Source organism: Benincasa hispida, chromosome 11 (genome assembly GCF_027475165.1).
Source record: "Benincasa hispida cultivar pf3 chromosome 11, pf3_genome.v1.1, whole genome shotgun sequence".
Lineage (NCBI taxonomy): Eukaryota > Viridiplantae > Streptophyta > Magnoliopsida > Cucurbitales > Cucurbitaceae > Benincasa > Benincasa hispida.
The window spans coordinates 46,568,516-46,640,604 of NC_143488.1; the positions used below are offsets into that span (position 1 = coordinate 46,568,516).

The following is a 72,089-nucleotide window of genomic DNA, read 5'->3' on the forward strand; positions in this document are numbered from 1 at the left end:
GAGTACGCAATTCCCGCACACCTCTACTTACTGCGATCTCCTTTTCGCCAAGTGGGCAACTAAGGAAGTCAACTTAGTAAGCTCGTGGCGAAGGCCACTTACCTCATCATTATTTGCAACTTGACCTTTGGACGTTGAAGATTGATTCGAAAATCCTATCATGCTTAACTGACACAGAAAGTAAACAAATCAAAGTAAAAGAAACTTTAACCAAAAACTAACTAAGAAGAACTAGTTGGCTTCCCTGGCAACGACGCCAATTTGGCAGGTGTCAAGTTTACTGTTGCACTTAAACTTGCACCTACACAAATAATATTTATAAATCACCGAACTAACTACTTATACTAACTGGTAGTACAAGCGACAAGTCCGGGTCAAACCTTAGGGAAGCGTGGAAGATTAGTTCATCGAAGCTCAGCTTCAGTTAAAGTGATGAATAGGGGGGGAGGGGGGTTGGTGTGGATGGATAATTGAAATTGCATAAAATAAAATGCAAAAAAAAATAAAAATAAATAAAAGATAGAAGCACAACTAATCAAGATATCTTAAGCTTAGAGGAATGGAATTACCCAATGTAATTTAGATCATTGACTCAATTTATGATTTAAACTCTTGTTTATACTTAGCCCAATTGATTGGAATCCCAACCAATGGTTTTAATTATTTAACTAATCAAAATGCACAGAAAACGAATGTGCTCCATAAAAGTTAACAAATTGCATTAAGTTCTAGGGATTATACTAAGATGAGTGTTTAACTTCCAACGTATAATTAAACAATCAATATGGTTTTTCTCTAGGTTGCTAGGATCAGTCCTTTTTGCCTAACTAACCTATTGCTTCCAATGAGATTAACTTATAAATATGTGTCAAATATTAGATATTAATCACAAAGAATTAGAATCACACAACAAAATTATTGGGTGTCAATCAACAATAAAATCATACAATTCATAAATATAAATTCGGATTAAAACCCATAGACAAGTTTGTACACATCAATAAATTGAAATCTCACAAAATTACTTGAGTTCCTCCAAATTCCTAAGCTAAGAAACCAAAATCATACCTTTCCATGGAGGATGAGAAGCTACAATCTGGCATTACTCGATTAACTACTAAAGAAACACCCAAAATACAAAATGGAAGAGAAAAGATAGGGAGAATTCGGCTGGAGGTGAAGGTGGGCGTATCTTTCTTCCCTAAAATGAAAAACTGAAATTTATAGAGTGGCGTTGCAGTGTTGCAATGGTGCACAAATGGAAAGTGGTAGTGTTGCAAGACTACTCTGCCTTGCAGCGTGCTTACGTCTTCAATTCGTAACATTGCAACACTACCTTGTTTTGCCCAAAATAGGTAGCTACTGCCTTATTCCGTTGTGAAACACTCGTCTGAGCACTGCAACGCTCCGTCTAGGGGTGTTTTTGTCCATTCACGTCCCTTTGAAGTTCGATTGCTCAAATTAGCTCTTAATTGCTCCAAATTAACCCCAAATAGCTCGTAATGACTGATTCTACCTCCGAGATGCTCAATACCTACAAAATCATCAAATAAACACATTGAACATAGTAACGACCTCGAATTAAGAAGAGAAAAATAAAACATTTCCGATGATATCAACAGCATCGGTTACGCTCTAAGTGTTGGATGCGTGCGTGCAGATGGTTCCAGATCGTAAGTTTGATCCTACCAGGAGCAGTTTTTGCTACAATTTTTGTATTTATTTATTTTATTTATTTCAATTAATTAATTTGATATAATTTGATTAATTCCTCGGGATGCCAAAATTCGATCTATTTTGATGTTTATTTAATTTATGCATTTGATGTATGGTTAAATATTGTAAGTTGCATAATGTATGCAATGTAGTTTTAAAATTCCAACTTAGTATAAACATTAATCGTGCATCATATTTAATATAAGTATTATATTATATAGTTGCATAATCTTATAAGCATGTACATGCATCTTATTTAATTTAATTGTTATATTATATAGTTGCATGTATTATTTAAGCATATCCATGCATGATACCTTAGTATAAATGTTAAATTGTATGAAGTATATGTTTTATTTTCATTAGTGATTAATATAAATGTTATATTATATGATGAAAATGGTAATGTATTGAGCATGACATTACTTAGTAAATATAATTATCATAATTAATTAATGTCATTAGATGTATGTTATAGATTTTAATCAATTTCAATAAATGGCTTAAAATTAAATTAACCTAGACTTATGTTAAAAATATTTCTAATATGATTAGAAATAGGTTAATCTTTTATTTTTCTTTTATTAGGATTGATTTGAAAGAATAAAAGATTAAAGTTATAAAATAGTAGTCTACCAGGGACCTTTGTCTATGGATTGAGGTATTTAAGCTAGCAGAAACAAAATACCCCTATCTGGGAACCGATCTAGAAGGTGAATTAGGCAAGTATTTTATAAACATACAATACATGATTCAATTTATTAAAGTGTTTAATAAATAGTAATCATATATTGTTAAAGTATCTAATGTAAGAGTTCCATTGAGCCAACTTAATAATGGACTTAGATAAATTATTAGTCGGATTTGCCTCAGTAATAAACTCTAGGTTTAAAACACTTATTGGGAGGAAATTAATATATATGTTGTAAATATTGGGATTGATGCCCTAAAGTCTCGTGTACTGTAGTTTGTAAATAGTATGTACAAACGCTTGTGTTGTTAATGTACGATATTTACTTCACATCTTGTATTTTTGTTCAGTTACTTGTTTTATTTACTTTACCACAAACCAATAAACGTAAAATCCCTGGTTATCTGTATATGACTCAAGCATGTATGTGGTGACATATAAGTGGATCATGTGTTGAGTGATAACCAAAATGGTCTGTAGTATATGGATATAGGAGGGAAACCTTATCCTGGTAACGCTACGAATGCGACCCACTTTGTGGAATGGTCACAAGTGTTGTGACTTGTCACAGACAGTCTGATCCTGATCATTCGTGTTGGGGACATGCGAGCAGGGTCGTTCTATATAAAGAGTTTGTATAAGACCTGACCACGAAGTGTTAACGTCTCGTTATATAACACCGTTCATGACAGAGACTTCACTTCACTAGGATGACCATAGGTAACATGACCTCAATCCTGAGTGAGTTGGGAACTTCTACCATTAAGGGCAGTCCTTTGATTTGTATGGGTGCGAGTGGCCAGTTCGCCGATTCAAACTTACCATTTTGGGGATTTGTCTGATTTGGAAGCTGAGAACTCAACTATACAAGATGAAATTCACTCCTTCCCCGAGGCAGGGGTAAGTAGATAGATGGCTCCCTTAAGGGCTGATTCCGAGACTTGAACGATGTGGCGCCACACACTTTTTCTTGGCCCGAGAGGTGTTCACACATAGTTGGACTATGTTGTATTGTTCATTAGAGGAATCATTAGTATTTAAAGAGTGAGATGAAACTATAGGGGAAAAACGGTAATTTGGCTCAGCTGTACTTACGAGCATCTGTGAAGGGTCATCGTACTCATGATTGGTTATATTCGATGAACACAGACATATATCTGTGGTAAGAAGAGTTCAGCTGGTGGTCTTTAGTGGAATGCCTGACAGTTAACGGATGGTGGATCTCGTGGTTAAAGAGTTTAGTCAGCTATTCACGGACCGTTGGAGCTTCGAGTCACAAGTTCATTAGGTCCCCTGGGTAGCTTGGATAAAGTCGAGAACCAGTATTTGGGTTAATTTGAAATATTCAAATTGACAAGAGGAAGTTCGATTATATATGATATAATTGGACTGGTTAATTATATTTGATATAATTGGTTAAATGTATGAGATACATTATTTTGGAGGAAATTAGAAATAAATATGATTTATATCAAGTATAGGGGAAAATACTATAGTAGATATGTGATATCAAACTATAGGATAAAAATATAATATGATTATATTTATTAATTAATTAGTTGGTTAATTTTATGATAATTAATCCAATTTTCACATTCGAACATGGCTTAGTGAGCAACATTAGTTATTGTAACCGATGAGTTAAAATGAAAAATTTTTTCATTTTGAATCCCCGTTGTTCAATCGCCCGAAGAGAAAAGTGAGAGCGCGCTGGTGTTGATCTAAACGATTGCTTACGGAAAACGAGAGCCTATACGATAGTCCTTTCCACCTAAACGATCGTCTACCTCCCGCCTAAACGATCGCACACTATCGCCTACACGATCGGATAGCTTCTCTAAACGATCGTATAGTGTGCCTATTTTACTAAACGATCGTATACCTTTTGCTAAACGATCATTCAGTAAATCCTACATGATCGTGTAGCTCCTCCTAAACGATAAGCATTTCTGCTATGCGATAGCGTTTTCTTCCCTCCCACATGCTTATCGCCTACACGATTCGTGTTTCCTCCTTCTTCTACCAAATTCACCAAAGACCACCCTTTGGGTTTTTACTCCGAGAATACCCGGGGCTCTTTAGTAGTGGTGTCATCCCCGTCACGGTCCTGAGTTCGCGTTGTTCGTGCTACTGCAGTCGACGCTGCTACTGGGCATTGGTAGATCGCTTGAAGGGTTTGACTACTTGGAGTGCTGAAGTTTGAAAAACGTCTTCAATTGGTATGACACTCTTTCCCTTATGATTTTGTTATTCTTAGCATGCCATTAATTAAGATTTGTTTGCATAACTGTATGTATTGAATGTATAATATGTATTTTGATCACGGTGAGATCGAAGCGATCTGAACACGCTCATGGAACTCTTAGGTATGAGATCCTTCAGTAAACCCCTGAACTTGTTTTACTAGTTAATTAAGTTTAAGTCCTCTTAGTTATGAGTTAAAGATGTGTATTAACATCGATGGAAATAGTAAGTTAAGTGTGTTTGATGAATAATGCGTATGAAATGTAAGAGAAGGAAAATTATCTAAGTGTTCTGACTATATGCGTTCAGGTTGTAAACATGGTTGACACATAGAGAGTTGGAGAAGTTTATTAATGGTAAATCGGAAAAAAGGCAAGCAAAAATTTTAAGTGTGGAATGTCGAGTTCTCGGATGAAGTAGAAACAAATTAACACTTAGAGAAGGTAGAGAGGGTTCCATGTGTTAGAACTATGAGGTGCCATGCGGCCAGTCCAGTTGAATATGTGTCTAGAGGTCCAAGAAATGGGGTGTTGTGGCTCAGTACAACAAAGTGGTATGAAAGATTTATGCAACCAACTTTGTATATCAATGTTGAGGCTAAGCCGATAAGTGATGTGGTAGAAGAGCATGCGTTGAAGGGAGAAGGCCATGCGATAATATTTAAGCTAAGGAATTCAGCTTAATTAACGAGTACGTAAGCCAAGTGGCAGCATTGTAAACGTTAATGAAAGGATAAGCATGTCAGGTGGCAATTATTTAAGTAAACTTTTCATGCACGCTAAGTATAAATAAGCTTAGCAATGAAGGAGACTGTTTTGCCAAATGTTTTTTAATGCCTAAGTGAAGAGTGTTGCTGCCATCTGAAGATTTTGAAAGTTGAAGAATTTTTTACTAGCTAAAGGAAAATTTGAGGAATTTCTAATTGATTCTGGAAGAAATAATGTTCAAATTCTAAGGTAAGTAAAAGTTGAGTTGTTTTTTAGCAATTTCCTAAAAAGGAGTTTAGTTTTTATGAATGCTGAAATTAAGTTAAGAAATCTGGAAAACTGAATTTGAAATGTTGTTGTAGATGAATAAGCAGGCAGCTGCATACGATTAACAAGCAAGCAGCTGACCCAGTGATGTTATGCATTGACGCATACAATTAATCCATAACGAAGGCACTTTGAGTATGTTACATAAACTGAAAAGGTGTTTTAGTGCTTACCCGAGCACCTTGAGGAAGGATTTTCAATTATCAGCAAAGTTATAAGGTAAGATGGCTAAGGATAGCCGATACGGTAAAGATAGTTTGATGCGTCGAACTTAGTTGTGATACAAAGACTATTGATATGCAATGAAGTTAAGTTATGTATTAAGCTCAAAAGGGAGCTAAGTATATTGACCAAGGTGTTGAGGTTGATGCCCTAAAGTCTCGTGTCTTGTAGTTTGTCAACAGTATGTATGAACACTTGTATTGTTAATATATGATATTTACTTCACATCTTGTATTTTTGCTCGGTTAATTGTTTTATTTGCTTTACCACAAACCAATAAATATAAAACTCTTGGTTATCTATATGTGACTCAAGCATGTATGTGGTGACATACAAGTGGATCATGTCTTGAGTGATAACCAAAATGATCTGTAGTATATGGATATAGGAGGGAAACCTTATCCTAGTAATGCTACGGACACGACCTGCTTTGTGGAATGGTCATAAGTGTTGTGACTTGTCACAAATGGTCTGATCTTGATCATTCTTGTTGGGGACATGCGAGCGGGGGCATCCTATACAAAGAGTTTGTATAAGACTTGACCACGAAGTGTTAACGTCTCGTTATATAACACCGTTCATGACAGAGACTTCACTTCACTAGGATGACTATAGGTAACATGACCTCAATCGTAAGTGAGTTGGGAACTCCTACCATTGAGGGCGGTCCTTTGATTTGTATGGGTGCGAGTGGCCAGGTCGTCGATTCAAACCTACCATTTTGAGGATTCGTCTGATTTGGGAGCTGAGAACTCAGCTACACAAGATGGAATTCACTTCTTCCTCGAGGCAGGGGTAAGTAGATAGATGACTCCCTTAAGGGCTGATTCCGGGACTTGAACGATGTGGCGCCACACACCTTCTCCTGACCTAAGAGGTGTTCACACATAGTTGGACTATGTTGTATTATTCATTAAGGGAATCGGTGTTACTTGAGGAGTAAGATGTAACTATAGGGGCAAAATGGTAAATTGGCCCAACTGTACTTACAAGCATCTGTGAAGGGTCATCGTACTCATGATTGGTTATATCCGATGGACATATAAATATATCTGTGGTAAGAAGAGTTCAGCTGTTGGTCTTTAATGGAATGTCTGACAATTAACAGATGGTGGATCTCGTGGCTAAGGAATTTAGTCAGCTATTCATGTATCATTGGAGCTTCGAGCCACAGGTCCATTAGGTCCCCTAGGTAGCTTGGATAAAGTCAAAACCAGTATTTGGGTTAATTTGAAATGTTCAAATTGACAAGAGGAAGTTCGATTATATATGATATAATTGGACTGGTTAATTATATATGATATAATTGGCAAATGTATGAGATACATTATTATAGAGAAAATTAGATATAAATATGATTTATATCAAGTAGAGGAGAAAATACTATAGTAGATATGTGATATCAAACTATAGGATATAAATATAATATGATTATATTTATTAATTGATTAATTTATGATAATTAATCATTTTTCCATGTTCGGATGGGGGTTAGTGGGCAGCATCAGTTATGGTAACTGTTGAGTTAAAATGAAAATAATTTTCATTTTTGAATCGTTCAACCAATCGGTTGTCAGATTCGCCCAAAAGAATTCAGAAGCACGCGTTGGTGAAAGTAAATGATCGCTTGAGAGCCTATACGATAGCGTTCTCTGCCTAAACGATCGTATACCTCTTGCCTAAACGATCGCACATTGTCGCCTAGATGATCGGATAGCTTATCTAAACGATTGTATATTGTGTCGATTCAGCTAAACGATCGTATACCTTTTCTTAAACGATCGTTCGGAAAATCCTACACGATCGTGTAGCTCCTCTATGCGATAGCGTTATTTTCTCTCCCACTTACTTATCGCCTACATGACTCGTTTTTCCTCCGTCCTCTACCAAATTCATCAAAGCCCACCCTTTGGGTTTTCACTCTGAGAATACCCGAGGCTCATTAGTGGTGGTGTCATCCCCGTTGCGGCATTCGTATTCGTGTTCATCGTGCTGCTGCAGTCGACGTTCCCACCGGGGGTTGGTAGATCTCTTAGAGGGTTTCCGCCGCGTTGGAGTTCCGAAGTGTAAAGGTAGTCTTCAACAGGTATGGAACACTATCCCTTATGATTTTGTTTGTTCTTAGCATGTCGATAATTAAATTTATTTGTATAACTGTATGTGTTGAATGTATATTGTTATATTTCGGTCACGATGAGTTCGGAGCGATCCGAACGTGCTCATGGAACTCTCGGTATGAGATCCTTCGATTGGTATTTGAGCCAGGTTCTGATACTCCAATTTCATCTGTTGTAACGAAATGAAATATACATTCATAGTGGGTGCATTTCTACGCTTTTAATTGTTAAATCTGCTGTGGATGTGTCAGATTAATGGATGTTTTTGGGATGTTTAGCCTCGGTTTGATTTAAATCCTTTTATATTTGTGGTTGTTTGTAAAGGCCCCTGCGTTTTTGGGCATTAATAATCGTTATCAAGTCTGTATTCAAAGTTTGTTTGGAGTTTTGAGTCGTTCGTCGAAGTTCTGGGAAGGCGTTGTGGCTCTTCGAGGAAGGAGGCGATTTAGAGTTGATCGCATCATGCAGAATAAGTTCTATGCGATCGTTTTCCATCACATCTTAAAGATGAAGGAGTATGTGATCGCTGATGAACGCATTGGTTAAAGATGGAGAATGCGATCAAGAGTTGGTCGCATCAAGTTGACGATCGAATACGTCATCACTTAGTATCGTGTTGTGTAGACGATGAGATGCTCGTGGATCGCTTAACGCACAGACGCGCTATCGTTTAGGTCAGCAAGCTTCATCGCTTAGTAACTGACTAAACAATCGCTTAGTATCGCAAGGTAAATCGTTTACCTGGTTGCACGCATCGTGTAGACGATGAGACGCTCGTGTATCGTTTAAAGTGCACATGCTAGACGATCGTTTAGGACAGCAAGCTTCATTGCTTAGTAACTTACTAAACGATCGCTTAGTAACTCAGGATAAATCGTTTACTTGTCGTCGCACTACACGATCACATGGATGGTCAGGCTTCGCAGCCTCGTCGTTGTCTACGCAATCATTTACTTGGTCTACTATCATCTAGTTTGCGCTGAACGATCGTCTACTGTAGAGTTTTCTACACGATGAAGACCTCCTGGCGTTTTAAGACCCGTTCGCCAGTGAACCGATTTGCTCGATGAAAAATGTAATAGATAGGGTTTTTCATTCCCGTTTTTTGTAAAGGCTCATCCCAGTCCATTAATCCTTTGTTTATTATATGCGATGTATGTTTTTATATGTCATATGGTATGTACATATAGTAAATCCCACCTTAGGTTATGCAATGGTCATGCATCATCTCTTTATTCTAATTGTTATAATTTAGAGAAGCATGATTTAATTATGTAAGAGCATGCTCATGCATCATATAATATAAGAGTTATATTTATGCATAGATAAAAAGCATTGACATGCATCATCTTTATATTATAATTGTTATAGTATAAGGGTGAATGATATCATGTTTGTTTGGTTGTTACACGTTATATAAAAGTTATATATATAGTAATGATCGGACATTGCATGAAGCATGATACATAGGTTATTTTATAAATGTTATAAATGCCTCGTTGTGCGTAATGGTTTTAGTTGTTTCTTTTTAAAAGTTAAAGTGAAATTAGAACTAAAATAAATATGAAAAACATGCATGCTCACTTAGGTTTAATTCATGGTTTTAAAATGTTTAAAATTTGGATCACATAAACCTAAGATAACGATTCTAATATGATTAGCAACCCTAAGACTTTAATCTTTTAATTAATTTAATAGGATTAAATTGGCTAATAAAATGTTAAAGTGTAGCAAATCAATCTATAAGGGACCTTTTGTCTAAGGCGGGTTCTGTCTAGGCTGGGGTATTTAAGTTGATGGAAACGTAACACCTCTACCTGAGAACTTACCTGGAAAGGTGAATTAGATAGATTTGATACATGCATGCAAGTTAAGGACAGTTCATTAAAGTGTTTGAATCTGACTACTTGAACTTGTTCATATTTCATAGACAAACGTTGTTTATAAGCAGAGTTTAAAAAGATGACTTAGACTAAAATCAGTAGTCGGATTGTCTAGGTTAATGAATACCTAGGTAGAACATTCAGTGGGAGGTATTTGGGGCATGAGATGCTTCATTTATACCTTTCACTTTTCTCCTAAATAGTCCACACTGTGAGATCTATCCTTGGCCTTGCGGCACCTTTGGCGTGTCCCCCCATGGATGGTGTTTGGGTAGGTCAATATCAAAGTGGATGGAGAGAATGTTCATAGTAAGTGGGAGCGAGAAGTGTGACAATATATCCCTTGGTCTCCCTCATTAGGTTGAATAAAGTTACTGCACATCGCCTCGAGGCACCCTGGTAGTGTCCCCCTAAAGGATGGCAGTTTTGCGCGTTTCTTTATTTAATCTCCTGTAAAAGGATAAGATAACTTAGTCTCTTGTCCTAATCTGTCTTTTCCCTACGGTAAGCACATTAGGGCAGGACTCTGGCACCGAAAGTGAGGGGTTACACTTACGCGGAATAGTTAAAAGTTAATGATTCTAGATCGAAAAATGGTGGTTGTTAGGTTCAGTTCCAATAGTTGGTTCTGCCTAATGGTTGAGAATGTCTCATCCCAGTGAAGGGGCAATTGATCACCCCATCGGTGGTGTTTGTCCTGCCTCACTGGGGCATCATTGCAAAATAGAAGTTTATAACTTAGGGTACTTGAAACTGTTTTGCAAAACTGGTTGGTTTAAAAGTGGTTTAGCAAAATCTAATAAAGTTTTGTTCGTATTTTTAGCAACATTTTCAAATGAAAACAGCCACGTTATCTTTGTTAAACACCAAAAAACTTACTGGCGATAATTTCGCAACATAAAAACACATGATCACGATGATCCTAATCATCGAGGATTTTATGTTCGCTCTCACGGAGGCTTATCCTCTTATTCCAGCTCTAAATGCCGCTCGAAATGTTCAGGAGGCATACGAGTGATGGACAAGGCCGAATGAGAAGGCCCGAGCCTACATCTTGGCAAGTCTTTCTAAAGTCTTGGCCAAGAAATATGAGTCTATATTCTCAGCGCGTGAGATCATGGAGTCCCTACAGGGGATGTTTAGACAACCATCTGAACAGCTTATGCATAAGGCTCTTAAATACATATTCAACCCCAAAATGCAAGAAGGCACCTCTGTTTGTGAACATGTGTTAAACATGATGGTCCACTTTAATGTGGCAAAATTGAATGGGTCTACCTTCGATGAGGGCAACTAGATTAGCATAATCCTGCATTCTTTGCCTGAGAGCTTCCAGTACTTTGTTAGCAATATGATTATTTTCAATATTTATTCCCTATACGTTTCTCTATGTTTAAATGTCTGTGCCTTGTACAAACCCTACTCCAATGGTAGTACCGAAGGTAGGATAAGGTAGCCAGATTTCAGTGATGTTAGGGATCTTTGACACCGAAGGTATGGTAAGGTGATCAAAACCCAATTCAGCTTTGCATGCATGTATGATTATGTTATTGTCATTGATGAGATCAAGAAAAGGGCTCTTTCAACTAAGTTTATTAGGGATTAAGCAAACGGGCTCTCCCATATGTTTAGGCAGTGGAGTAGCAGAGTTTCAAGATGATGTTAATAATTTTACGTCAGGGTTTTTACATGAGGTGTTTTATGATTTCATCTCCATTTTCAAAACCTTGATTATGATGTTATAAATGTTTCCTTGATAAGCATGTTCACATTATTTATGATTTGAAGTATGTTTTACTTAAGGTAGTCACTCACTAGGCTCTCCAACTCACTTTTTAAAATATTTTCCTTCCTAGGTAGTAGTTAAACGTCCCGAGGCCTAGCAGTTCTGCCAGTCAGTCACTTTTCAGACCCACAGAGAGCGGAAATTTAGGTGGTTCATCATGTTCTGTTATTTAGTTTTATGTCCATGTCAAGGGAAAAAGATAGAGTTCTGTTGAAGAAATGTTATGTATGGGTTTGGTTTATGAAAACTGTTATGTATGTTAATGTTGATATTTCTAATTAGCAATAAATTATATGTTTAATGCTGTTACTGAGACTGTGTGTTAAGTTCTAGAGGATTATCGACTGCTGATTAGGTGTAACAGGTGCTAAGGATACAAGTTTTCAGGAGTATATTGGGCAGTAGTTATCATAAGAGGGTTGACAATTGTTGTCTTCACATCCTTTCTCAGATTAAGAGAATAATTTAGGGAGGGGTGTGACATATGTAATTGACCAAATGTATGAAAGATAAAAGATTTTAGATAAGCAAGATCTAAGTGCAAGCATATGCTGTCAAAGAAATAATAATCTCGGAGTATTCCGAGTATCGAACTGACAGGACTAGCAGTACTTTTAATTTGAACAAGATTGTAATTCTAATGCAACCAAAGGTAACTAGAATGAAGTGCGATGTGAATGAGTAGGAATTGAAGTTAAAAACAGTAAAAAATGATAATCGAATAGGGGTAACAATGCTTCAACATTTCGGACTTTATGTCAAAAGATGCGGCCGCATCACTCCATGACAGTGACATATGAAGGAATCAAATTCCCGCAGAAGTGTGTGAACACCTTACATTTAGATATTCATTTTTATGGAAACAAAAACAGTAAAATAAAACATGCATTTGTAGGATAAACATTCAAATAAAACATAAGTATGCTAGGAAAGAGGAAGAAAAAGGGAAATGAAAATTCACCTTTGTAGATTCCTCTAGCTTTCCTCTTCCACTGTTATTGACGATCTCAAACTTCCCCAAAAAGAAGGACACTATCAACAAAATTACCTTGCTATTCTCTAGGATTCCAAAGAACTTGGAAAAGTGATCTCCAATAACTTTTAAGAGGAAAAGGGAAGAGAGAAGGTGAAGGTTTAGAGGCTAGGAATTTTGTGTGTAATAAAATCCATTTGTCCTAAATGGGCTATAAAGATATATTTATATGAAGAAAGGTTAACCCTTTCTCCATGTATTTCCCTTTATACCCTTAGTGCTAATTAATTAAATACCCCTTATTTAATTAATTGACACATTAATTAAATAATCATATATTAAATCCCTTTTAATATATACTTAATTAATACTCATAAATATCATATATTTATACTAACCTCCAATTTCAATTATATTTCTTAATCAATTAATTAACCATTAATTAATCAATTAAATAACTATATAAATCATATTTAATATGAAGTTAATTAACATATAAATATCACATATTTAGTATACATCTCTTTATGAATCCAATTCATACAAATCTAATATTTGAATCTTATTCAAATATATCTCTCTTACATAATTTGGATTATAGAACATATCTATAATTAACCATTACATATTAATTTCATTAATAACATTTCCTCGTTTGATTTGAACAATTTAAGTCATTCTTCATTATTATCCTTTAGTGAGCTAACAAGGGGCCTTATGAACTTATAGATTAGAAGCTCCAATGATATGAGATTGATTGATTAAACTCCTTTAGTCCAATTAATCAATATTTATTTACTACCATTCACTTCACTAAAGACTGATAGCTGCATTTTTTGCACTGTAGATATATTTCTATGTCCATGGATATAACTAATCAATGACCCTTCACAAATGCTCATAACTACAATTGGGTTAAAATATCATTTTACCCCTACAATTACATCTAACTTCTTAAGTACCACTGATTGAACAAATAGTTTATAGTCCAATATAATCTAATACCTCTCGGGCCACTGAGAGGTTGAGGCCTTATTGTTCAAGACTCGAAACCAACTATTAAGGGAGCAATTGATCTACTTTTCTAAGGAATGGGAAGGAGTGAATTCCATCTTGTGTAACTATGTTCCCAGCTTCCTAATCAAACAAATCTCCAAAATGGTAGGTTTATTGAGTTTGCTATCATGGCCACTCTCACACATACAGATCAAAGGACTACCATCATAAATAGGAGTTGACAACTTACTCAAGATTAAGGTCAAGTCTCCTATGGTCATCCTAGTGAAATATTGGCTTCTTCAAGTAACGGTGTTATAAAGAGAAACTAATTATTTCATGGTCTAGTCTATGTATAAATTCCTTTATACAAGATACCCCTACTCACATGTCTTTACTGTTGGAACATAAAGAATAGCAAGCAGAAGCAAGGATGGATAACGTTCTAATTACATAAAAACAAGAATGAGCATGCAAAAAAGGTTAGAAATTACAACCTTTGTAGAATCCACCGCTCGATCGACACCACCAATAGTAAATCCTCACTATTCTCTGGTTGAAGAACACAGTTGTGGGACTGTTTTGTTAGTGAACTAAAGTGAATTTCACTCTAGTAAAGTGGAGAGTAAAGAGATTTTGGTGGAAGAGTAAAATGAAAGTAAAAGAAGCATTAGTTCTTACAAAATTCAAAAACCAAACTATTTAAAGACAAATTACATGTAAAATCCTATGTTGCATGTCTTCCACCTCAAACTCCATTAGCATGTAATATTTAGGTGTCAAGCTTTGGAAGTGCCACTTCAAAGTCCACTTTGAAGGAAATCGAGTACGAGGATTTCCATGAGCAGTGGAAGGATCATTCCAAATTACAATCGTATACGAACTTTACAATTATAATCACAAACAGAAACATGTAGTGATGCTAAAATACAGAAATTACAACATGCTATATAAAAGACCAAGGACAATAATCAACACACTTTTGTAGACTCATCTTCAAGTTCCTTAATGACAAACACTCGATCATAGCAACACTACAACACACGAACGCTCGTCTAACACAACCGCTACACTGCACGAACACCGCGCACTTGAACTAAGTGATCGCCAAGGTCACAAACACCCTGAACACCACAAACGGCCCCCACAGAACCTTGACAGTGTCAAGTTGAGTATAACACCACTAAGAAGGTTACCTTGATATTCTCGGTGTGAGAATCCAAAGGGTGGGCTCTGTGTGAACTTGATCTAGGGCAGAAAATGGGAGGAAACACAATCATGTAAACGATTAAGCAAGTGGGAGATGGAACAACCTATCGTATAGGTCGATGCCCAATCGTTAGAGTTGGTAAAATTTCCCGCAAGGTCGGGTCCTCACGAGGCCCCACGCTGATCGGGGCAGGGAATCCCCGATTTGACTGAGGATTGGGTCAAACTGGGGAAATTTTTCGGGGCCCCATCCAGGGACAGGGCGGGGACGAGGACGGTATCCCCGCCCCAACCCTGACCTCGACCCCGATTTGATATATTTATATTTTCAATATTTTATAAATATATATTTATAATATATAAAATAACTTATTTATATGTATGTTTATAATGTATAGACTTATAGTGTTGTAGAGCCCAATATTAAATATCTAAATTCTAAATCTAAGCCCAAATTTTAAACAAAATCAAATTTTAAATAAATTTTAATTTTAAAAAATGGGGAATCCCCACGCAGAATTAGTAGGAGATTCCCCACGGGAATGGGGCCCCGCGGGGACCCTATTTCCCCGATGGGGAATCCCTGCCCCCATCCCCGTCTTCAAATCCCAGGGATGAAGGCGGGGATGGGGGAGAATTTCCCCCACAGGGCTGGGGATGGGGGACGTCCTCCCGCCTCGTCCCGGCCCCGTTGCCAACCCTACCAATCGTTTAGGAAAAGTTATGCGATCGTCTAGCAAAAGCTATGCGATCGTTTAGCTCATCGCTTAGCTGAGTGTTTATCGCCTACTAACACTCCACGATCATTTAGCTAACTCCAAGTTATCACTTAGTAAATCTAATTTACTTGACAACTCTCTGTGAGTAATTTCTGAGATTGGAATTCTCAAATTAACTTCTTTGCAAAAAAACTTTTTCTTTCTCTTACTAAAATTAGGAAAATATTTTTTCTTTTATCTCACGGTTACCATGAAACCACCAATAACCTCCCACTCAATTGATTATTAAAGAAAAAGAGATAATTATCCAATAATTAATATTATTATAAATATAAATGATAACTAACTTACCATAATATATTCATAACCTATATTTTTAATATTTCATCTCATGAAACATATAAACCATGGCGCTTTTTCTATTCCATGGCACTTAATGTAAATCTCATTTACATTAATCCTCCAATAGATGTATCTCATACATCGTACCGATCATATCATATATAATCGAATACCTCTTGTCAATTTGAACATTTCAAATCAACACCAAGAACTGATCCTCAACTTGAATCCATTGAGCTACCAAGGGGACCTTATAGACTTGTAGCTCGAAGCTCCAACGGTACGTAAATAACTGACTAAACTCTTTAGTCGCGGTATCCACCATCCATTAACTGCCAGGCACTCCACTAAAGACCAACAGCTAAATGCTCCTTACCACAGATATATTATGTATACATCTTAACCAATCAACAACGCGACAACCCTTTCACAAATCGCTTGTAAGTACAGCTCGGCCAATAACTGTTATGCCGCTATAGTTACATCTAACTTCTTAAGTACCACTGAATCCTCTAATGAACATAAGTCTACTATGACTTCCTCTCTTCCAAAGAGAAGTTGTGACCACTATGTTCAAGCCCCGGAATCAGCCCATAAGGGAGCAATCTCTCTACTTACCCCTGCTTCAGGGAAGGAGTGAATTCCATCTTGTGTAAGTGAGTTCCCAGCTCCCAGATCAGACAAGTCCCAAAAAAGGTAAACATGTTGAGTTGGCAATTTGGCCACTCTCACCCATATTAATCAAAGGACCGTCCTCAAAGGCAGGAGTTCCCAAAACCTTCAGGATTGAGGTCGTGTCACCTATGGTTGTTTAGGTGAGATGTAAGTCTCTAGTATAGTACACCCCCGCTTGCATGTCTCCACATAAATGGTTAGGATCTACCATCTGTAGTAGTTTACAACACTTGTAAATAAGTGACGATTCTAACTCATCCAAAGCAAGTCGTATCCGTAGTGTCACCAGGATCAAGTATCCCACCTTAATCCTTATACTATAAACCTTTTTAGGTTATCACTTAAGGCATGATTCACTTGTATATCACATATACATGCTTAAGATTACATAAGATAACCATGGAGCTTTGTTTATTGGATATGAGTAAATACCAGAATGAAATAACAGTTATTTTATTCATAAAACAGTGTGTATAATTACAAACAATGAGACTCCAAGAGAACTAGGACACCAATCCCAACACACTTAGTTAGTGGAAAATCCAACAATTGGATTTTTCCACAAACTATTTTTTCTTATAAAAATCAAATTTTCATGGAAAAATATTTTCACAATTTAGAAAATATTTAAAAGCCAAATTTTGAAGGGAAACTCAACATGAGGAGATCCTTGAGCAGAAACGGATCGTCCAAATCCCATTTCGATTGAAATATAAATTTACAGTACAACAAACAGATTATGCAATCAAAGTAAATTACAACATGCTTTTCAAATAAAATACATAGTTCAAGGGATATTACCTTTGAAGAACACTTCTTCTTGTATCCCTTGAACGGTCACGAACTCCTCGATCAAACAGCAACAAGAACTTGAAGACCTTCTTTAAGTGAATCACGAACCAAATGGGAAGAGAACACTACCACCTCGGAGTGAGAACCCAGGAGTGGTGGACTCTAACTATTTTGGTTAAGAGAATATTTGTGAGTCTGGAAGAGGAAGACGATCGAAGAAGAAGCACTATCGCATAGCAACCTTCTCGATCGTTTAGGCTATCGCATAGCAAAACTTCCTATCACATAGACAAAGACACCTATAGCATAGGCTCTAAGATTTCGTGTAGACTATCACATAGTCTCTCCTTTTGGTCTCGTTGTAATTTTTGTTTTCTTGGAAATCTTAGGAAGAAAAGAAAAAATAATTTTTTCTTATATTCCAATTGCCATAAAATTTTCATAACCACTCACTAAGGTAGTTTTTTAAGAAAAATATATTATTATTCAAAATAATAAATAATATAGCCAACTTACTATAATATATTTATAACCTATAGTTTTAATATTGCATCACATACAATATAAACTATAGTTCTTTTTCTCTATTTTATGGCATTTAATATAAATCATATTTATATTAAATGAACAACTATTTGAATCTCATTCAAATATTTATTCCTCAAATTAATGTATCAAATACATTATATCAATTATGTCATATATAATTGAACTAATTTAATTATATCATATATAATTAAATTCCCTCTTATTAGTTTAAACCATTCAAATTAACCCAAAAATTGATTCTCAATATAATCTTTTTGAGCTACCAAGGGAACTTTATAGACCTGTAGCTTGAAGCTTCAATAGTACGTGAATAATTAATTAAACTCTTTAATTACTTCATCCACCATCTGTTAACTGTCGGGTACTCCACTAAAGATTGACAATTGCACCCTTCACAATACAGATATATTTATGTGTCCATTGGATATAACCAATCAACAGTGCGATGACCCTTCACAAATTGCTCGTAAGTACAGTTGGACCAAATAACCATTTTGCCTTTGTAGTTACATCTAACTCCTTAAGTACCACTGATTCCTCTAATGAACAATAAGTCATATTCCCAATATGACTAACTCCTCTCGAGCCAGGAGAGGGTGTGGCCACTATGTTCAAGACCCGAAATCAGCCTTAAGGGAGCAATTTATCTACATACTTCTGCATCGGGGAAGGAGTGAATTTCATCTTATGTAGTTGAGTTCCCAACTCCCCAATCAGACGAATCCCCAAAATGATAGGCTTGTTGAGTTGGCAATCTAGCCACTCTCACCCATACAAATCAAATGATTGCCTTCATGAGCAGGAGTTTACAACTCACTCAAGATTTAGGTCATGTCACCTATGGTCATCCTAGTGAAATGTAAGTCTCTATTATTAACGATGTTATATAAAGAGACTAATCATTTTTCGGTCTTATACAAACTCTTTGTATAGGATACCCTCGTTCGCATGTCTCCACGTGAATGATCAGGATCAAATCTTTTGTAGCACTTTACAACATTTATAATACTCTACAACATTTGTAACACCTACAAAGTGGGCCTTATCTGTAGTGTCACTAGGATAAATTACTCAACCTTATCCATCTACTACAGATTATTTAGGTTATCATTTAAACAAGATCCACATGTATATCTCTACATACTTGTTTAAATTTACATAAAATAATCTTAGATCTTAGTTTATTGGATCGAGTATATGCTTATAAAATAACACTTATTTTATTAATAACAATATGTTTATACAGAGTTTGCAAACTACGAGATTACAGGGAGATTTAGGACACCAATCCCAACAAATTTAATATCACATATTAAATTATTTTTGACACCTAACTTTGATTAATCATATTAATCAAGTTAAAAAAAACACTTTCATGCTAATGTTCAAGAATACTTTAGAAAATAATTAATTAATAAATCAATTATTTAATTGTAAATTATATCTCATATAAATACAAATTTCCCTAAAGCTCGAATTTGAACATTTCCCCATTGCTCCATATGGCTTTATGCATTTTATCCATGTGTCTTGTAATTACGCATTATTAGTGTCCAAATAAGCCCACCTCCTACTTTCCAAATTGCCTATAAATAGTGACATTTGGTGGGTTTGAATATATGTATGATTTGAGAAGAAAATAATGAGATATTGCACTTTCTATAATTTCATAATTGTTCACTTGATTTTCTAATTTTTTTTTATTAGATTTATTTAATTATTTATTTATTATTATTATTATTATTATTCGATATTCGTTCTCCCGTGGTGCCTCGTTTCGCTTCTCAATTTCACAACACGTTATCAGCACGAGCTCCTATCATTTACCTCGCCAAAGGTAGGTCCTAACGGTATGTCGGTTTTTCCTTCTTTGTTATAATTAATAAATTAAATGTTGTTTTATATATTTGATATATATTAAATTTATAATATAAATACAATAGTTTGTAATGGTATTACCATGAAAAGTATTACAAAATTACATTTGTAACATTTGATATTAATGGTAATAATTATTTTTCATGAATGTTTGATACCAAAATACATTGGGATTCCATAAAAATATTATCATCAGAAAACAATTATTCTTCCCAAAACCCATTATAATAGATGCATTTGAAACTCCAAAATTTAAATCAATATGTTAGAGATGACATTTTTCTATATTTTGTATCTCAGATATGATCCTGCAGTAGCAATATCCAGGGAAATATTTTTAAAAGTATTATGAACTCATTTCATATCTTCTCGTGGTTGAATAAAATAACGAGTTATTAATTTTAAAAAAAATCATGAATCTCAACTAACTAGAGCAACAACATTCCCTAAAGTGAATGTTTTAAATTTTAATAATCGTGGATGAAAAATCATGAATCGCGACCAATTAGAACAACCCTATTAATTTCCTAAATTGAATGTTGTGAATTTTAATAATCATGGTCGAGCACATGATTACAGTAGAGGAAGAAATAAGTATTCTTTTTGTGGTGGTCGTTATAATCATCAAAGTTTCAAGATAACCACATGAAATGATGATTATAAATGAAAATTTCTACAAGATAAGAATTCATGAAAAATGAGAAAAGTGGAAGTTAATTTTGCCTACCAGGATAATGAGATATTTAAACCATTCAATATAACAGATTTGGATGTGGCACACTTTTTCGAATCTCTTGAAGAGAAAATTGGCATAATTGATAGCATAGAAAGTTCTTCTTTTAATTTTGAAAATATCCAGGATTAATATTTTTTTAGAATATATCTTCATATTATTTTTAGCTAATATTGAACTTTTAATATTCCAAGTTGTATTTCTCTTTTGTAACTATCTTGTTTAATGAAGAAGCATGGACAGTTTTCATATGTTGAATGACTCAAAAATGAGCAATGAAGATATATGTTTAGTAGACAGTGCAACTACACACATTATAGGGATCGAATCTCGAGCGAAAGCTTATGAATGCTTTGCATCTCGAAAATCAATTTTTGAATAAACAAAAATAGTGTTCTAAAATAAAACATATGAAAGATAAACATATGAAATAACATGCTTTGGAGAAGGAAAACTAAGAGAGAACAATTCTTACTTTTGAAGATTCCCGAACTCCACGAAAAATCCTCACGATCTTGGCACGAACGTCTTCGAAATCGAACTTGAACATGACTACGAGAATTACCTTGTTATTCTCAAGGATTCTAATAAAAGGATAGGTGGTATCCAACTAATTGGAAGAGAAAGAGGTAGAGAGATTTCTCTTAGAGAGCAAAGAGAGGATTTATGTTTTGATGGCTAGAGTAAATCTCACCAAAATCAATTCTTGCCCTAAAAGGGCAATAAGGAAGAATTTATATGGAGAAGGGTCAATCTCTTTTCCAAGTCTTTCTCAATTTACCCTTGTGCTTAGTTAATTAAATAACATTTATTTAATATTAATTAGCACATTAATTAAATACCATCTATATATTAAATCCAATTTAATGTATATATTTAATTATCATAAATAAACATCATATGTTTATGTACATTACCTCTCTATTAATTTAATTAATTAATTATTTATGAATCTAATTCACTTGGATTAAATATTTGAATCTTATTCAAATATTTCTCTCCAACTTAATTTAAATTATAGATCACGTCCATAATCAATTACATATTAATCACATTAATATCAATTTCCTCAAATTGATTTGAACAATTCAAATTATTCCTCTTTAATATCTTTTAGTAAGCTATTAAAAGGATTTGATGGACCTACAGATTGGAAGCTTCAACAATATGAGATTAATTGGCTAAACTCATTAACCAAATTAATCAATATTTGTTAAATGTGGGTACACTCCACTAAAGACCCACAGTTGCACTCTTCTCACTGCAGATATATTTTTGTGTCTGCAAATGTAGACCAATAATAACAAGTTAGTCTTTCACGAGTGTCCATAACATCAACTGGGTCAAATTACCGTTTTATCCTTGGTTTACCTCTGTATTCTTAAGTATTAGTGCTCCTCTAATGAACAACTTGTTTATGGTCCAACCAATAAACAGAAACCCTTATCGGGCCAATGAGAGGGTAGGACTCTTTGTTCAAGTCCCAGAGAAATCACTTAAGGGAACACTCATCTACTTACTCTTAAGTCGGGAATGAGTGAATTCCATCTTTTATTATTATATTCTCAGCTTTTTGCTCGATCTTGTTCCCAAAATGGTAGGCATATTGAGTTGACAAACTGACCACTCTCACCCATACAAATCAAAGGAGAATCCCTCGTGAATAGAAGTTCATAATATACTAAGTTGCCTAGGTCATCCAATTGAAATAGGAACCAAACTAATTAACGGCATTACATCTAGTGGTTACTATTTCGTGCTTTGGTCTTATGCAAACTCATTGCATACGATACTCCCACTCGCGTGTCACCTATACGAACGCGTTGGATCATTGTGTTTGCATCAAATACAAAGTGGGTCATACCCATAGTGTCACTAGGATAAGGTACCCAACCTTATCCCTATACTATAGACCCTTTAGACTATTTTCTGAACATTGATCCCTATATTTCTCCACATACAGTTCAAGACTCATAAGGCAACCTTTGATGTTAGTTGATTGGATTTGGAGTTATTAAGATAAAATAGAATACAATACAATCAATAACATTTATTGAATTAACATCGATAACTCTTTATTGATGACAGTCAATTGATAACATTTACTATTTACGAGTTTTAAGGCATAAAACCCAACACACACAATATTTATAAGTAGAAAATATTTTTTCAAATCAACAATGCTGGAAACAAAAGTCAAAACGATATCAAGTTCTGAAAACTTAATTGAAGGATTTGGAAAAACAAATACTATTTTGTCTAGAAGAACAAAATTTACAACTGATATTGCATTATTCTATAGTCAATTAAAGAGAAATCTACTAAGTTTTAAAGATATAGTTGCAATGGTTATCATATTAAGACTGATAGAAAGAACAAGATAGAGTATCTTTATATCATATCTATGGTCTCATATGAAAAAATTATACGGAAAAGTTATCTCATATACAAGCAATTGAAAACATATGCAACAATGAACTTGAAGTTCATGAATCTAGACATATTTACAATTATGCATAATTGATTGGGTCAACTAGGATCTATAATGATGAGAAGAATTATTGAGAATTCATATGTGAAGGAACTCGTATGAGGAGAACCTTGAGCGAAGCAGATCAATCAAATTCCATAATTTATTGAATACAAAGTTTTACAGTAAATAAGTATTAAGATATGCATTTAAATCTAAATTACAGCATACTTAAAAAGAAAAGAGGTATCAAGAAACCTCACTTTTGAAGAACTTTTCTTCGCATTTTTCCCTCGAACAATCACGAACAACTTGAAGACCTTCTTCAAGATGAGCCTCGAACAAAAACACGGATACTACCACGATGAAACCTTAATTTTCCCAGGGTGAGAACCCAAGAGTGGTGGACTCTGTCTATTTTGGTTAATAGGGAAAGTTTAAGGTGGAAGAGGAAGATTGAGAATTTTCACAGAAGACAAACTCACAGAACACTTCTGTAGCCTCTCAATCGTTCAACCAATTTCAACGTTTAGAACAAGAAGAAAACAATTTTCTTTTTATTCTCTTTTTTGCCCAATAGAATAATCACCCCCACTAATGTGGGTGGAGAGAAAAGATGGGGAAGGGAGTCAACTCCCTTTCTTATTATCAAAATAATAATAATAATATAAATATAAATATGATAACTAACTTATCGTATATATACTAACTTATCGTATTATATATATATATATATATATATGTATATATATATAATTATATGTTATATCAATTATAACATATAACCAATAGTTTTAATATTATATCACATACAATATAGACTATAGTTTCTTTTCTCTATAATATGATATTTAATATAAATCATATTGATATTAAATTGAACAACTATGAATCCCATTCATAGAAAATATATTTAAATCTCATTCAAATATTTATTTCCTCCTATTAAGCTATAATGTATCAAATACATTATGACAATAATATCACATATAATTGAAACAATTTAATTATATTATACATAATTAAATCCCTTTATTAATTTGAACAATTTAAATTAATCCAAAAACTGATTCTCAACTAAATCCTATTGAGCTACCAAGGGGACCTCATGAACTAGTAGCTCGAAGCTTCAACGGTACATGAATAATTAATTAAACTCTTTAATTACATTATTCACCATCCGTTAATTGTCGGACACTCCATTAAAGACCAACAGTTGCACTCTTCGCACTATAGATATATTTCCGTATCCATTGGATATAACCAATCAATATTACGATGACCCTTCACAAATTGCTCGTAAGTACAGCTAGGCCAAATTACTGTTTGGTCCCTGTAGTTACATCTAACTCCTTAAGTATCACTAATCCCTCTAATGAACAATAGATCATAGTCTTACTATGAGTAAACCCCTCTCGAGTTAGGAGAGAATGTGGTACCACATTGTTCAAGACCTAGAATCAGTTCTTAAGGGAGCAATTTATCTATTTACCCCTACATCAGGGAAGGAGTGAATTCCATCTTGTGTAGTTGTGTTCCTAGCTCCCCAATTAGACAAATCCTCAAAATGGTAGGCTTGTTGAGTTGGCGATCTGGCCACTCTCACCCATACAAATAGGATCGCTCTCATAGGCAGGAGTTCACAACTCACTCAGGATTCGGGTCATGTTACCTATGGTTATCCTGATGAAATGTAAGTCCCTATTATAAACGGTGTTATATAATGAGACTAAACATTTAGTGGTCCAGTCTTATACAAAGTCCTTTGTATAGAAATCCCCACTTGTATGTCTAATACATGAATGATCATGATCAAATCATTTGTAGCGTTTGACAAAAATTGTAACACTTACAAAGCAGACTATACTCATAGTGTCACAAGGATAAGACATCTAGCCTTATCCATCTACTACAGACCACTTAGGTTATCACTTAAACATGATCCATCCGTATGTCTCCACATACATGTTTAAGTTACAAAGATAACCTTGGATGTTAGTTTATTGGTTTGTGGTTAATGCAACTAAAATATCATATAAACAATGAATAAAATATCAAATATTTTATAAAATACATAATGAGTTTGTTCTTCAATGTTTACAAACTATAGAATCCTATGAGATTTAGAGCATCAATCCCAACAACATGGACATCCATTGAAGAGCCAGAAGATTCTTTAATCTAATGAATTATCATGTGATGCTTGCACTCAAGGCAAATTAATAATTAGACCATCACCAGCTAAAGTGGGAACTGAATCAACTACATTTTTAAAACGAATTCACGGTGATATATGTGGACCTATTAACTAATCGAGCGGACCATTTAGATATTTTATGGTATTAATAGACACATCCAATAGATGGTCACACGTGTGCTTTTTATCAAGTCGAAATCTTACATTTGCAAGGTTACTTGCTCATATAATTAAGTTAAGAGTACAATTTTCTGATTATACAATTAAGACCATGTGTCTTGATAAATGTCGATGAATTTACATCCCACTCTTCTAATAATTATTGTATGTCAATTGGGATAAGTGTTAAACATCCCATAGCTCATCTTCATACACAAAATGGTAGCAAAATCATTCATAAAACATTTGAAATTAATTGTTAGACCATTGCTTATGAGAGCTATGCTTCCTACATCTATGTGGGGTCATGCTATTTTGCATGCTGCATCACTTGTACATATTAGGTCAGTAGCTTATCATAAGTACTCGTCAATACAATTAGCTTATGGTCACAAGGCAAATATTTTCCATCTGAGAATTTTTGGATATACAGTATACGTTCCAATTTCTCCACCACAACATACTAAGATGGGTCCTCAAAGAAGGTTAGGAATATATGTTGGATATGATTCTCCATCAATTATTAAATATCTTGAACCCTTGACGAGTGATATACTTATTGCAAAATTTGCTAATTGTCATTTCAATTAGACAAATTTTCCAACATTAGGGAGAGGAAAGAAGTTGGAAAAAGAAATTACGTCAAATTCATTGTTGTTGTCTCATTTAGATCCAGTACAAATGAATGTGAACTTAAAATTCAAAAAATAATTTATTTTTAAAATATAGCAAATCAATTACCGAATGCATTTACAGATGTTAAAAAGGTAACTAAGTCACATATACCAGCTACAAATGTTCCACCAAAAATTGATATCCCAACACAATAAGATGTTGTTAATGAGTCTGGGGCATGCTAGAAACGTGGTAGACTAAGGAGTCCAAAGATAAAAATCCTCGAAAAATAAAAATAGTCAATAGTAAAAAAGACATGGTTAAGGATGAAAATGTGAATATCCATGAAGAAACTATAGACATGACTGATAGTAGAATTAATGACGAAAGTGAAATACCTAAAGATAATAATGAGATTTCAATAAACTATGGCATGACAAGGAAAAGATGGAACGAAACTAATGTAGTTATTAACAACATTTTTGCGATAATGTTGCTCTTGATATTATATCTGAAAATGAGTTTCTAAACCAAAATCTATTGATGTCGGCATAGAAAAGATTGACTTAAGTGGAAAGAAACAATTGAGGCAGAATTAAACTCACTTTCAAAAAATTAGGTTTTTTTACTGTCCAAACTAGAAGGTATCAAACCTGTGGAATATAAATGGGTATTTGTAAAAAAAAATTAATGAAAATAGTGAGGTCGTAAGATATAAAGCAAGACTAGTTGCTCAAGGTTTTTCACAAAGACTTGGTATTGATTATGAATAGACATATTCTCCAGTGGTGGATGCAATTACATTAAGATTTTTAATTGACCTGATTGTGTATGAAAATCTAAACATGCATTTTATGGATGTAGTCACAATATATTTATATGAATCTATTGATAATGATATATATATGAGAAACCGAAGGATTTAAGATATCTGAAACATATAAATCAACTTCCTGAGAATTATATTCAATAAAATTACAAAGATCACTATATGGATTGAAACAATCAAGACGGATGTGGTATAATCACCTGAGTGGATATTTGTTGAAACAAGGATATCAAAATAATTCAATATGTCCGTATGTTTTTATAAAGAAATCACAGGATTTGCTATTATAATTGTATATGTTGACAAACTTAAATATAATTGGAACTTTTGAATGGTTTTCAAAGACAATAGAATATCTTAAGAAAGAATTTGAAATAAAAGATCTTGGAAAAACAAAATTTTTTCTTAGCTTGCAAATTGAGCATTTCGAAAAGGGATATTTATCCATCAGTTAACTTATATAGGAAAAGTTTTGAAAAAGTTCTATATGGACAAAGCACTTCCATTAAATATTTCAATGGAAGTTCGTTCACTGATGTAAATAATGATATATCTTGACCTCAAGATGATAATGAAAAACTTGATCCTGATGTACCATATCTTAGTGCAATTGGTGCACTTATGTATCTTGCTAATAATAAAATATCATAAATTGCATTTTTAGTAAATTTATTAGCTAAATGCAATCTTCTCCTAAGAAAAAAACATTGGAATGGAATTAAGCATATACTCTATTATCTCTGAGGAACGATTGATATGAGTTTATTTTATTCAAATAAATCAAATTTTGATCTAGTTGGTTATGCAAATTCTGGATATTTATCTGATCCATACAAAGCTAGATCTCAAACAGGTTATCTATTCACAAATGGAGAAACTGCCATATCATGGCGATCAACGAAAAATACCATAACGACTACTTCCTCAAATCATGCTGAAATTTTTGCAATTCACGAGGTAAATCAAGAATGTGTATGGCCAAGATCAATGCTCTTAGCACATTTGTGGAACATGTGGTTTATTTTCTAGTAAAAATTCTTCCAACAATATTATACGAAGACACTATAGCATGTTTATTCCAAATTAAAGGGGGATATATTAAAGGAGATAGAACAAAGCAATATATTTCACCAAAGATTTTCTACGCTCATGATCGATCATGAAAAAAACGACGACATCACTGTACAAAAAAATTATTCGAAAGATAACCTGACATACATATTTACAAAAACATTACCTACTGCAACCTTTGAAAACTTGGTGTAGAATCTTGGAATGTTGCGATACAGAGTTTTAAAGTGATGTTTTAGTGAGGGGGAGCAAATATATTATATTCTTTTAGGAGTATAGATTATATGAAATATTTACTTCTTTTCCTTCACTAGGATTTTATTCCCATTGGGTTTTTTCCTAGTAAGGTTTTAACGTGACATATTCATATATATAATGGATTGTTGGGGTTTGTACCCTAAAGTCTCGTGTCCTGTAGTTTATAAACAATTTTGTATGAACACTTGTGATGTATAATATATATAATATTTACTTCACTTTTTGACTTTGTACATTTAGATGTTTTTATTTTACCACAAACCAATAAACTAAATATTCCCGGTTGTCTTTATGTAACTTAAGCATGTATGTAGTGACATACAAGTGGATCATGTCTTAAGTGACAACTAAAATGGTCTGTAGTATATAGATATAAGAGGGAAACCTTATCCTAGTAAGACCACGGAAGCGACCTGCTTTGTGGAATAGTTACAAGTGTTGTGACTTATCACAGATGGTCTGATCCTGATCATTCATGTAGGGGACATGTGAGCGGAGGTGTCTTATACAAAGAGTTTTTATAAGACCTGACAACGAAGTGTTAATATCTCGTCATATAACTTCGTTCGTGACAGAGACTTCACTTCACTAGGATGACCATAGGTAACATGATCTCAATCTGAGTGAGTTGGAAACTCCTACTATTGAGGGTGATCCTTTGATTTGTATGGGTGTGAGTGGTAAGAGCACCGACTTAAACCTACCACTTTGGGGATTCGTCTAATTTAGGAGCCGGGAACTCAGCTTCACAAGATGAAGTTCACTTCTTCCCCAAAGCAGGGGTAAGTAGATAGATTGCTCTCTTAAGGGTTGATCCCGAGGCTTGAACGATGTGGCGCCACACACCTTCTCATGGCTCGAGAGATGTTCACACATAGTAGGACTATGTTGTATTGTTCATTAGAGAGATTAGTGGTACTTAAGGAGTAAGATGTAACTACAGGGACAAAACGGTAAATTGGCTAGCTGTACTTACGAACATCTATGAAGGGTTATCGTACTAATGATTAGTTATATTCAATGGACATAGAAATATATCTATGGTAAGAAGAGTTCAACTATCAGTCTTTAATGGAATGTCTGACAGTTAACGGACAATGGATATCGTGGCTAAAAAGTTTAGTTAGTTATTCATGTACCATTGGAGCTTCGAGCCATAGGTCCATAAGGTCCCCTTGGTAGCTTGGATACAAGTTGAGAATCAGTTTTTGGGTTGAAATGTTCAAATTGACAAGGGGGAGTTCGATTATATATGATATAAATGAACTAGTTAATTATATATGATATAATTAACTTTATGTATGAGATATATTAATTTGGAGGAAATTAGATATAAATATGATTTATATCTGGTGGAGGAAAAATATTATGATTAATATGTGATATTAATCCATAGGTTATGAATATGATATGATTATATTCATTGTCTATTAATTGGACGGTTAAAGGGATAACAGGTCGGCGTCTTTTCTGTTTTCATAATGGATGAGTAATTTGAAGAATCTTTTTGAGACGCTTAAATAGCTCACGGTGTGTTAAGCATGGTATGCGCGGACATTGTGTTGAAGTGTGTCATCGCTTAGCAAAACCTGAGCCTATCGATAGTGCTTGAACAGATCGCTTACCTATACGATAGTGCTAAGTGATTGCTTAACGCTTCACCCGTGCGTGCTATTTACTAAACGATCGTTTACCTTTTCTTAAGCGATCGTTTAACGCCCAATATTTACTAAACGATCGCTTAGCTTTTTCTACACGATCGTTTAGACGATCGCTTACCTTTTCCTACACGATCGTATACTTCACTTAAACGATCAAACATTTTGTCTATACAATAGACGAGCCTATCTCTCACTTGCTTGATCGTTGTATACGATCTCCCTTCCTCCCTCCCTCTACTAAATCTAAACAAAGTCCACCCTTTGGATTCTCACTCCGAGAATATTGAGGGCTCTGAGTGGTGGTGTCATCCCCGTTTCCTTCTGTTCGTGTGGAAACTAGACGATAAGAATTTGTTGAACGTTAACTTACCATCTTAGCGAAAGCGAGATTTGCTATGAAGAATAAGTCTTCAACTGGTATGATCTCTCGATCTCTTATTTATTGTTTCTTTGAGCATGCCAATATTTTAATATTATGAATGCATATTATTATGATCGAATGTATATGTTGAAATTCTGTCACAATGAATTGGAAAGATTTGCTTCCACTCGTTGGTACTCTTTTCAATATCTAAAAGAGAGTATTATAAATATAATAATAAATAATAGATGCACATTAGTGCTCATGTGTCCTAAAAAGAACAAATCTTTCATCCCCTACTGCTCCATATGACTTAGTGCATTTTATCCATGTGTCTTATAATTACACATTATTAGTGTCCAAATAAGCCCACTTCCCTACTTTCTAAATTGTTTATAAATAGTGGCATTTTGTGGGTTTGAATATATGTGTGATTTGAGAAGAAAATATTGGGATATTCCAGTTTTCATAATTTCATAATTTTCCACTTTGATTTTCTACTTTTCTTTTATTAGATTTATTTAGTTATTTAGTTATTATTATTATTTCTCGATATTCATTCTCCTGTGGTGCTCGTTTTGCTTCTTAATTTCACAACAAGGAGTAGGTTAATGGTTTCCTCACATATTTTATGAAGTTATTATTTAATTTTGGATCTTATATACAAAAATGATAAAACAAACTCACAGACATTAATTATCTAGCATATCCAAATATAAACATAAATTATCCTAGACATTTAAAAATAAGATTATTCACAGGATTTTCAAAGAAATTTTATTGGTTGAATGAACTTTCACTTTTCCCACAAAACTTGGGTCATTTCTGCGGGACCCGAACCCGGTGGGTCTTTTCCCTCTTTGTGGTTCATCTTCGGTTGGCGGCGGTGACTTTGCGACGAACAGAATGGCGAAAAGAGAAACGGTGAAGAAGGCGGAGGAGCTGGTGGAGATGGCAATGGGCGGTAACGACGCCTCACACGATCCTTCTCACGTCTGGAGAGTTCGAGACCTTGCTCTTTCACTGGCCGAAGAAGAAGGTCTCTCTTCCACCACCGACTCCATGGAAATCGTATGCTGTGTTCCTTGAAAACTACTATTCCGATTTTCACTTTCTGCCATTTTCTGCGACAATAGTGTGATTTTTTTCGTTCTGTTTTTAAATTTTAGACGTTGATACTTCTGATTTGTGCATCTTCGCGGTTTACACTACAGTTTCTCGGAGAACGAATATTTAATGGTGATTGAGGACAATAGATTGATCATTAATCTTTATTGCTTGTGGAAAATTTCTAATTTTCAGTGGGTGATTTTGGCAGGTGGAACTTGCTGCGCTTCTCCACGATATAGGTATTCTTTTGTTATTATTATTATTTTTTATTTATCTACACTATGAGTACAACACACTATGGCAAGGTTGATGCCAGCTTGCTTGATCCTGAACCTGAGTTCTTAGGTTTTATTTCATCTAGAATTATTCATTTTCATTTTGGCATCTCTTTTAGATCTTGGTTCTAGATCAGGTCTTTGGATTAGTAAGAATCTAAAAGAGGAAAAAAGGGAAAAAGAAAGGACAGACGACGGAAATAAAAAGTGTCTTGTCACTTGTAAGTACCAATATGCAATCAAGCTCAATTGAATAATTTGAACTGTATTTTCTGTTTGCATTTCTGATCCATTTCTTTCGCTGGAGACTCATTTTTATGGGCTTATTTCTTCCTTTGATATTACCATCTTGAATAACGGAAAAGTATGGAGGATAAGTGGGTGGTGGTTCACCCCTCTGTACTACATTTCTTTGTTTATATCATTTATCCTCTATGAGAAATTGTTGTGTCTGATGTCTTGGATCGTCTTGGGAGCTCTCCCTCCCTTCCGTTCGGTTTCTGTCATCTATTGTTTGATAAGGAAACAATGAATTGTTGCTCTCTTATCTTGTCCGGGGAGTTTGAGTTCAGACTCGGGAGAATGGATGTTTGTTGTTGGAGTCCAAACCCTACTGGGGGCTTATCCTGTAGCTCTCTTTTTCGTTGCTTGCTAGACCATTCTCCCTCTAGGGAGTCAAGATTTTGTGCTCTTTCTAAGGTGAAATCCCGAAGAAGGTTAAATTCTTTGTTTGCCACATTCTTCACAAAAGAGTTAATACTTTTGTTCAGTGGTAGGGCCCCTTTGTTGCATTCTTTGATGGATCATTTACTTTGGAGTTGCGACTTTGCACGGTTTGTAGTGAGATGATTAAGGAGTTCATTTTCATTTTGTTATTTTGAGAGTAACAGTTCTTGTAGCAATCTGGGGTGCGGGTTTTCTGAGGCGTTGGGGTTGAGGAACAAGGAATCTTTAGAAGAAATGAGGAATAGAGTGGGATCGTAGTGATGTTTGGTCCCTTGTTAAGTTCCATGTTTCTCTTTGAGCATTCATGACAAATTCTTTTTGCAATTATTCCTTGGGGTTTTATTATTATTATTATTATTATTTTAATTTTTTAATATATATTTTTTTGGGATTGAATGGAGCTCCTTTCTTTAGGGAATTTCCCTTTTGTGATCTTAGTTTTTAGGATGCCCTTGTATTGTTTCATTTATTGTCAATGAAATTATGGTTCATCATTCAATAAAGAAAAGGAAAATCGTTACTGATTAGTCAATTGCTGGTTGTTTCATGCTTGCCAACTTGCAGGTGATTACAAGTATTTGAGGTTTGTTCATCTCTCTTTCATTGCTTAAATTGTTCACAAATATATCTCTTACCACATTTTTCTTCACCCGTAGGTTGGTTTACTTTTGATCTTATCTTTTAGTTATTATTTCTGTGCAGAGACCCAAGTGAGGAAAAAATTGTGGAAAATTTTCTGACGGAAGAGGGAATAGAGGAAAACAAGAAACAGAAGATATTAGCGATCATAAAGGGCATGGGTTGGTATCGTTTATGCTTCAATTTATTGGAACTTTTTTATTTTACTTGTAATTTTTAATATTTCTGCATTTAAAGCTCGTCATTTGTTACCTATAATTTCAATAATAGTTTTAAGTTTTAACATAATCGCCACTGGTACTCTAATCTTTCCCTGCAACTAGTTGTTAAAAATTCTCTTGCTCAATTTTATTTGGATTGTACTTGTTATAGAAACTGTGCCAATAGTTTATTGTTCAAAGCTACATTTTCCCTTTTCATTGACGAGAAATTATTTTCACCTTCATTGTACCCTATGAAATGTCAAATGCACTCTAGATTTTATTGAAGATCACATTGACTGTGACTAGTTATTGAAGATCACATTGACTGTGACTAGTGATGGAGTTCCAAAAAGCTGTTTATTTATTTGTTTTCATGCCTAGAGATGGTGTTCTCTGGTCAAGAAATTTCATAGTTTACTCTTTTTTTCCTAAATAACATCCATTGCTATATATACTCCCTAATATATGAATTCCCATGAAAATGTTTCTTATCTGGAAAAAAGTGCCATATTGAAGTGGAACTCAAAGTTCTCTTACAATATGTTATTATATTAGGCATTTGGAGGGGTTTTTCCTGTGTGCATACTGGTTATTTTCATAATCTTTACACAGTATAAAAATTAGGGATCTCTGATTAGTGCTAACTTTCTAGATTGAATTTCTTTCATTATCCAAAATGTACTCTGTGAAATACTTATTTTCCTCCTCATTTATGTTCTGACATCCAGGCTTCAAAGAAGAGATTTCTAGCCTTTCGAAAGTTGAATATTCTCCTGAATTTGGGGTGGTTCAAGATGCCGATCGTTTAGATGCAATTGGTGCCATTGGTAGTTTGTTGTTATATCATGTCGTTTCAAACTGCTTATAATCTCATCCTTGAAACCGCTGCTATGTGCATGAGCATCTTATAATTTTTTCTTTCCGTTCAGGAATTGCACGATGCTTCACTTTTGGTGGAAGCAAGAAGAGAGTGCTGCATGATCCTGCAATTAGTCCTCGAACGTGTTTATCGAAAGAAGCATACATGAATAAAGAAGAGCAGACTACTGTGAATCACTTTCACGAGAAGCTACTAAAAATAAAGGATTTTATGAAAACAAAGGTACAAGTGATGACATATTTGATGTATTATGAGGTTTATGCTCTGCTACTTAGTTTCGTCATAACTGAAAAAAGATTGCTCTGTGAATTTTACAATCACAAAGATTTCAACTCTGAGTTATGTTTAGAGATTGTTATGGCATGAATTTCAGGCTGGACAGAGGAGGGCAGAGAAAAGGCACGAGTTCGTGGAGGAATTCCTCAAGGAATTTTATGATGAATGGGATGGAAAAGCTTGATTTACTTAATTAAAGGTATATTGGTAATTAACTAGGGAGTTCGTTATACTTGTTGGCTATAAATAGAAGGGAGAGGGGAATGAAGAAGATAAGACGTCTAAAAATTGGGAGGGTCCAAGTATCTTGAAAATTCGATTTATCTTGTAATTTTGTTATCGTTCAATATATTTGGGTTCTATTATAATACAGTGCTTTCAAGCAACTCAATACCTATAAAAGGTTGTATATGTTTCATATAACACGAAGAATCTATCTTCTGTTTCAACATGGAGTTTTCCCATTTGGTTAGATCCTGCAGAAATAGTTTATCGGTTTCATTTATTAAACAACTTTCTTCCTCAATATGTTTCTTTACGTTTTCCATATGCATCACATTTATATAGTTTGCTTTCTGGAGATCGAAATATCAAGATTTGGAATGGTAATTAGTGTCTTATCTCCTAAACTATGCTCGGATTGGCAAGAGCTTATGCCAATCTAACAAGTTTGCTAATCTTACATATTGCATCAAATGAAATTGGGTTTTGGAAACCTATTTCTCACTTCACATGGGTTTATTGATACATTATATTATTATTTTTATTATTATTTGGGTTAATATGATCATGTTTTAAAAAATGTTTTCTATGTTAATAAAATTTTAAGAACTTTGAGAAGAAATCCAGTTTTTCCTCCTAAACTTGTATATCAATTGTTACCAATTGCACCTCCAAACATAATCTTTGCTTGAAACAAATTTTTGTTTGAAAAATAGTTAAAAATATTATCACATACTCTCAATCAATTATAAAATATAGCTAGGTACAAATGTAAGTTATCAAATGAAGACAACATTAGAGCTAAAGTTTTGTTAATAGTAATTTTTGACAAAAATTATTCAACGGTTGAATTCAAAATTAATGAGTTTGCAAATAATAATAATAATAATAAATAAATAAATAAATAATTACATTGTTTTATTTTTTTAAAAATAAATTAAATAAATAGGTGAACACACTAAAATTAAAGAAAATTTTTTATATTTATAGACCTCTATCGAATAAGATTAAAATTTTGCTATTTTGTGTAAATAATTTTCCTTATTTTTTTATTTTTGAAAATCTTTCGAAATTACATCGGTTTTAGAAACTAAAACAATAATTAAGGTTTTTTTTTTTTTTTTTAGACATGGATAACCCTAACTAAATTTAGGTAATTTTGATAATAAATTGTAACGACATGAAAAGTTTTGGGTAAGAATTCATTTATTTTTTCCTAAAAATTTAAAATGTTCAATACTTACCTTAAATTACATATTCAAGAAAAAACCAGAACATATTCGATTCCATACCAAACATTAGACTAAAATCAAAACACATTTCTATACATAATCGAACAGATGATTTCCCATTTTAAATTTCACAATTTGGTTCATTCAATAAACCTCCAAAATCAACCAAACCCAAAACAGATTTTCACTCATATTCATCAACATCTCTATCTTTTTATTAATTAAAAAAAAAAAAAAAAAAAAATCTCCAATGAAAAGCCCTTGATCTTATTTCCTTGAATTATTTACTTTTGAAATACTTTTCAAGCTCTCCCTTCTCACGTTTAAACAAGTTCACCTTCAACCCATATTTCATGTACATTGTTAAAGCAAGCTTTGGCACCACAGGGTGCTTCTCCGCCACCCTAACACGGTACCGGAGGATGACGGTGGCGGCGGTGTACTTCATTTGGTAATATGCAAAGTCTTTTCCCAAGCATAACCGAGGCCCGCCGTTGAAGGCTGTGAATCGGTACGCTGACTCGGCCACAAATCGACCGTCTCTTAACCATCTTTCTGGCTTGAATTCATTGCAATCTTTTCCCCATATTGCCTCCATTCTACCCATTGCATATATTGCATAGATCACTTTTGTTCCTTTCTTTAACTCTCTTCCGTCTGGTAACACATCATCTTTAATGACCTAAACAAGACTCAAAACGATTATGTAATCAACTATTAAATCTCATTTTTAGTCCGTGAACTTTTAAGGTTTTTTTTTTTTCCTAAATTTTAAAAACATAAAAGCAGTTTTGATCTTTAAACTTTAAATTTTTTCTATTTTGGTCAATGATATTTCAAAATGTCTATTTTAGTTCATCTAAACTTTTAAACGACAATTATTTTGGTCATTATTGTATTACTTTTCTACCTTAAATCCAGTTTGTCCAATGTGCATCCCTAACTCTTTTTGCTTGAAATTATGTTTGTATTAACAATGCTAGTACACATGTAAAATAATAATAATAATAAAGGACTAAAATAGTTATTTTTTAAAGTTTATGGACTAAAATAAACATCTTAAAATTTGAAAAACAAAATTGATTTTTTACCCAAGTTTAGAGATGATTAGATAAACATAATCATCAAAGTTTATGACGTTAAATTTTAATTTAAATACATTTCTTCCAAAAACTAAATTGAAGATGTTTATATTGTCCTTAATTTTGTCTTTGCAATTTTTGAAATCTTAAAACTCCGAGTCAATTTGTGCATATGTTACACTAATTACTCTAAGGTGGTTCGATCCTCACATACAATGGTTGAGCAAATTTTGCAATTTATTTAAAAATGAATTTATTTGGAAAATGGCCCCACATAAGATGAGGAAAGATATAAATATCGAAAGCAAAACTCACCTCCTTGTGATCAACAGGCACAGAAGGGAACAATCTCAAAGCTTCAGAAAGAGCAGCCTGCAAATATTCCATCTTCTTTATCTCTTCTACTTCAAACGCCACATCGCCGGCCGACGATTCCACCGCCGCCGCCGCCTCTCCTCTCTTCTCCAATATCCGGCAGATCTCCTCCAGAATCCTCTCTTCCACTTCCGGATTCCGATCAATCAGCCAAAAGAACCAACTCAACGCCACCGACGAGGTATCTCTTCCGGCAAGTATAAAATTCACGCATATATCTTTCAAGAACTTCTCCGAATATGGCTCCCCATTCTCGTCCTTCAGTCCTAGAAACACCGATAACAGGTCCGATCTCTCGTTTTCATTGACGTTCTCTCTTTTTCTCTTTTCGATTACGCTTTTCGCGAATTGATTGACCTCTTTTAGGGCAAATTTGAGACTCTTTTCTGTTCCTAAATTGAAGTATCTCATCGTTTTCCATATGAATTTCGGGGTTACGAATCGAAGGACGGTGGCTTCTGTTGCCACCTCGAAGGCGTTGGCGAACGGAATCGCCGGTAAATTAGGGCTCAAACAGCCAGGATCAACGCCGAATGCGATCATACAGACATTGTCGAAAGTTAGGCGTAGAAGAATGTCTTGGAGATCAATGGGCACCAACTGTTCGACGAAATGCTTGTGTAAAATTGGGAGGAGCCGAGAGTGGACTAACTCGTGGAGAGACTCTACGGTGAGTTGCCGGAACTTTGCTGAATGGAATTCGATACTGGCTGTCTTCCTCTGGCGGTGCCAAATCTCGCCGTCGGCGTTGAAGATTCCGTCGCCAAGAAGGTCACGGACTGTTTCACGGAAGAAGGAGCCTTTTGGGTACTTTGGAAACTCTGTTTTCAGAATGTGCTCAATGTTACGAGGATCTGAAGTTACAACACAATTCAAGCTGCTAAACCATGGCCCTTTGAATCTGAAAGTTCCATTTTGATGGTACAGAACTTCAGTGATCCATTCATACAAGTTGCCTCGGAGTCCGGTGACTAAAGACGGTAACATTCTGATGACCGGCCATACAGGTAGCCCTTGTTTTCTCCTTTGTCTCAATGATTTTATTGCTGTAAAAACAGAAATTGCAATGAAAATCTCTAAAATTTGGATGTCGGGTAAGAAGAAGAGGTTCCATACAACCAATTTCTGAGATGGGAATTCGCCAGAGGAGATGACGGTGAGGTTGCCGGAGCTCAACATGGTGATAGGCAAACGCTAACAGAGAAATGGTGCAACAACACACATGAGAAATAGCTACTCTTTAAGGTTGGTATGTCTTTTATGAGCGTTATACATTTATATATAATATCGAGATTTGTGTTTCTTGGGAAACTTGGTTTTGCTGATTGTTTTGATTTGGTGAGCTGAAAAAAAAATAGCTGTCTGTGGTGTTTGCTTAGTCTGCAAATTTATTTCCATAGCTGTGGGAGGTTTCTTGGGATGGGGTTTATGGAATTTTAAGTCACTTTGTGGCAAATGGGTTTCTTAATTCTTTTTCTACCCACCCCTTTACTTGAATTGGGAATGTTTGTTCTCTGAGTTTTTAATGTTGGAAATCATATTGATAGATCATGTTTGAGTAGTGGGGAAGAGTGAATTTGGAAGATGGGGAGTGGGTGTGGATGATAACCTAATTTTTACTTTTTACCCCAATATTATTTCTTTAGTTAAGTCTCTATAGATTTTCTTTGCCACTTGCATTATAAAGTGGGGATAGCTATGGTTTCTTGTTAAAATCTATGTGATGGTAACTAATGTTTTACCTCTTATCGGATCATCCACCATTGAAACTTTGATGTGTTTTGTTTCACATGTAGTTTTTAGAAAAATAAGGAGTTTGGGAATGGTTGATATACATTGGAGAAAAAATGGTGATTTACGATTGCAAGAGCTCTGAAATTGTTATTTTCGAATTTTCTTTATTTAAGATAAAATGTACTTTTAATCCTTGAATTTTGAGATTTATGTCTATTTAATCTATGAAATTTCAAAACAAGCACTATAATCCCTCATATTTATAAAAATGTTTCTAAATGGTCTTTGATTTAACGTCGTTATGTATTAATGTGGATGCTAATTAAATTGAATGATGTGTTAATTGTATTTGATGAGTCGGAAAATCAATTTAGTTGACTTTTTTTAAAAAAAAAATAAAAAATATACAAAAGGTTAAAATCATAGTTTCTCTCCCTTTTGATGAAGGTGAACTTTCCATGATCCAACTGTCATGTATTTTCTCGTGGGGAAATTGGGTATCTCTATTTGTTAGGGCAAAGTCAAACGTGTTAACTTTTGTCTATTAAATTCATAACACCATATTTGGTAATCATTTCATTTTCTGTTTTTGGTTTTTGAAAATTAAGTTTTTTTTTTTCAATTTCTTACAATGATTTGAATATTTCTTAAGTAAAGAGTTGAATTTTAGTCAAATTTTAAAAACAATTTTTTTTTTTAATTTTCAAAATTTGGCTTGATTTTTTAAAAATAGATAAAAAGTAGATAACAAAAAATTTAGAGGTGGAATGAGAATTATAGGCTAAATTTTGAAATACTAAAAACCACAAAGTATCAAACTTGGCCTAATTAACTGATTTTTAATCTTTAAAAGTAGATATAAAATTGATTTTTTTTAGTAGTAGGACTTATCAACCCATAAAATTGATGTTTTTTTAGTAGTAGGACTTATCAACCCATAAAATTGATGTTTTTTTAGTAGTAGGACTTATCAACTCCTTGGGCCAAACAAGGAGGGTGTTCACAACTCCTATTTCCCAACGTCTACTTACAAATTTATTGGCCAAATGTGCCTTTAAAATGTTAAACCAAACATACCTTTAGTTTTTTACACAGTTGACGACATGGTTGGTTTACCATTAGGAGTAGCACGTACCACATAAGTCGTGGTTAGGGCAATGTAGAGAAACTATTATTTTAACCTAACCTTTTAAATATTCCACTATTTTTTTAAAAGTTTTATTGATTAATTTTTATTAATTTTCCAACTCATCAAATATAATTATCATCTACATAGCACATAATGGCCTAGTAAGCATTCTGTTAACTTAAAGTTAAGTCAGAGACTACTTTGTAACATTTTACAAAAGTGATGGACTTAAGTGTTCATAAACTTTAGGGATTAAAGTGTATTGTCCTAAAATTTGTTATATATTCGCATTTTAATTAAGAAAAATTGGAAATATATTGTCATATTTGCATATATTCTATTTTCTTGCATAAAAAATATTATTATTTAATCAATTTCGATAAAAATTAATTGGAGGGACTAAAATTGAGATGTATTGTGACTACACGGACTAAAATTGGATATTTGAAATTATGGATTAAAATTAAATAAACTTCAATGTATAAAAATCAATATGATACTTTGATCTAATTTTTTATTCAAAACAAGATGAAATTCTTAAAGGATACTGTTGAAATTTTTTAAAATATAATAATATTTTTCTTTTAAACGCTCAAAAGCATTATTAGATATACTTACATACATCCGTTAAAATTTTGGCCTAAACAAACAAACAAAAGCATTATATATACACACATAGAACTACTTTTAGTCAACCAAACTAGTCAATGAAATTTGACCTGAGCGTTTTACTAACATGCATTAGTTTTAACCACATAAAAAGAAAATTATTAATGAGTTGTCGTTAATTTTTTAAAACAAAATAGTTATCAAACTCGAATTATTTGTTGATAATTTACGAGCGAGTGGGAGGTAGAGTCCTGGCTAAAAGAAAATGAGAGAAAAGAGAGAGAGATTGCTGGGGAGCAAAGACAGGGACTTGATGGCCTGCCCCTCTTACACTAGCCAAGGTTAGTCCTCTCTCGTAGGTTTCAACCCAACCAGCCACTTCTTGTTTGTGGTACCATGCCCTCCACTCTTCTTCTATTTCCAACTCCATCTTGTTTATGCTATATCTCGTCGATGTTATCGGTACTCGTCCATCGGTGTCCCCACTGCAAAATTATCATCATGGGTTAGTTCGGAATACCTTTTAAACACTTTTGAAAATGTTATTTTATTTTTCATTCTTTTAATCAAGAACGTGTTCTTCTTTCAAACTCAAACTCAAATATAGAGATTAATAGATTGATAAGACATCTTTTACCATTTCAGAAGTTGATAGTTCGATCTCTACCTCTACTGTTGCTTAAATGAAAAATATATGTATTTTCTCCCTGTATATGTATCCAACAACATCATTCTTACTTGTTTTGGACTACTTCTCTAAGAGTGAAGACTATCTTACAATCCAGCACGGGTTCTTTGTTCTCATTCACATGCTTCGTAGGAAAATTACCAAGAACTCATCCAACAAGTAATCACTTCAAGCCATGTATACACACTTAATTTTGGAATTCTTATGATTGATCTACCAAAAAGAAAAAAAATACACCTTATAGGTATAAGTAATAGCTATCAGATCTTTTTTTCTTAATCATACTTTCATATTCTCATAACTCTCTCATTTTGATGAGATCTCAATTCATACATATACCCCACATGAAATCGAAAATTACATACCCATCATATTGGACTTAGGCCATTACATTCTCTCTAAAATAAACTCTTGCACTATTAAATTTCTCGTGGTATAATTTCTTTCAATTTTTATCTTACTTTTATCTTCTACCTCACCATATCTTTTCATCCCTCCCAAAGTGAGCTTAGCTCAATTGTTATACTTGTACTTTATAAAAAAAAAAAAAAAACCACCCTAAAAATTCTCTCTATTTCTCATATTTTTTTTTAATGACTAAACATATACATAACTGAATGGTAAACCAATTGAATTAAAATCCTCATCCATATTGGATCATAATACTGGAAAAAAAAAAAGTTCCCTCTATATCATTTTTTTCCTCTTTAGGCTCAAATCTCTCAGTTTTTTTTTATCCCTTTTTCTCCTTCTTACGACTTTTAGTCTCTCTTTAATATTTACTTAACATCTAGTTAATACAGTAATAAAGTTTGAAAATTGAAATTAGAAATTTAGAAGAGAGGGAAACAGTGTAAATTAAATTAAAAATTGGATTAAGAATTAAATAATTACCTGTAGACCCAAATACGCAAACCAGCATTTAGAAGCTTGTGAATGGTGGGCAACACCGAACTAGTTGAGTCAGTCCACCGTTGAATCACACCACTTTCCACAAAAAACCAACCAACATTATTCATTGTTAAAATAATAATAATAATAATAATATTTTACATTTAAATCTCATGTGACCATTTTTTAAGTTAAATTGTCGAAAATACCCAAAACCCTGTCCTTTGTTTATAATATGTCTACTATATTTCCATTAATTAATTTAAATATTACACTTGAATTATAAAGAGCAGAAAATTAGAACACTGCACTATTTTTGACCTTCGCCACGTTGTTTCATGTCTTGATTTCTCTTTAAAATGCTAAAAGATTTGTACTCAAATGGTAATTTTAAGAGATACTACAACTTTTTAAAATGGATAAAATTTAGGGATATTTTTATATATATAGTTTAGCATTTCTTTTCCTTTTTTTTTTTTTTTTTGGGCTCGTTTGATGATTTTTTTGGTTTCTTATAGTAAATTGAGAATGTAAAACTTTTACATGAAAATTCGGTTTTAAAAACAAAATATTCATGTTATATTTAGGGGTATTTTCAAATTTTAAAAACTGAGTGAAATATTTAATATAACAACATGTCACTGTCTATCAGAAATAAATCATGATAGACTGCGATAGACATCTGTTAGTATCAATGATTGATGTCTATCAAGATCGATCGTGGTCTATCACGGATAGATAGTGACATTTTGCTATACTTCAAAATATTTTTAATAATTTTACTATTAAAATAACTACTCTTATATTTATTTGTAGATGTTTATTTTTCATTTTACAATAAAAATGACAAAATAATAATTTTATTTATGTTTTAAAAAAAAATAAGGAGAAGAAAAATGTAAAAAACAAGAGATGAGAACCGTCACCAAATCCTTCTATTATTCAAAAACTAAAAAAAATAATAAAGAAAGAAAGAAAGAAAAGACAAAAAAAGCAAAAACTTAACCAAAAGATTCCTAAACTCTTAATTGTGTTTTATTCTTGAATTCAAAGGTTTAAAATGTCTATTTTAGTCTCTAACTTTTTTAAAAAATAATTTAATAGGTAATTGTTTTAAATGAAAAAACTGTTGAAAATATTTTGCTGTCTTTCATTGATAGACAAAGTGTCTATTGTTGTTTATCGCTAACACTAATAGATATCTATCAGTGTTTATTGTTGTGCATCACTGCTAGCCAGTGACATTTTACTATATTTATAAATAAGTTGGGTCATTTTCCAACATTTTAAAACAATCCTATTTTAATGCTTATCTTTACCTTAATTCTATCAAATTAATTATATAGTTCCGAGTATGTATAATATGAACAATATTCAAACAACAAAAATGGAGAAGATAAAAAGAGCAAAATTTCCTTCTAAGTATATATATAAGAAAGACCCAAATACATTTTTTTTTCTTTTTATAAGTTCAGAGACTAAAACAAAGATGAAATTCGAACTACGAATAATATATAAATATAAATATATTTATATGTGTTCGTAGATTAGTGATGTGAACAGTGAGAAAAGAGAGGATTCAGAAAATTAAAAATGATTTTAATGCCAATGGCAGAAGAAAACAGAAGGGAAAGCTCCAGTTCAATCATTCAACACATGCCTATTTATTGCACATACACACTGTAACTCTCTTTCCCATTAATGCAACAACTAGTCCTAACCCCAAAAAAACAGTGAATTGAAATTAGAAACTCTTTGGCTAAGTACGTGAATCTTGATTATCAAACACTAAAATTCCAAATCATTTAGATTCTTTGAGATAAGATGATCAGTCCCACTTGAATGTTCATGACATGTAACTCAATACGTTAACGACAAAGATTCAAAAAATTCGGACTAAATTTGAAAGAAATACAAAGACCAAAATTGATTCGTCGTAAACTATTTGCGAGACTTTGGATAGTCTCTCAATAAAAATTCTAATGCCACATTATGAAATGAATGTAAGAGGTATAAAAATACCTGCAAGGAGTATAAGGATATGAGAGTTTGGTAACATTAGCATGAAGAGCCCTTTGAACATCCTCTCTATTGAAAAACTTATTTGCATAACCTTCAGTACATGGATCATATCCCAATGGAAGTTTATGCCATAGCTCCTGTTCAATCATCATTATCCACACATAATTTAACCAAATACAAATTTAATTACAAGTTTTTAATATTATATTCTATTCTACAATTTTGATTCCTATACTTTTCAAATGCGACTGTTTTAATTCGTAATTATAAAACTTAAACATAGTTGAATATTTGATAGAAACCCTTTAATAATACAAATTTATGACAATTTTAAGAAATTTTAGTGAAGGAAGTGCCATGTTAAAATAAAAGGGCTAAAATAGTCATTTTTAAAGTTACATGAACAAAAAAAATATTTTGAAAATATATGGACCATAATACGATAATTAAAAACAAAAAAAGTCAAAAGAATAATTTTAAATTTTTTCTGGCATGTGATTGATAGTGAGTTACTAATAGATAGATGCAGTTTAGGAAGCACTAAAAAAAGTTAAGAATTAAAAAAGAAGTACTTACGTGTATCGAGAAGATTCGAGGAGGACGGAGAAGCGTTGAAAAGGCAAAGTTAGAAGAAGAAGAGGAAGGTGGTGAAAGACAAATAGGAGAATAAATGCTATAAATATCAATGTCAGAGTAAGCTAAGGCAAAGCCTCTGGCATGATCCTCACAATGAGAGGTTGTTTGGTTGGTGGAGTTGGAATCAGGTGTGAAGGAGCATTCATTCATTATGTTGTGGTATAGTTTATCTGATATTATTGCATGGCTCCATGCATATTCTACCATTCCCTTTGAATCTGTTTCATCGTCCATTGCAGCATTCCCTATCTGATTTTCAATTATTCAAAAGTAAAGTTGTAATATTTTGAAATTTAGGGATTAAATCGATATTAAATTAAAAATTTGAAGCCTCAAAAAAAACGTAACATTTTAACATTTAAAGACCAAATAAAAACTAGACTTAAAAAAAAAAAAAAAAATTCTCTCAAAATATATTTTGATCCTTACTTTTAATGATTAATGACATGATTTTTCTGAGTATACTTATGGAAATGTTTGAGTCATATAAATTAGAGATTAATATTTGGATGAAATAGATTTAGGATAGAAAAGCAAAATAGTATGAACCAACTAAATTTATTATTATTATTATTATTTTAGTAGTTTTGAATATATATGTTTTAAGTGAATCTAAACATGTATTGAATATAAAATAAAAGGATTAAGATGAAAAATTGAGAAGCTGTTTGATCATTTTCCCTTTTTTTTTTTTTTTTTTTCTTTTCAAAACTAAGTTGATAAACACTTTTTCCACATAATTTTATTTATTTTGGTAGCTTTATATATAAATGTAACTTTGAGTTACTTTTAAAAACTAAAAACAGTATTAAATAAAGGTTAAATCATAAAAGTTATATGTGAATTTTATCGATCATTTAAAATAGATCCATATCTTTTCAAAAGTTTTAATATAACCATCGATATTTTATAAATGTTTCAAAATTAAATTTGAAATAAAAATACTTTATAATTTTAAATGAAACTTGTGATTTAAAATTGTGTGATAATGTTCTAGAACAAAAAATTGCATAACCGTTCTTTTTAGGACACCGTCACCTCATTTTTAACTCCAAAATTTTGTTTGAAATTTTAAAGGATTTCAACCGACCAGTGTTGTTTCAAATCTTTCAAACTTTATGAAAGATCATAATATGCTACTACAACCTTTAAAATATAATAGTAATTTTTTAAAACAAATGTATTTTATTTTTTATAATTTAGTCAAGAATAAAGAAAGAAGGAAAGGACTAAAGAGAAAGAAACCTTACCATGAAACCCTTGAGATTAATAAATGAATCCTTGGAAGAATTTTGGTTTCTTTCATGAATGAGGTCAGCTAGCTGAGGAACATAGTGACCTTTAGGCATAAAAAAAAAAAAAGAAGAGAAGTTTAGTTCAATTTTGACCCACCAAATACTTGGAAGAAAAAAAATAGTGTCCGAATTTAGGGTTTAGTTTATATTTGATTCATGAGGTTCAAAATGATATACTTTTAGTTCTTAAATTTTAAATTTGATTTCAATTTAGGTCATGTTTACTGTTCCTTAATCAAAATTGTTACAATTATAATAGATTTTTTTATTATTCGTATTTCACATAATACTGTTAATTAGTTTTCTGAAAATTACATTTAAATGGCTCTCACTTTCATATTACAAATGATTGATTGCATTTACGGGAAGTAAATGTTGCCTCTTAAGTTTGAACATGTTATAATTTTACCTTTGATTTGTGAATTTTATTTCAATTTGATCCATAGTTTTCAAGATCTACATTTTTAATCTCAAAATTTCATTAAAAACTCACTTTTGGTCTTCAATATTTGTATATTAATCAATGTAGAAGCATGAAAAGAAATATAATTAATTAAATTACACTATTTTTTTCTATCACTATTAAAATTAATTTTAAAATTGTTTTAAACTAATTAACATATGCTAATGCCAAGATTGAAAGTGAGTACCTAAGAGAAAATCGAAGTTAAAAGTATAAATCTTGAAACCTAGAGACTAAACTTGAAATTTAAGGACTATATAACGTTTTGAAACCCAGGAACTAAAATGAAATTCAAACTTAAAATTAAAAGCGTAACATTTTGAAATATAGGAGCCAAATAGAAACTAGACCCAAAATTTAAAGACAAAATCGATATTTTTCTCAAAATAATAATTAATTTTTTCAATAGAAAAAGAAAAAGGAAAATACCAGCATAGCTCTCTCCAGCTAGATAGAAATCATGGAGTTTGAAACTTGGAAACCTTTTGAACCAACCAATAAGAAATGCATAAGAATCTTCAGCAGTAACTTTGTCTCCAAGCTTTTCTAAATCTGATGACTTGTTTGTATAAGAGAATCCAACTCCCACTGGTGCCTCCAAAAATAGCATATTTGCAGCTGAACAACCCCAATTTCATTACTATGTATATATAGGTTTAAACTTATAAGCAAAATTATACTGAATTTTAAGTTGACAATATTATATATATCATTTATAAAAATATTAAGAAATTTATTGTCATATAACTTATGTCAAGTAGGTCCTTCAACTTTAACAAACTATTTAGTAGGTCCGTCAACTTTATAAAGTTTTCATCAAATCCTTAAACTTTTGATTTTATGTTTAATAAGTCTTTAAATTTATAGTCTTGTGTCTAGTAATTCTTTGACATATTCAATGTTTTCTAAAAATTCATAAACTCATCGGACACAAACTTGAAGGTTTAAGCAATAATGTCTAAATTAATTAGTTTTTCTTTTTAATCTTTTATAAATAAAATAAGAATTAAGTTTATAAGCACTTGATTCCTTTGTTTTATGATCCACTTTTTTAAGAGTGTTTTAAGCGACTAACCAAAGTGAAAAAAATTAAAATTATATTTTTACTTTTAAGTGAATAAGGATTCAAATCTTTCTTTAAAGAAACATGAAATTTATTGGAAGAATTTGTGTGAAAAAAGTATAATTTTCATAAACATAAAACTAAAGACAAATGATTGTCAAATGAAATCTTAAGGGCCACTTGGTTTAAAGTTAAAAGTTGCTTGAGAATAAAGATACCTAAAAATAAGATGCTGAAAATAAGATGTCTGGGAATCAAAAATAACTATAATGATTGTACATAAAAAAATGCTATCAGAATATTATGAACAAAAATTATGTTTGTATTTCATTCATGAAATTAAACATGACAATCTTATATAATTTCAATAGATTAATTAACTAAACAATAAATATCATTCAATATATTGATAAAAATTAATTAATTAAGAACCAATAATAATTTAAATTATAAATATTTAAAAAGCGATAATTTATAATTAAAACTAACAAATTAAAATATTTAATGAATGTATATTAATTATTATTTAATGCTTAATCATTTTATAATTAATTTAGTTCAATATTAGTATTTTTAAGGGTTGTTTTCAAATATAGGAAAATGAACCAAAATATTTAAAATATAACAAAATTTCACTATCTATCTGCGATAGACCAAGATAGACTGTGATAGACACAGATGGTAGGCTATCGCGGTCTATATAGATTATGATATTTTACTATTATTTATAAATATTTTCAGCAGTTTTATCATTTAAAATAATTTTCATAATCTTAATTTTAATTAAATAATATAAAAAAATATTTTAATAAACAATATTTTATATAAAAAGTGAAAAAATGAGATAAAAACATGATATGTTAATAATAAATAAAGTAATAAAAATTAAGCACAATAAACAATTAACTTACTATAAATAATCAATAATGGTTATATGTTCATATGAATAATCAAATTAAAATTAATCTCAATAGATAATTGTTCGATATAAAAAACAATAAGTAATCCATTATTATTATTATTAAAAGAATGAATTATTTTAATAACTAAATTTAACTAATCAAAATTTATTGATTAAATATATTTAAGATATTATTAATTAATTAATTAATTTATTTATGTAATTACGTAATTACATTCATTTAATAAATTCTTATCATGAAAATAAGTTAAAGTAAATATTATACTAGAATAATATTATTGCTTTATTAAAACAAATATTTATATTACTTTTGTTAAATGAATACTAATTAATTAATTAATTATATTCAAAATAAAATTATATAAAAATGAAAAAATAAGAAAAGAGAAAAAAAAAATCCGCAGTTTTGAAAGGAAAAAAAAAACCCTTATCGGTGGTAAATGAGGATGCTTGAGAATGACTCATTACCAAGGCATAGTGTTAAAAACTATGAAACAAACATGAATTTTAGATGCATGTGTCAATTCCCATGTAGAAAAACTTCCAACCAACGATCCTTTAATATTCTATTAGACATATTTCAATTTTATGACACTAGATTTGTTAATTCTTAAACATAAAAACTTAATATATTAGATACAAAATTGAAAGTGTAGGACATATTTGACGTTTTTAAAGTTTATAGACATATTTTTACGTTTCTAAAATTTTGGGACATTAAAAAAAAAAAAAGTTTAGAAAGACTAAACTAAAAATTAAACTGTTAAAGTAAACTTAATTTAATGATAATTAATATTACATTCCTCTCTACATGTGAGAGGTTGAATGTCTAAATTGAACCAAGTAATTAAGTTAAAGTACCTTTATTCCAAGAGAAATCATTGAGTTTCAATTGCCCATTGCTTTGAACAAGGAAGGGACCCAACTCTTGCGCAGCTCCATAAGCTATGGACGAGCAGCCAGGTCCTGATGTCAATAATATCAACATTATTAAATAAATATATTTATAAAAAATTATTTTAAAACTAATAGTAAAATATCATTTTCTATCTATAATAGATCCCGATAGACTTCTATCTATGTCTATCATCACACAGATAGACACAAATAATAGTTTATAGCGGTCTATCGCAGATAGACGGTAAAATTTAATTATATTTATAAATATTTTAGTTTATTTTTCTATATTTTAAAATAATCCTAAATTTATATTTATAAATTTATAAATACTATTTTGGTCTCATATTTATATTTATTTTAATCTTTATATTTTAAAATTTTATTCATTTTGATAGTTGATTTTTGTCCATATATATTACACAAATATAAATGTAAGAGCCCACAAATCCAATTTCCACAACTCATTTTTGACAACATCAAATGTAGATTGATTTTACTAACTTGTTTGTTAGGAAAATTTAAATTCAATGGGGTAGGAATTTCCTTGCCAAAGTTTGATTTATAGTGGTTGGGTTATGTTTATAGAAAAATAAAATACTGTTAAAATAATATTTTCATCTCTCCATCATGATTTCATTTTATTTTAGTCCACGTAATTTTAATCTATATATTTTTAAAAAATCTTTAAAATAATGTTGCTGTAATTTATTCTTTATTCTTTTTTCTAAAAAAGTTGGTCTTTATTTATCTTTTTTATAAATATTAGAAATATATTCTCATGGTCTTTTTAATTAAAATTTTTTACTATTATTGTTTAATAAATTTCCATAAAATTTAATTCTAAAGGACTAAATTCAAGAAGTATTGAAGCACAATGATTAAACTTAGACAATTAAAATATAAATATTAAGAATAAAATGCAATCCAAAGTACATCCAGCAAAACATTATTTTAATATTAGAATATAAATGAAGGAAATTATTTGGACTAACTTTTTTTATATTTTATAAAAAGAAACACTTTTCTAATAAAAATTAAATCCAATTGTTTAAATAAAAACACAGAGAAATGCACCTTTTTTTTAAAAAAAAAATTGTTCATTTAATTTTATCATCTTGTTCTTTTTTTTCCTTTTTTTTTTTTTTTGAGGAATATCTTTGTCCTTTTTAATACGAGCATGAGATTGACTCGAGATGTAGTAATCTCTTCCCAGATTCGACTAATAAAGAAGTCTCTTTTTAATAATTGAATTATAAATATAATATTAGTGATATTAAAATACTTTAAAATTTATTTAATCTAAACTTTCCCATCACCAATTAATCTCTTATCCACTGGTTCCTTTTTCTTTTAAAATTTCATAATGCATTGTTATTTGTTCTTAATTTAGGTTGGTTCATATTGATTTTGAAAAAATATATATATTTTTTTAAAAAATATATTTTTATTTAAATTATTTTGACAAAAACTTATTAAAATATATTTAAAAATTTATTTTGAATGATTATAAAAAACTCTAAATTCTTTTCAAATGAATTATTTTTTAAATTATTACTTAAAAAATATATTCTAAACACACCCTTAATGGAGTATTAAACAAAAATGAAAGTTATATTTTTTAAAATCAGATACCATAATCAATATTTGTAATTTGAAATCTTTAGTTTTCATAGTATCATATAAAGTAACTGAATTTGGTTTTGTTCCTCTAATTTTCTCAATTGTTACTCTAATACATTGAAATTTTATAAACAAAAGGTCTTTATTCGGTATATATTACCCTTATCTTTTTATGAGTGAAATAATTAATAATAAAAGGGGTTAAATACTTCTATGAATTTTGGTCTCTATTTTTTCTTTCGTTCAATTTGATACATATATTTTGACAATATTTATTTTAGGTCTTTATAGTTTTAAAGATGACAATTTTGGTCCTTTTTTTATTTATATCGCATTATTATGAAACTAAAATGGTTTTTTATTTTTTATTTTAAAGACCAAAATTAACCAAAATTAAAGATAGAAGAATCAAAATGTAACAAACTATAAGACAAAAAAAAATTTTAAAAAATGAAAATACAAAGATAGAAATAAATAAAATTTAAAAATACATAAACTAAACTAGTACACAAGATTTTGTAAAAGAAAAAAAAACCAACAAAAGAGGACAAAAAATAACGATAACGACAGAAAGAAGAAAATGGAAAAGGAAAAAAAAAAGTACCACTGATCTTTTCTTTTCTTTTCTTTTTTCTTTTTATTATTATTATTTTTTGAATGAAAAATGAAAGTAAAAAGGGAAGGGGAAAAAAAAGGAAAATCGTGAACCACGGAGATGAATAAAAAGGAGGGTGGGTCCCAGGTCCAGGGATAGGAATGGAAAATTAGAAATATAAAGGGGCCGTTAGTTAACGGCGAAAGAGAATATTGTCTCTTGTTTCCATAAAGTTGGATTTTTATATGACCACTACTGACACTTCTTTTAAGAACAGAAGTCCGTTAATTGACAGACACGTGACTTTTCGCCCTGCTCCACCCTCGTGCGCACGTCTTCTCTTGTTTTTAGTCTTCAAGGACATTTTCGTCGTTTTCTTCTATTTTCAATTATTTTAGGATTTTATAATTTTAAAATTATACATAAAAATTCTACTGGTTTTATTAAATTTGAATATAATTGTAGTTTAAATCCATGCTGTTTTTAGGGGGAAAAAAATCCATGTACTAGGAAACTTTGATTTGTGTAACTTAGGCCGGTTGGTTTTAAAAATTAAGTCTATGAACACTATTTTCACCTTCAATTTTCTATCTTTATTATCTACTTTTCATAATGGTTTAAAAAATCAAGCCAATTTTTTAGAACTAAAAAATGTAGCTTTCAAAAAGTTCGTTTTATTTTTGGAATTTGGTTAAGATTTCAATCAAAATGCACATCGTTGTAAGAATTGTTGATGAAATAAGCTTAATTTTCAAAATAAAAACAAAAAACAAAAGATCAAACGGTTATCAAACAGAACCCTAAATTTTTTTTTTCTTTTGATTTTTTTATGGGTAGTGTAATCTTAAAAAAAAAAAAAAAAAAAGAGATCTATCTAAATAAGTATAACTTAGCAATAATTTATATGTTTTTCTAAAGTTGGAGAGTTAAATTTCTATACTTTACTTGAAGTTCTCCAAATAAACAAAATAGAGATTTGAACCTATTCTCACCAAAGAGGTAATGTTTTTAATGATGTTGTTTTGAGGGTTTTTTTTTTTTTTTTTCATTTTTAAAAATAACATAAGTGTTTTGAGATTCGTCAGGTTTATTTCATTTCATATTTTTCAAAAAAAATGTTCTCAAAATTGTATAGAAATTTTGGAAAGAACAAAATCAGGTTTCTTGCTTCTTGTTATTATTTTCAAGTTCAATTTTTTCTGGTATATATATTAAAGTAATTTTATCATTTTTTTAGTTCTAAAATGCATGATGAATATCTAAAATTAAATATAACATAAAAGTTTTTATATTTAATTTCAAAAAACATTTTCACGTACATTCTTACTTAGAAATGGTTATTGAACCTATGTTTTTTTCCAATAAAAATGAAAGAAACAAGAGCTCATTATCAAATACAGTGCCATCTTTTATTATTAAAAGAAAAAAAGACAAAAAAAAAAAAAAAAACGAAACCATTATCAAACAAACTCTTACATTTTTATATTTCATTTTTATATCTAAATAATAGGAATTTAGATTTATAAAATTGACAAATAACTTGAAGGATAAGATTTAAAAATGATAATTCTTGAGATTAATTGCTCTAATGGCCTAAGAAAGTAGGCATGGCACAACTAACAACATGCTACCATAGAGTGGATTCGGAAGTTGATTATTGTTGGACCAAACATAATTATTACAAGACAATAGGTAATAAATATATACATAATTTTTTCTTTATAGTATTCTTTTAAGGTTAGCTTGTTAGGGGGAAAAGAGAATATCATGGTTGTTATAATTAATTTAATTGCAATTGTAAATATCATTCAATTTTAAAATTTATTTAAAATTTAGAGTTACATAAGGGTAGAAAACTATATAATCACACTATTTTTTTTTTTTTTTTTTTGAGTACACACTAAAATCTAAAGTTGAGTTAGAAAGAGAGTAAAAACAAAAAACAAATAGAGAAAAAAACGACAAAAACAAAAGGTAGGATAAAATTATATAATCTCATATTTATTGTAAATAAAAATTTTAATTATATGATTTTTTTTATTAATTAAAAAACGAATTAAATAATATACCTAATATATTCTTGGAGGAACTTTTTAGGCGGTTAGCCCCTAATCTATTAAATCCGCCCATGAGCTACTATAAGCTATAAGCAATATCTCTGAAATCTAGTTCATAACTATTTTGTTTTTAGTTTTGAGTTTTCGAAAATTAAGTCTATTTTTTTTCAATTTCTCAATTTTAGTGATTTATATCTTTTTTCAAATACAATGATAGAATTCTTAGTCAAATTTCTAAAACAAAAACAAGTTTCTAAAAGTTAATTTTTTTAGTTTTCAAATTTGTGTCTGGTTTTTTAAAACTATTAATTTAAAGTAGATAACAAATGAAGAAATTTAGTGATGGAAGTATCTGTATACTTGATTTTGAAAAATAAAAGATAAAAATTCAAATGATTATCGAATGAAATCTAATAGATTCCAAATTTAACTTCTATTCATATAGTTTTATTGTTTGCCCATAATAGGATTCCAAAATTCTAATTTGGTGGGACTAATTCAGTCCCATTTTCTTCTATTTTTAAATTACAATTTGGATTGAAAAATCATGATTTCAACTTACAACTTTTAAAAGAAGTTTATTATATTTTAGCTCCCGTTTGTTGACGATTTTATTTTCAATTTTCTGTATTTGAAGATCGTATTTGTTTGGTCACTATTTTTTTAACTTTAGTTATCTACTTTTTACCAAGATATACTTGAATTCTTAGTCAAATTTTATAAAAAAAAAAAACAAAATTTTAAACATAAATTTGTTGATTTTAAAATTTGACTCGAAAATTTTTATTACAATTTTAAACAATAGAAAACAATAACTCATAAATGGAAGTATATTTTCAAAACAAAAAAAATTTAAATAATGTAGAGACAAACCAAACTCATCAAAGATTCAAAATCATCAACTCACACTTGTTACACTAAAATTAAATTACAAAAATGTCACCATACTTTGTCATTTATTTTTAATATTACCTATATATTTCAAATATTTCATTACATGACACAATTTTCGTCCAACATTCAAATAAATTATGTCTAAAATAATATTAAAGTAAAAGAATATTTTAAAAAAATTAAATTAAATTAACCAGGTTTTGAAAATTTTTATATTGTTTCCCTACCCGGAATGGGAAGTAGAAAGACCAGAAGAAGAAGCAACCAATTAAAAAAAAAAAAAAAAAAAAGAAAAAAAAACGAACCTCCGTTGAGCCAAAGAACGAGGGGTTTTGAAGCGACGTCGTTTTGGTCTTGGGCTTCAAAGAACCAATAGAATAATGCCTTTTGGTCTTCTGGTTGTTGTGGACGGAGCTTGACATAGCCGGCGTAGTGGTGGAAGTTCACCGGCGGCTGGCCTGGCAAGTCGGTGACTCTATCAGCCTCTCTCCGCCGCACTTCCTCCGCCTCCAATTGCCGGCCTAAACCCCCAATTTTTCTCTCCGCCACAGCCGCGGCCGTGGAGAGGAGGAGAATGAATAATAAATAGGAATTTCGAGAAGAAGCCATTGGAAATTAGAGAAACAGAGAGAAAGTGAAGAGAAATGGGAATTGGAAAAAGGCCTATTTGTAGAAGCACCAACCCAAGACCTGGACTCCATTTTTCACTTTTTTTTTTTTTTTTTTTTTTTTTTTTAAAAATAATTTTACTATTTTGTTTTAAAGAAAAACTGAGTTTCATTAATTAGTAAATATATATTCACTGTTGGGTGTGTGAAGTAATAGTGAGGAGGATATTAGTAGATGGTAAATGAAAGGAGGTTGAGGTCAACTCCAATTTGCAATCACGTTTTTGTAGTTAGGATATATATTCTTGATTTAAGTTGTAAAGTCTTAAATCATACCTCCACACATGTTGAAATATCTATAAATAATTAAGATTACATTTCGGAAATTTAGTGATGTGTCGATAAATAGTTATGTTTCGAAAACATCTAAAACAAAGTTTCATTGCAAAAAAAAACAAAAAAGAAAATTTTATCCTTAAAAAAAGAATAGGATCTTGTAAATCAAGATCTCTCTAAGATACTCGATGGTGAGGTCTTTTTTCAACAGGTTTCTTGTTGCCTTAGTTCATCATCAAACTTCTGCCTTCAATAATGGATTCAGAGGACTTTGCTTCTGAACTGGAACATCTGAGTTTATCTAAAGAAGAAGACAATATATCAATAATATTAGATCTTGGAATTGCTGAAGAAGTAAATGATTGCCTTGACTATAACTTCGTTCTCCAAGACGAATATCTGGATTGCCCTAAGGAATGTATCCTTCAACGCCTGAAAATTAGACCATGGAATTAAAACATCACAATCGTTGTAAAAAAGTTTCTTTTTATTCAAATTCAGCAGAATTCTGGATAAAGACTAGGTTATAAGATCGAGTCCATGGATGTTTGATAAACATCTCCTTGTATTGGAAAACCTGAAGTGGGTCTACAACCAATGAATCTAAAATTCAACAAAACCAATTTTTGGATTTGTCTCCTGAATTTACCATTTGGATTTCAAAATAAAATTATGGCAAAAAGAATGAGGGATGCAATCGAAAAATTTCTTCAGGTTCATTGTGATGAAGAAGGCCTTTGTTGGGGAGAAACAATGCGACTCAAAATTTTAATAGATATCACGAAGCCACTTCGAAGAGTTCTAAAAACTAAATCGACAGATGGACTCGAAGAAAAAAAAAAATAGCTCTTTAATATGAAAGATTACCCGATTATTGTTATAGATGTGGAAGAATTGGTTATGTATTAAAAGACTGTAACATGGTGTCTTCCTCACCAAATAACCTGAAAGAATGTTGGATCGTGGTTAAGATTTTAGTGATCTCTAAAATTACCCAAAAAAAGCTCCTGAAAACACATCGAATCTTCATAATCAAGCAAGTCCTCAAAATAAGAACTCTCCATTCTGAAGAAGATGTGGTCTTGAAGACTGCTCAAAACCAACAAAGAAAATATCAGCCTGACATTAATACTCTTGATCTAAATTTACCCCATGAAAAAAAGAATCAATTAGGAGAGAAAATCTTATTGGATAATCCTAGTAACATCGAGGCTATAAGATCATCACAAAGTCTAGAAAATTACAACCCTCCAGTAGAGAATTCCTACTCTATAGCTGTTAAGAATTACCAATGTCCTAATTCATTCACTATTGACCCCAATTCTCCCCACATTTCTAGAAAGATAAAAATATGGAAAAGAAAAACCAAAGATTCAGGGGAAAACACCTCAGATAAGATATCACAAAAAAACTCAAATGGAAATGTTTAGATGTAAACAAAGGATGCATTATTATGGGCGAAAAGCTAAGAGAGACATCTTTGGAGACTATTATCACTGAAATAAATGAAGATCTAGCAATGCAACCCTGCTTAGGATTATGAAACCATATGTTGGATTGCTAGAGGGTCGGGCAACCCTCAAGCACTCCATTCTCTCTGTAACTTTGTCTGTTCATCAAATCCTGATATTTAGCTTATTGCTAAAACCAAATGTAACCATGATGTCTCTTGTAAAATTAACGTAAAATGCACCTATTTAGAGAAAATGGTGAAAAGTTAAAGAAGAAAAATTTGAATTTGAAAGCTTGACTCTTGGGTAAAGCTTGGAAAAATTGGCTAAGTGTAACCAATGCGTTGGAAGCTAGAAAATTGGCTAAGTGTTGTCCCATGTGTTGGCCTTGCCCATTTGAGAGGTTATTTGGGCGTTGAAGGAAGCCAAAGTGTGGCCAAGAGAAATGCATGCGGCAGCCAATGTATTGAGAGGTTAGCAAAACGTGCGGTAGTCTCAAGTTGCGCAGACATGGGCGCTGGGCATTGGAGGTGCGCGCGCGTGACGATCGTGTAGTAATGAAAAGGCGCTGGACGATTATGTAGCAAATGAGTGGCACTACATGATTGGGTATGCGATCGTCTAGTAAGTGAGCAACACTACACGATGAGGTAGGCGATCGTGTAGGCGGGTGTTGGGCGACCATATAGTAAATGCTGGAGCAAAAGCTGTGCGGTAGGCTGTGTACTATGCGATAGATGCAGGCACTATGCGATGGTGTGATGTGTTATTTTATGTGATGAAATTATGGAATGAAATACGGTGATGGAAATGCGTTGAGCAACAAGTTTTCTTAGTGGAATCCAAGTAAATCCCACTGAGTTTTCTGGTAAGTCCAGGGTCGAACTCAGGGACTAGAGAAAACAGTATGCGGTGATAATTTCTAAGAAGACTTTGCGGTAACCAAATAATCAAATAGTTGTTTAGGTTATTGTTTGCGGTATAAAATAAATGTATATGGTGGATTTGAGAAAAGTTTGATTATGCGGTAAATACACTGAGTATACGGAGGAACGGGTTGAGAAAGTCTTTAGCTAGCGTTTCCCGGGAATGCGTTAAACTATGTGAACATGCTACACTCATGCGACAACAAATCATTTTCTAATGCAAATGCAGTACTCCTAGTTCTAGGATGCATGTGTTGAATACAATAATGTCCATAAAGCTTATTCCAAAGTCTCTACTCTTTTCCTATGCGATGATGCAAGATGCACACAAAGACAAAGTGACCGCACACAATCATATCCTATCTCTAGAATGCATGTGATGCATTAATAGCAAACAGTGCTTATTCCTAAGCTCCTATCTCTTGATTATGCGTTTTAATTTGACTCTCCTGAGCCTAGATTCTAACCTGACTTTTCCAAGCCTAGATTCTGTCCTTAGACTACCCTTCCGAGTATCTCTAATAGACAAATGATGCATACATAATACAAGATAATCGAATAGAGTGAAGATCCCCAGCTATACTAGCCAAGTGCTTCTCAACCCATTTGACAGATTTAACTATTCATACGTAATAAACAAAGAGTGAACATAAAGAAGTAAATTCCATTTCTATAAATGAGTTTAAGTACAAAATGACAATGGAAGATAAGGATAGAGAGCCTGGTAGCAATCCCTTGCTTCCCAAGGCTTTTATACTGTCAATTCTATTCTATTCAAAAGATATTCCTACTTCCGCAGAAGCTGGCCCTCTCTCTGATCTCGACGCTTCCGGCACTCTTCCAAGTTCACTGGAACGATCTCTTGGCACAATCTCGCTTCCGCCTTAATATAAAAGAAAAACTAAGAACAAGGCTATTCTCCAAAAGCGGGGTGGTTAGGTTCGAGTCTTCATCGATCGGGTGGTCAGATCTAAGGAAAATTCTCTAACTATCCGAACTTCTTTTCTGAAGATTGCCTTCAGTATTTATAGAGCTTCTGGGTGAAAGACATCTTCTCTCTTATGATTGCACTGATGGGATGGCTTTAATTCTCTGTCTGATGCGCCGAATATTTGTCACCGAAAAGTTGAGTGTACTTGCTACAGTAGATCGTTAGCGGCTTGTCAATTTAATTCGGACTCGATCGTTATCAGCTTTCTTTCCCATCGTGATTAATTATGCTTTTCACCTAGATGCACCCACCAAGTTACGCCAGCTCGATACGATAATCCTTCTTGAGTAGATGTTTGCGAGCACAAATCACCACAAAGCCTTGGATAACGCTGCACTCGATGGTTGATTTCTTGTGATCGCGCTTTCTGCCTTGCGTCAACGCATATTCTGCATAAAAATATAAAAGTTAACTGTTTTTATGCGATGAACGCATGCGACCACAATGTCATGACCTTAATGTTTTTTGGACGCAATCTTATATATTTTATCAACGCAAACCTTCATTGTTTAATAACTTAGCATTGTAATAACGTGCATTTCTGCCCATTATTACACTCCCAAATGTAAACAATGCTCGTCCTCAAGCATAAGCTAAAGATTTCCTTTAGAAAGTCGACCGCAATCTCTTTTTCTAGATTTCTCAAGGATACTTCATTCCAATCCTATACACTAAAATTTCCTTAAGTCTTATTCAAGTCTCTACTTAAAATATTTCTAAGACCTAGGGACTGCAAGTTTAACCTTCAAAAGTACTTTACTGGATTCCATGACATCACATGATTTATTTCAAAAAAACTTTTTCACTGGGGTGTTAACTAATTTTTATCCCTGCATATTTTTGACATTGTTATTTTTTTTTCTGACCTTGCGCTGATCCAAGTGCCTCGCCTTCATTTTGGCTTGCCCCCACGTGTGTCATGCAAACATCCAACTACGGGTAAATGCCCTTCACAACTTAACTCTTATCAACATGGGTTTCTCCATTGTGTTGATAGTGGAGTTGTTATTCTCAAAATTTTCTTTTTTTTTTATGTAAACAGCTAAAAATAGTAAGGTCGAAAATAAATACTTCACCCCCAAATTTAAAATGCAGCAATGTCTTCATTGTCAATAGATTGCAAGAATGTTCTTAGGAAGCTACATAAAGAATCAGTTTGAAAGAAAGCTAGCAGACCACTAATTTCTAGAAATATTTCATGAGGTGACTGTCCTAAAATTAAGTTGACTCTAGTATATACGAAAAAAATAGAAGCATGTGTTTCATCATTGAAATCATAATTGGCAAAGGGAAAGCATGCAATAACTTACTAAATTTATCGATGTTAAATAAGATTGCGGTAATCAAAGAGGATGCGGTGATAAAACTTTCAAAATTAAAATGCGATGCGATAGTGCAAAATTTGGAATAAAGTGAAGGAGAAATACAACCCCCAAATTCACACTGTCGCTCGCATTATTTATTGACGCATCCTACTTTGCAGCGATTTTCTTTCTTTGCCATGCAGTGACGAAATAAGATAGTTGCGTCTTCGTGTAGCGCCTCCACAATCGTGTACCTTGATCGTTTGCAAAGAAAACATTGAGAGGGTCAAATGATAAAAAAAAAAAAAGTTAACAAAATTTGTTATTTGTTATTTTTTTATTTATTATTTTTTTTAAACAATAAATTTGCAATAACAGATGACAACAAGGTGATGAAAGTTCATGAAGTATTGATGTAGAGAAAGGATATTCAAAAGGATTGTGTCCCTGATGAGGTACTCAATGATTACTTATTTTACGGTGCAAGCTGGACTTTTTACGTCTACGGTGGCTTTTTCTTCTTTTCTTTGTCCTCTGGAATCTTGACTGCCTTAATCCGGAGTTTTTTCCAGTTAATATTCACCACAATCTCCCCCTTGCGTACATCAATTTGAGCGCGACCGGTTGAGAGGAATGGTCGTCCCAATATGATGGGTGCATTCGTCCGCTTTACAATCCAAAATGATGAAGTCTGCCGGCAAGATGAATTTATCAATTGAGATTGCGACATCTTTCAACTCTTTTTTAGGATGTATTCGGGATCTGTCAACAAGCAGGAGAGTCTCTGTTGTGGGTGAGAATTTGCCCATATTCAATCGTTTGAAGATTGATAGCGGCATTATGTTTATACTCGCCTCAAGATCACATGGTGCTTAGCCACTGTAGACCCCTCCAATGGAACATGGTATCGTGAAGATTCTTGAGTCGCACATTTTTGGTGGGATCATAGTATTTTGTGTTATGCCACTGTTGTGATCTTGTCTTCATCATTTTGTTTCTCTTTCAATCTATGCAAGACTAGTGGTAGCTGGACTTCTTATGTCTCCTTTTCTAAAGGCTTGAGAGTGGACGCAACTTTGCGATTCATTTTCTCGGGCTTTTTCGAATTATAAGTCAATGGGTCCTTGGTTGTTACCGCATTCAAGTTGGTCGTGGTGGGTTCCTCCCCTACTTTCGCAGTCATTTTGTCGCTTACCAAGGAGACTACTAAGCATTGTTCCTTCCCTGTACCCCCATCATTACGCGGAAGCTCAGTTGAGCTCAGCAACGCTCCTTGCGGTCTATTTTTTAGCTCGCCTGCAATTTGTCCTAGTTGAATTTCTAGATTTCGGATGGATGTTGCTTGATTTTGAAGCATTGATTCGTTCTTCTCAATGTACAACTTCAACAAGCTCTCTAAGGAAGAAGATTGCGGTGTTTGCGAGCTGCTGACTTGGTTATGCGTTGAACCGTTAGTTCGCGGAAAAAATTCGGGTGGCCCTTCCTTTTGCGCCACTGGTTAAAAGCTTTGTTGTTGATTTTTTCACGTGAAATTTAAGTGGTTTCTCCACCCGGGGTTGTATGTATCGGAATAGGGATTATTATTTATGAAGCATACTGACTGGGAATTTTCTGGGCATTCTTCCATCGGATGAGCGTCTCCGTAGATGACACAACTTGCGGTCGTTTGAGCTGCGTTGACCTGCCCTTTTGTCGCTCCCGTGCTATTAATTGCGATGTCTTGTATCAAACTCATCATCATAGTCATTTAATTCTGAAGGGATGCGATGGTCCCGTTGTTCACGTCACTCTCTTTAATTCTTAATTTTTGATCGCTGTCTCGCCAATCCCCGTGATTTTTGGAAATGCGATTAAGTATGTTTTTGGCCTTCTCATATGTTTTGTCAAGCAAACCACCAGCTGCTGCCGCATTGGCAGCGGTCTGCAAAGCAGGGTTCAACCCTTGGTAAAAAATCTCCATCTACAAGCAGTCTGGTAAGTCGTTATGTTGACAATCTCTTACCAGCCTCTTAAACCTCGCCCAAGCATCATTGAGCGATTCGTCATTTTTTTGTTCAAAATTAGTTATTAGCTTCCTTCTCCTGGCATTCTCGGTTAGTGGGAAGTATTTCTTCATAAACTTCTCTACGACCTGTTCCCATGAAGTGATCTCTCCCAGCTGGAGAGAATATGCCCACTTTCGTGCCTGATCATACAAAGAAAATGGGAACAAAGTTAGTTGAACTTCTTCGGTAGAGATATTCGGGAACACAAAAGTGTTGCAGATTTCTATGAAGCTCCGGAGGTGGGCATGCAGGTCCTCGCCACGCCTTCCTCCAAACTGTCCTGTAGTCTGGATCATCTGCAGCATCAACGGTTTCATTTCGAATCGGGATCCATTAAGGGCAAGCCTCATGATTCCTGGAGAGAAATCGTAGAGGTTTGGCGATGCATAGTCCCGAATGGGCCTATTACGATCGTTTGCCAGTAGGATTGGATTCGCCATGACGTTGTTTTCGTTTGGTGCTCCGTTTCTAGGCTACTCTGCCATATCGTCTTTATCTGATTGTTGTTTTTGGCGGCTGTCTCTCAATCGTCATCGGAACATCCTCTTAAAGAATGAAAGAATAGCCTAAAAGAATGTTGAATCGTGGTTAAGATTTCAAGGATCTCCAAAATTACCCAAAAAAGCTCCTGAAAACACATCGAATCTTCATAATCAAGCAAGTCCTCGAAATAAGAACTCTCCATTCTGAAGAAGATGTGGTCTTGAAGACTGCTCAAAACCAACAAAGAAAATATCAGCCTGATATTAATACTCTTAATCTAAATTTACCCTATGAAAAAAAGAATCAATTAGGAGAGAAAATCTTATTGGATAATCCTAGTAACATCAAGGCTATAAGATCATCACAAAGTTTAGAAAATTACAACCCTCCAGTAGAGAATTCCTAATCTACAGCCATTAAAAATTAGCAATGTCCTAATCTATTCACTATTGACCCCAATTCTCCCCACATTTCTAGAAAGATAAAAATATGGAAAAGAAAAACCAAAGATTCAGGGGAAAACACTTCAGATAAGATATCATAGAAAAAACTCAAATGGAAATGTTTAGATGTAAACAAAAAATGCATTATTATGGAGGAAAAGCTAAGAGAGACATCTTTGGAGACTATTATCACTTAAATAAATGAAGATATGGCAATGCAGCCTTGCCTAGGATTATGAAACCATACGTTGGAATGCTAGAGGGTTGGGCAACCCTCAAGCACTCCATTCTCTTTGTAACTTTGTCTGTTCATCAAATCCTGATATTTAGCTTATTGCTAAAAAGCAAATGTAACGATGATGTCTGTTGCAAAATTAATGTAAAATGCAAATTTTCCAATTGTTTCAATTGTTTACCAGTTAGTAAAATCGCACTTTATTTTATTAAATAAATAATTTATTTACAAACTAAGAAATCCACGAGATTTAGGAAATTAACTTCAACAACTCGTTGTCCAAAAAGATGTCTAAATGAAGCAAAATTATTAAAGAATATATTATTGCTTCCTCTGAAACATCAGAGAACTTAATTGAAAAATCTGAATCTGAATAGGCTTCTATGTCTTCCAAAGAATGTGGCTTAAAAAGAATTCTAGTGATGATGATGTGGTTGCTCGTCCTCTAGTGACTCAAGATTCTGCCAAGTCCAGAGAAAAGAAGCATGTTGTTCCCAATGTGCTTGTTGTCTCTCTAGATGGTGTGTTGTTTCACACAGAGAAAGATGCCAGCTATTGAAAATTTGTTGTTAAACAAAATATTGAGGATGAAAGAACTTTCTGAGAGAGCTCAAGAGTGCATAGAAATCATGGAGCTCATCTTTAAAGCTGAGGTAGAAATAACAGTATTTAATTTGGGGCCACTTTACCCTCAAATTGTTAGAGAATTTATTGTCAATCTGTCATTTGACTTCGACAACTCATCTAGTCCTGAGTATAGAAGAGTTCATGTTATGAGACATTCATTCTTATTTATTTATTTATTTATTGCTTATGTTATTAATTAGTTTCTAAATCGTGATGATTCTGCTCATTTTTCTGCACAACACCCATCTATGAGAGATCTTATTTTTTACTTGACATGGGGATCAAGGACAACATAGCTAAGAAAGGGTCAACTGTCTACATCTGTTCTTAGTATGAAATAGGTCATTCTCCACAAGATTGGCATCTCCAACTAGTGTCCTTCTTCCCACAAGTCTGGGATCTCCATCTCTCTTGCCAGTATGCTATACCAAGTTGGAACCTTTACTAAGTTTAACTATGGTGTTTTGTCTTGAATCAAATGCAACATCACATTGGCTCTCTAGCTCTCAGGTGACCTATCTGCTATCCAAGGTTGATTTGTGGTATCTTGTTATCTTATAAACATGATCTTATTTTTGCTACATAATATGTTGGGCCCTCTCATTCATTGATCTCTCCTAACCTTAAGTTCTTTTAGTCCCACCATATTGCTGATATTGCTGCTTCCAATCCTATGGATCATATGGATGGTTCGAGCTTGGCTATGATAGAATCCTTCTTTGGCAGTTGTATCTTACAATTATTGTCTTCTGAATCTTAGGATATTGTTAAGCTTATTCAGAAGCTTCAAGAATGTCAAGTGAAAATTGCTTCGTGTATGAGGGAGGTTGTCTGGAATCTGGTGTGTTTCTTCCTCTCAAGGACAGGTTGATTAATTTTTGTTGACAGAAGGGGAAAAGCAAATTTGGTTGGTTGTTTTGGTTGGTGGTGCTGTTGAATTTATTATTTTTTTTTTTTGGTTTCTTTGGTCTATATTTATAATTTCTTTGGACATCTGTACTTTGATTTGTTTTTTTTACTGTATGTTCTTCTGGACTTCTTGTTATTTGAAATTGGGCTTATGTTAATTATGTGGCTATACTCTTATGCTTGCTTCTGTGTTCTGCCTTAAAAAATATATTAGCCAAAGGGGGAGTTTGTTAGAGTTTTGAGATTGACTATATATTTATTTAAGGCATGGTATTATGGTTCTAGTCGTTTGCATGTTGTCACAAAATTTGTCTAAGATATTGATGTAACAAACGTCATTCTTGCTGTCTAGACTTTCTTATTTGGAAAATTCGGCAGATTTTATTTTCTAGAGTCCTTCCTTCTTTATGGCCTGCCGAATTCTTTTTGGGATGTTTTTCTTTTCCAAATGAATTATTTATTTAAGGTTTTGTGTCTTTGCTAGGATTAGTTGTGATAATTGAATATTTTGAAGATTTTTTTTTCTGGTGTGCGACGATATTTGATCATCGTGAGAAAGTGTCTTTGTTTTTGGTGAGGGTATTTTCATCATAGTATAACTATTAAATTCTACTAAATTATAAATTTAGGCCTTTTTTGCAAGAAATATTGTTTGCCGATTTTCAAATCCATATTTTTCTAGTTAATCTGATAATATAAAATATCAACTCATTTTCAAGTTAACACAATATTAAAGAAAAATCAACATGATAATGATTGTGCCAATTTGTGAAATTTTACTAAACCAAATGGACCAATTGAAAATTTCAAGCAATATCCATCAAACTATGCCCAACCATAAGGGTGATTGATTATTTTTCCCAAACCCAGACGGTGACAAAATTAAAGTACAAATTTTGATTGGTTTTATTAGGTTTTATATATGTGTATAAAACCTTTGAGTATCTTGACTATTTGAACAACTTGTTCGATCTTTATAGCATTTGATTATTATTGAACACAAGTTCTCTAATCATTTTTTTTTTTTTTGAGAAAAAGAGTTTTAGACGTGTTTTATTTTAACACGTATAATTAAAATATAGACTATGTACACGAGTTAGTATTTTATCCCATTAAGTTATTTTATTAGTTTGGGCTCTATTATGTGATCTATTTAATCAAGACCCAAGATTCATAACTGAGTATGAATTTAATGGGTAGAAGTCCATTATTCCTAGTTAATTAGGGTTTGATAAGAACCTTAATTAAACTAGTATATAAAGAGACTTTAGGGGTCCTCAACATACCAAAACAATACTCTCTATAATCTCATCTAAAGAAAGATCCCACTTAGGGTACATAGAGTTTTGGTTGAGGAAGACAATAACCGTTTTGTAGTTACTATCAGTTAATAAAATCTAGTATGTTATTTATTCTTGACAATTTTAGCATGAATAATTTGAGAGATAAATCTTTTTAATATAGATTATAAGAAAGTTTATCTACCCATGGATGGATCCATCGGGGTATGCATACATAAGTGAAAGTAAGTATAGAAAAAAAAATGAGGTAGAAGAATGAGTGAAGCAACTAATGAAGTGGAAAGATAGGCAAAAACTTGAGGTGACTTGAGGTGACTAATGGATTGTGATAAATCTTTTCAAACTTACATGTTTCGCCTAATTTATTTATTTATTTTTTTTATTTTAAGAAAACAACAATATTCTTTTATTTAACCCCAAGTTTCTTAGTCCAAGACATAATCAATTTAAAAGTGGACTTAACCCAGAATTTCAATATGGTTCTTTATTCTTTACTTTGTACGAAGTTATTGGGGGATGGTGGTGGTGGGCATTATTGGATATGCATTTTTCTTTCAACCCGAAAACCAAAAAAAAACGTATAATGTTTTTTTCGCTACTATTTGGTAAATATTTAACCCTCGTTTAATAATTATTTCATTTTTTATGGTTAATTTTTAAAAATTAAGTTTATCTTCTCTCCATTTCTTATCATGATTCACATCTTTCTTAAGTACAATGGTTAAATTCTTAACCAAATTCTAAAAATAAAACAAAATTTTAAAAAACTACTTTTTTTAGTTTTCAAATTGTGGCTTTTTTTTTTTAACTATTGATAAAAAAAAATAGATGACAAATGAAGACATTTGGATGTAGAAGTGGAGTCTATAGCATAATTTTCAAAAACAAAAATCGAAAAATAAATGGTTACCAAATGAAACTTTTTTTTTTAAATATATTTATTTTCTCTCAATTTCTTATAATGATTTGGATATTTCTTTAATTAAAGAGTTGAATTCTCAACCAAATTTTAAAAAAGAAAAAAAAAAACTTAGAACTATTTCTTGAGTTTTTGAAACTTAACTTGGTTTTTTGAAAATATTAATATAGAAAAGATACCAAAGTAAGAAATTTAGAAATAAAAAATGATGTTTACAGATTAGATAGGTTTAAACAGTAAGATATAAAAACAAGGATGCTAGGGCGTTCTTCCAATTCGATTCATAATCTTTTAAAAGTTCTAATTTCATCTTGTGTGTTGATTTGTTTTTTTTTAAAAAAATTAAAAACATGTTTAGATTTACTCTTGATAAAAATATGTATAATTTTTTTCTAAATAATGTATTTTTAAAATTAAATACTTGAAAAGTTCAATCAAACATACTTTAAGTCTACCAAGAGTTACAACCTTTATAAACTATGGAGATTAACGAATTTTAATTAGTAATTTCTATGAGTTTTTTAAAATTAATTCTTATAAGTTTGTAAATTCTTAATACCAACATTTAATAAATAAAATTTTATTTAACTAACTCAATCATTCAATTTTTTAAACACTCAAATAGAAGTGTGATTATTCCATTCAAAAATCCAACATAATCATTAAACCAAAATCTTACAATTTAAATCATAAAACTAACTATTAAGTAGTTTTGTTTTTTGTTTTTTTTTTTTTACCAATTTGTGGAATATAGATTTACCTTTTTCTAAAATCAGAAATGATTTTAAAAATATTGATGTCTATTTTTTCTACTATTATGTTGCATCAGTGTACAAACTATCTTTTAAAAAAATAAAACTTGAACCATAATTTTAAATTCCACTGTTTCATTAGAATAATTATGTAATATTTGATAACATCAAGGGATAGGTTGTTTAAAACATATCATTGAACTTTTGTTTAGTGAAATAATAATAGGACGTCGTATGTAATATTTTTTAGATCTAATAAAAAATGAAATTGAAGAAGAAAAATTAGATCTAAAAGAACAACCATAGAAAGAAAATAAAAAAAGAAGAAAGAGTTGAGAAAAAAAATGGAAAATAAAACTCATACAAGCTAGACAGAGAAAAAAGAGAGAAAATGAGAAAAACAAACCAGAAGGCGAAAGAAGAGAGAAGATGAAAGAAGGGGAGTAAATGTGAAGAGACACATGAGAGAGAGAAATGATAAAGTAATTAAGGGAGTTGGGAGAGTAATGAAAACGGTGGGATAATGGGTGAGAGTGAGAGTGATAAAATGGTGGATAATTAAACCCACCATTTTATTTTTATCAGTGGTCGTCGAAGTTTGGCACACGAAGGTGGTAGTTAAAGCATGTCGCTGAAGTTACTTGTGCGAAGGTAGTCATCGAAGTTAGTCGCTAGAGTTTTCATCGGAGGTGGTTAGTGGAGTCCAGAGTTCTTCGTCGAAGTTGGTCGTGCGAATGTGGAAGTTAGAGTTATTTTGTACCAAGGTGGTTGTCGAAATTGGTTGTTGGAGTGTCGTCAGAGGTGGTTGCTGGAGCTCTGAGTTGGTTGTCAGAGTTGGCTATCCGAAGGTAGTCATCAGAGTATGTTGCCAGAATGTGGTAGTGGTAATCGCCAACGGAGACCGATTGGTGGAGCCATTAAAAACATTAGAGGGGGAGAATTAGGAAGAGTTAGAGTGAGTTGGTAAAATAACAAATTCAACCCCACCAACATTTAAAGTTGGTTGTCAAATATTGAGTTGGTAAAAAATACCAACTCAACCAACTCTCGTTAGATTGTCAAACACCCCTTAAATGATCTTGGAGATCTCTAGAGGTATTTTGAAACTATTTGCCAAAAGTATGGTAATTTTTTTATTAACTTGTCACTTCAAAAATGGCAACCAATATATATGGTCGTGTCTCTTTGAGAAGCCATGTTAAGTCTTGGAGAGATGCAACTAAAATTAAAATCTTAAGAAGTTTTTTAATATTTTGATAATATGTGAATTTAGAGTGCATGAATCTCATCTCTATCTTGAAAAGGCGTTAAAACCATAGCATGATAAACGAAAGTATCGCTTTTTTTTAGGTATACCAACTTTTTTTCCTCCTAAAAAATTTCTATTTAATTCAATAGGGTAAGAAAAAAAAACTTACATTTATTACTAATTTAATTTAAATTAATATTTTTTTTCAAATATTAACAAATAATAACTAATAAAGTAAATTTGCATTGGCTACGAATCCTATTTAAATATTTTGTTTGATATCATGTTTAAAATTGTTGGAAACGGTAGGACCCTCGGAACGACGAACAGTAAATCGTCAAGGTACGACGGTCAAGCGAAGAGTAAAACCTGCAAAACAGAAACTCATTATAGGCTGAATCACGGAGCTCGCTTTCTTTAAGACGTTTCGCGGCTCTGCCCTAGTGTGCAAGTAGGTCTAAAAAATGCCACTTCGTCAGGATAAATGCACCGTTATCGACCGGAACATACATCCTTTCTAAACTCACTGCTCGGAAAGATAAGATAGAGGATGAGAGGAAAAATGAAGAATGAATTATGCTTTTTGAATTTCTGAAGGCCACGCCTTTTATAGGCCTTCAGCATCGAACCGTAGGGAGCGAAAAAGGCTTTTTGATTTATCTCCTTACTCTCTCTAAAACATGGGTACCCCTTGGGGCCCAAACCCAAAACACAAGATTGGAGTACATAAAGGAGACTTCCAGCACCAAATTTTTCAATGTGGGATTCTCCAACCAAAAGGTTAGTTCCCTCTTGTTTTGAAAGTTAAATTTTCACCCAACAATCCCCCACTTGGAAATTTAATCAAAAAGAGAAAGATAGAAAAGATTTTCATCGAGCAGTTTCAGTCTATACAACATTGTGCATAAGCAAAGGTGTCTTACGACTTGAACCTTTACATAATGTAGATGATAACTAGAGTAACCCTTAGTTTTGAACTCTATCTCTAACAGCATCTCACACAGAATATTATTAGGGTGTAGTACGAAAGCCCGTGCTTTAAGACCTAGCACGTGAATCCTGGTTTAGTGAATGCTCTAAAGAGTTTGCCTAAAAACTCCATAGGAAGCAGCCCTCACTTCCACATTCACACAGATGAGTCTATCAAAAGTACTTCTTTAGCTAGGTACCCCACTTGTCATCAAGTATAGATTTCATTAAGAATTGAGTTCAATCTTTCTTATGCTTAAGGATATCATGCTCATACCTTAAGTCATAGGAATGGAACTTTGTGTTTGGTTTAGCATGATTCACTATATATCACTCGTGATTAGTTATTACCCGTTGAACCTATTTCTTGGAATCTCCAGTCTACAGGTTGGGTTTTTCTCACTGTGATTCATCTTTCTATAGGCATGAGTCCCATGCTTTCTGAGGTTTTGAAAACCTTTTCTCTGGCCAGTCCTTTCATCAAAGGATCTGCCCAAGTTTCATCAGTTCGTATGTGATCCACTTTAACTGCACCAGTAGTGAGAAACTCTCTAATGGTACTGTGCTTACGACGTATTTGACATCTCTTTCCATTGTATTAACGGTTCTGAACTTTTGCAATTGCTGCAGTACTATCGCAATGGATCAAAATGGCTAGTACCAGCTTTTCCCATAAAGGAATCTCTGATAGCAGACTTCTAAACCAACCTGCTTCTTCATAGTTGTCACTAGTGCTATCATTTCTAACTCCATCGTAAATTGGGCTAAAATAGTCTATTTCTTGGACTTTCAAGAGACAGCTCCGCCATCTATATTAAAGATATAGCCACTTGTAGCCTTTAAATCATCCGGAAGAGAGTTCCAATAAGCATCGCTGAACCCTTCCAGGACAGCGGAAAACTTTTGATAATGTAACCTTAGGTTTTGGGTTTTCTTCAAGTATCTCATTACCCTTTCAATAGCAATCCAATGCTCTTTACTAGTTCTGCTTGTAAATCTGCAAAGTAATCCTACAACATAAGCTATGTCAAGCCTAGTGTAGTCGGCAGCGTATCTAACACCCCCTATGGTGCTCGCATACTCAGATTGATTAACATTGTCACCAGTATTCTTGAACAACTTGACACTAGGGTTATAAGGAGTGCAGGCTGGTTTACACTCAAAGTAATTATATTTCTTTAGAATCTTTTCTATATAGTAAGATTGATCCAAAGAAATTCCATTTTCAGACATATTTTCTTTTATGCCTAAGATTACACTAGCTTCTCCTAAGTCTTTCATGTTGAAGTTCGCATTCAATATTGATTTTACATCATTTATGACGTGCAAGTTCGACCCAGAGATCAATAAATCATCTACATATAGACACAAGATAGTGTAGAGGTTATTATTAAACTTATAGTAGATGCATTTGTCACTTTCATTGACTTTGAAAACTTTAGATAGGATAACATTGTCTAATTTTTCATGCCATTGTTTAGGAGCTTGTTTTAGTCCATAGAGAGATTTGTCTAATTTACACACCTTATTTTCTTGACCATAGACAACAAAACCCTCAGGTTAAAAACTTGGTGATGAAAATTTGGAAGCGCATATATGATGCATGACTTAAGCTATGCGTTTGTTCTCATGCGTCAGTGGTCATGCGTTGCAATGAAAAGTATGCGTTAATCTCGTATGCAATGACCATGCGTTCCTATCACAAGTTTTCTTGCGCTCTCACCAAGTATCACGAGATCGCAAGTTTTTTGGGTGATTCGGGTCGAATTCAGGGAATGTCATGAAATAATGTGTTTGCGACGAACAATAAAAGAATGTTGAGG

General features: G+C 32.5%; 3 protein-coding genes across 5 annotated transcripts; 1 reads left to right on the forward strand and 2 right to left on the reverse strand.

Annotated features, from left to right (window-relative positions):
- Nucleotides 1-30,933: 30,933 nt before the first annotated feature.
- LOC120092209 (Metal-dependent phosphohydrolase) lies at nt 30,934-34,761 on the forward strand. 3 transcript variants are annotated; one of them, XM_090306522.1, is made up of 8 exons: nt 30,934-31,251; nt 31,499-31,529; nt 31,685-31,786; nt 32,856-32,874; nt 32,994-33,091; nt 33,862-33,960; nt 34,063-34,235; nt 34,387-34,761. In XM_090306522.1, exons 1-8 carry the CDS (start codon nt 31,087-31,089, stop codon nt 34,471-34,473), a joined length of 774 nt encoding a protein of 257 aa, XP_090162648.1. In that variant the 5' UTR covers nt 30,934-31,086; the 3' UTR covers nt 34,474-34,761. The 3 variants fall into 3 exon arrangements, with proteins under 3 accessions (XP_090162648.1, XP_038906375.1, XP_090162649.1); XM_039050447.2 differs by lacking the exon at nt 31,685-31,786; XM_090306523.1 differs by lacking the exons at nt 31,685-31,786; nt 32,856-32,874 and having other exon boundaries at nt 30,954-31,219.
- A 1,069-nt stretch (nt 34,762-35,830) lies between these two features.
- LOC120089973 (Cytochrome P450 superfamily protein) lies at nt 35,831-40,493 on the reverse strand. Its single transcript, XM_039047428.2, has 2 exons — nt 37,141-40,493; nt 35,831-36,425 (listed from the first exon to the last, which is right to left on the reverse strand). Exons 1-2 carry the CDS (start codon nt 38,377-38,379, stop codon nt 36,024-36,026), a joined length of 1,641 nt encoding a protein of 546 aa, XP_038903356.2. The 5' UTR covers nt 38,380-40,493; the 3' UTR covers nt 35,831-36,023.
- A 255-nt stretch (nt 40,494-40,748) lies between these two features.
- Nucleotides 40,749-55,474, reverse strand: LOC120090074 (serine carboxypeptidase-like 35). The gene is made up of 8 exons (XM_090306521.1): nt 55,024-55,474; nt 49,514-49,618; nt 47,097-47,285; nt 46,160-46,248; nt 44,850-45,158; nt 44,274-44,410; nt 42,255-42,347; nt 40,749-41,157 (listed from the first exon to the last, which is right to left on the reverse strand). Exons 1-8 carry the CDS (start codon nt 55,325-55,327, stop codon nt 40,899-40,901), a joined length of 1,485 nt encoding a protein of 494 aa, XP_090162647.1. The 5' UTR covers nt 55,328-55,474; the 3' UTR covers nt 40,749-40,898.
- Between the last annotated feature and the right edge of the window lie 16,615 nt (nt 55,475-72,089).

What these genes read in the sequence shown, in the direction of transcription:
- LOC120092209 (XM_090306522.1), top strand. Translation starts at nt 31,087, where the DNA reads ATGGCGAAAAGAGAAACGGTGAAGAAGGCGGAGGAGCTGGTGGAGATG. An exon ending in CCACCGACTCCATGGAAATC is followed by an intron (nt 31,252 to 31,498) that starts GTATGCTGTGTT and finishes TGATTTTGGCAG; the next exon opens with GTGGAACTTGCTGCGCTTCT. An exon ending in AGATGCAATTGGTGCCATTG is followed by an intron (nt 33,961 to 34,062) that starts GTAGTTTGTTGT and finishes CTTTCCGTTCAG; the next exon opens with GAATTGCACGATGCTTCACT.
- LOC120089973 (XM_039047428.2), bottom strand. Translation starts at nt 38,379, where the DNA reads ATGTTGAGCTCCGGCAACCTCACCGTCATCTCCTCTGGCGAATTCCCA. An exon ending in TGCCTGTTGATCACAAGGAG is followed by an intron (nt 36,426 to 37,140) that starts GTGAGTTTTGCT and finishes AGTCTTGTTTAG; the next exon opens with GTCATTAAAGATGATGTGTT.
- LOC120090074 (XM_090306521.1), bottom strand. Translation starts at nt 55,327, where the DNA reads ATGGCTTCTTCTCGAAATTCCTATTTATTATTCATTCTCCTCCTCTCC. An exon ending in TGATTTCTCTTGGAATAAAG is followed by an intron (nt 47,286 to 49,513) that starts GTACTTTAACTT and finishes GGGGTTGTTCAG; the next exon opens with CTGCAAATATGCTATTTTTG. An exon ending in TTAATCTCAAGGGTTTCATG is followed by an intron (nt 45,159 to 46,159) that starts GTAAGGTTTCTT and finishes ATTGAAAATCAG; the next exon opens with ATAGGGAATGCTGCAATGGA.